The following is a 70,276-nucleotide window of genomic DNA, read 5'->3' on the forward strand; positions in this document are numbered from 1 at the left end:
ATATATATATATATATATCATTGTTCTAATATAAAGATTAAATTTACAATAATTTTATAATCATACAATAATTTTTAAGAAATTTATTTTACAACAATTAAAAAATTCTTATATAATTATAATTCATATTTGATTATATATTGTACTACTTGAATATAAATCTTAAATTTTATATATATATATATATATATATATATATATATATATATATATGTATCATAGCATAAGATAATATCATAGATGATTATAAATCTTATAGAAATTATAATATTATATTTTATTGACTTTTTTTTCTTTAAATTTATTTATTATTAATAATATATTATTAATTCAACCACAGAATTTGAATTATTTGAAGCATTCCTAATAATCAATAAAAATATTTGAGCTTGACTAATATTGGTTAGTTTTTAATGAATTTTTTTAAATATTTTTGTAATAACCAATTAACAACTTTGTTTGTCTTTTATTTAAGTTTTTATAATAGAACAAAATAAATTAATATCTTCCATCATTGTATTTATTATTTTCAAGATTGGCTATATTTTGGTATTTTATGTAATTATTAATTTTTAATTCATTAGAATCTTTATTAAATTATAAATATTAAAGAAATATTTATTGATTTTTTTATTATTTTTTATATCTTTTAATACTTAAATAGTTCTATTAATAACTATTTAAAAATTAAATATAATTATTTTAAATTTTATATATTGTAAAAAATATATCTAAAATCAAACTTTTAGAATTTTTTCTCTCTGATTTATATTGTTGTATTAATAATGGTTGATTTCTTATTTTCATGACTATTATTATTAAAAAGAAATAATAAGCTTTGATATATTTTTCAAGATTCTTGGATAGTTCTTATGTGAGTTTAAATATTATATCTTCATAATGTATAATATATTCTTATTTATTTTGGTATTACTTTGAATCTAAGGCTTTCTTTTGCTTCAAATTTTTAGTTGTTATATATTGCATCAAAAGGTGGTAGGAATTATTTTTTTCTCAATATATTAATTTTTATATGAGGCTAAATAAAATATACTTCAAATACAAGATGGATCTTTATTATTTGTGGTAATTACAATTTATATATAAATAGATTAATTTAGTTTTAGAAAATTCATTTTTTTAGCTTTTAATAATCTATTTTTTTCAAAATCAATTGGTTTTAATATTACAACAAAGTAGTCATACATTATTGCCAATTTTTAATGTATTTTTTTTCTAAACACAACTCTATTAGTTTTTGATTGTTCTTATGTCTTCTTTAGTTGTATTTTAATTATTGCATGAAATTCTATTAATTTATAAATTAAATATTTTATTTTTAGATTTTAGATTTTTTAATAATCAAAAGTATTAAATTATAATAATGCCAAGGATATCATACAATATAAATGAAAAGTTCAAATATAGCTATTGCAATTAAAAATATAAGACATGATTTGCAACTTTTAAGATGTTGGTAATTCTTATTATAATCCAGTTATTAAATTCAATTGTGTATTTTTTTTTATTCTTTCAAAGAAGGTGCATCTAAGAAGAATTGTATCTTCTCAAGAAGATGTGAAATTTTTTTCAATTTTATTCCACAAAAAATTGGTTAGTTTTTTAAATATGATTTGTGATTTTTAATATGCCCTTACAACCAAGATATGGTATAGGTTAGATTTTCTTCAAAGGATACCAAGCAAAAAAAAATGATTGACAATCTTTAGATTATACAATAGCTTAATTAAGATGTTGGTAGACATGGAATGAGTAGGATAATATTTAAACCCAATTTTATTGAAATTGATGAGTTGTCCAATAAATTGATAGCAAATATTGATATGCTTGGTAGAAGAGACGAACTTGGTAGTGTCAATCAAATCAATGTCAATTAATTACTACAATGTATTTTTATTGTTGTTTTAAGGATGTTAATTTAATAAAGGTCACTTCATCAATAATAGAGTTAGATTGCTTTAAAGGCAATGGTGGCCATAGCTATATATTTTACTTTAGTGCTTGACAAGGCAGTTGATCTTTAACAAGTTCATTCTCAATCAATAATGCCTTGTAATAAGAGGAAATAATATCCGGAGATAGATTGATGGTTGTTGACCTCTCCTACCTAGTCAACATCATCAAAACAAAATATGAAGTGTGAAAGTAACATATTTTGGCAATACTCAATATGAACATTGATTGATCTTTGTAAATATCAAAAAAATATGTTTTCAATCTTAAATGAGCCTTGATCTTGAGTTGTGCATATATTTTGCTAGTATGCTTATTGCAAAAGTAATGTTGGAGTAAGTACAAAGTGTGGCCCAGTTGAAAGAGCCAATTGCATTAGCACAAAAAAATAGAGATTTAATAGTTGTTGGTAAGAACATAGCAAGCATGTCCACCATAGAATATAAGTATCGGATGTAATAGGGGTCAAAATAAGACAAGCATTACAAAAGCTAAATTCCAAAATTTTTTATATAAAATATAAAAATATGATGGTTTATTGTCAATCCTAGTATAAATTTTGTATGACCTTCAAATTCAAGATATGGTATTTATCTCTTAGATTCAAGAATAGAATTTGGAAGTAGAACTATATTTTTATGTGTTGAAAGAGGAAGAGGTTGTTACTTGGAATAAGTATATCATCTACATTTAGAATTAAGATAATAAAATCCAAGTCTAAAGTCATATAGTAGATATTGTCATTGACTATAGAGTTGACAAATCTAAAGGTGGTGAGGTAGGTGTGTATTACTTTAAATTATTTATAAGGTGATTATTTGAGCCAGGAAAGGCTCTTATGGAGCCAACATATAAGCCTAGGATGTGGAGGATTGATACCTTCAAGGACATGTATGTATATTTTTTCTTAGAAGAATCTATTGAAGAATATTGTTTTAACATCCATTTGATGTATATATGAATTAAGCTTGATGATGAAGGCAAAAATAAGCTCAATGGATTATATCCACACCATTAATTTCTTTTCTTGGAGTAATCAAATTCTAAAAATTGATTGAAGCCATGAGCCACTAAGCGAGTTTTGAAGCAGTTAATTTTTCCAAATCTTTAAAATTTAATCTTAAACAACCACTTATAAGTAATAGGCTAGTGGTTTGGTGGTAAAATAGTGAATTTATGTGTGTCATTTGTCATATTGAAATTAAATTTTTCTTGAATAGCTTATTTTCATTAAATAGCTTCAAGAGAATTGAGCAATTGGTTATAGGTTATGGATTCTAAAGAAACGTCAAACATGAAAAATATTGCATACTTGGATTAGATGAGCTCACGTCCATGCATTTGTCATGAAGACCCGTAGGATACTAATTCTCATCCAAATAATGACATAGGAGAGCATCTTTTGCAATGCAAGAAGATTGCCAAAGCCCAAATTAGAGGCAACTGTGGAGCTAGGTCAAACTTGTCTATGGTTCCACTAGATAAGATGAAAATTGTAATTGAGACATACAAGAAAGGAAGGCATGGCTCCCCACATCGAAAATGGCCTTCAGTTCTAAGATGTGACAATAAAGTCAGGTGGAATTGTATAGAGAGCATGGTTTTGTATAGAGAGCATGGGGGAGAAAAATAGAAGACCAGACAGGTGGTGCCAGCATAATCTTAGATGATGAACTTTGTTGGTGTAATTCTTGTCGGGAAAGCAACCGTTGGGCTGCAAGCGGAGTGTGATTCAAAGGTGTAACAATTATATTGATTGGGTTGTGGACGCCGTAGCTGCCGGACCTAAAAACCTCCTATGTGGATATAACACGGGATTACTATAAAGCATAAGATCCAAGTTGTCTATTGTGTTGATTGCGGCTTCGGAATAAGATGCTAGATTCTCAATGAATGATTCATGCGAACTCTGCAAATGAAAACGATACCTCGAGATTTCACAAAGCTGCTATCCATGAATCCCACTTCGAAACCGGCCACGACAACAACTGCTCCACGTTTGTTTGTGTTCATCACACTTGTGAAGGGCAGTACATCCATGCGCTTTGCTGCTCATAACCTTGTCATGGTTGGCCCAATTCAGAGGACGAAGAGTGATTCAGAGATTGACGCCGCGCAGGGATGTGCGGTAAATTGCTTACGACAAGCAACGCAAAGAATGCCGATGCTGTGCACCGGAAAGAATGAGCACGTGGCAGTTGACGCTCACCATGTGCAATGAACTCGTCCTAATCTACTCTATGATACACGGATGCTCTCCATATCTGGGCGGCCTTGTTTCCTGGGCCCCCTTTCCTTTCTAGTGGCTGTTCACCTGGTCAAACTGTCGCCGAATTTCGCCGTCCAAACCTGTGAGCACCTCAATCTGGCTCATCTTCACCATCGCCTTGGCGAAGTTGCGGTAGAATGCCGCGCCGTTGTTGGCGTACACACCCCCGCTGGTGCGGGAGTCGTACAACAGGCTCTGGTCCGAGGTGAGCAGGCCTCTCCCGGCGATGATGTCCTTGAAGTACTGGCTGTCGAATGTGTGCGCGGTGGAATCCATGTCCACGCTGGTGGATTGGATTGCTGCATACGGGCACTGCCCCTTCAAGAACGTGGCGAAGCTGGGAGCCAGAGTTGGGTCCACCGGGGTTGTCTGAACGCGGTCGTCGAATGTGACGCACGGGGCTTTTCCGATGGTGTGGGCACCTGATAGGACTACCATTTGGGAGGGGCTCAAGCCCTTCCGCCCGAACACATCTATGAGTTGGGACACGGTCATGCTCGGGGCGGGCAGGTTCAGTGCTTCTTCCATGATGGAAACCGTTCCGTCTCGACGCCCAGCGGGCACATGCCACCCGTAACCTCCAGCCTGGACAACCACGCAGGTGCAATCCACATGTCAGAAACGGGAGCCTGATACTCGACCCCACAGGTTCAATGCGGGATCGGATGCGCTTCTGAATCGCTCATTCGATGCGCGATCGGGTGAAGTCGGGAACGATCAACCAGGCAGACATCCAACCTTCATCCACAGACACTACCAGGTTTGCGTTATGGGATGCTTGCTCACCAGTACAACTGCGTCACGGGCGGCGAACTGCAACACATCGGCGGCTGAGACTACGCCCGGGCAAGCGTTCTCCACAGCTCTTTTTGCGGCGTCGATGGCGTCAAAGCCATGGAGTCCCGTGTTGGTTCTAGCTCTTCGCTCTGTATTGGGTCCTTCTAGCAGAACGGAAGCGTCGCAGCCCTGAAGAAACCACAGAGACGGAACAATCCTGTGAGGAGATGTTGCGGTTACAGTGTGAAGCATCTGAAGCAGAAGCAGACAACTCGGGAAAACTGAATTTGAAATCCAGGTACTTCTCAGCGCAAGCTCTGCGACTCGATCCAGCTGGCTGGGGTGCTGCAAATCAAGACGATCACGTACCCGGACGAAGCAATCGTGGAACGCCATCCGAAGGATTCCAGGTGCAACGGTGTCGTCGGCCTTGGTGGATTGAGCCATAGAGTTGTAGACGATGGCCTCCACTTGGGGACAGCTGTGACGATAGAACCCTACCTTGAGTCCAGTGTGAGCGGCAGCCGGGGTGATTGAATTCATGGCAAGGGCGATGGTTACGAAGATCGCCAGTAACGCCGGTGAGGGCCACCTCCCCATCGTACTGGTAAGATTCGGTTCACCGATGTGCTAGTAGGTGGTGGAAATATCTGTAGCACCTGCACCTGAAATATATTTGTGGTTACGAGGCGCTAGTCTTGGAGTGGGACGCGCCGGAGCTCGAAACTGGATTTGGGTGGGCGCTCTGCGTCGCACTTGGATCTCATCCAATATGGACGTGGTTCAGCGTCCTGCAAAAGCGCCAGGAATCGCGGAAGATCAGTAGACGAATGGATACAAGACCGCTGATCCAGATGCAGGTCGAGGTCGAGGTCGAGGTCGATCGATTGGGAGCAGCGCGAGTTGTGGTGAGACTGGCACTGCCTCTGAAACGTATTTGTATGTGGTGTTCAGGAACTGGGCAAGTCGCAAGTTTGAGTACGAAGATGCAGGGAAAGAAGATGAGAGTCGCCTTGGCTGATGAAGCTTTGCGCGTCCGGATACGAGTGGCACTGCACAAGACCGCAACGACACGAGGAAGACTGGGAGTGTCCTATATCCGAGTTGACGTCGAGAACAGTACGGGCCGTCGAACGTGTACGGACCACAGAAACCCCTCGTGGCGTTCCAAGACTTTTCGGAGTGGGCTCAAGTCTGAAGAGGGGACAGTATTGACCGTGGGACGGAGAGAGCCGGTCGCCAGCACAACATCAGCGCACATGCTTACAAATCTAACCCACGCAAGATGGAGGCTCTAGCGAAACGAAACAGTTGACAACAGCAGCTGGACTTGGGCAATATGGCGGGACCGGTCACCATGGATGAGTGATCGAGCCTGGTATTGGAGTTGGGTGACCTTGCAACATCCGCCCCTGGAAGTGAGCAGTGATTCGGTCTCCGTGCAGCTGGCAACTGTTGACTCACCAACCGGTACCCGTCATCCTTGGCGGCCGAATTGTCTGTTCATATTTGTGGGTATTATTTTTTGAAGGTTGCTTCTATTCTTTGTAGTGTGTTTCCAATTCCCCAAGATCATTCAAATACGGTTGAGATAGATCCTGTGAAGCAGGGGTGGGGAAGCATGATGTTTCCGGGAAACTTTGTTGATGTAATCCGTGGTGCTTCCCGCATGGATCCCATCGTGCTTTGTTGAGCATGACGTTCACTTTGTTGCACTTTATGAGTGCGGTGGATTTCCCCCAGCAGTTGAGTTCAGTTATTCTATTCCTCGATTCGATTCTATCATGCACGTGAGATACGTATGGAAATTCATGAAAGTAGCGTTACCAGGTGGCGTGTATGTGTCCTGGTCAAAACATGCGCGTGCCGTAGTGAAATTGAGTTTGAAACTGTGAACCTTACAAGAATATTTGCATCTTTCATCATAAAGCCCAATAAGGTAGTCAACCTTGAAAGCTGCAGCAGGACAAAATATTGGCTCATGCAATGGTATTTAATCTTCATATGCAATAAGTGGACATAAAATTTGCATTCTTCAATGGCTTCTTTTGTGAAGGAATTTATATAAAAGTTCTTGATGGAGTAACTCTCATATGATGTGGTCATACCCACCACCTATAAAAAATACTATACAGCCTAAATTGTCCCTTCAAAAAAGTTTTAGATCATTGATTGTTATCACATCCATCGGCATTGTCAACTTTATTGCTAATTAAATTACGTATTATCTTAGCACCACTTCAATTTAATTTTTCTCACTTTGAATATTGATAATATAATACTCAGAAGCAATAGCTTTTTTCTATTCATGTCAATAAAAATCTTATCATATTCTTATATTTTCTTATTTGATCTAGGCAAAGTACAGCATATACTTAGTCACCAAGTCACATGCAATATCAATCACAATTAATTCCATATAATACAAATAATTTATTTAAAATAATTATTAATTGAATTTGGCTTCTACAACTCTTAGTTAGTCTAGATTCTATTCACGTCAAGAATAAAGCTTTTGGCATCAATCGATTCTTTTACTTTGACTAATACTCTTGAATCTAAGAAATTCATGTATGCAAATGCTTTTGACTCCCTTTACTTGACTACTATTTGTAATTCTCCAACATTGCCTTTGCAATTAGCAAGACCAATTACTGTTGTCAACTGTTTTGTTTCGCTAGACCCTCAATCTTGCGTGGATTAGATTTCTAAGTACACTGATGTTATGCTAGCAATCAGCTCTCCCTATTCAACAATCAATTATGTCCCCTTTTACGACTTGAACCCACTTCAAAATATCTTAGAATGCCTAAGAACTGGAAACACATTAAAAAGAATAGAAGCAACCTTCAAAAATAATACCCACTAATATGGATACACATCCGGTCGCCAGTAATCACAGGCACCGATTGAAATTTGCTATTGAAGTAGAATGATTGAAACCGCCACAATAACCAACTCTATAATATCAACTTAAGAGCTAATATGCCAATTATTAGTTACCAAAAATAAAGCAAAGAATACAAAATATTTGTTTTTAACTATTCAAATTTGCTTCTTTTGAAGTCCACACTTTGGTTAAAAATAAATAAATAAATAAATAAATAAATCTAAAGACCTCCAAATAAGCATTTAAAAGTTCAGTAAAATTATGCTTTGTAATGTGTTCTACAACTAAGAATACTCCTTCAAAATTATTGTCATCTAAGTAGCAAGTTGATCCCTTCTTGGGATCAAAAGCCTTAAAACAACAATTCTATACTCCATGCATTTATAACATTTATAGTCCTCAAAACTTCTTGACTAGGCGGTATCGAAGTACAAGCTCTAACGATAAGAGTCACGCTCATGATTTGACATGACACATACAGGCGTCTTGGTTACACTGCTTGTCTGATTTGTAATCCGTAACTTACATGCATGCAAGAATCCATTTGAAAAATCGTGCTAAGCATAACAAAGTGAAACTGAATTTGACTGCTAGGTGAAATCCTCTGCACTGATAAAGTGCAGCAAAGTGAATATCATGCTCAATAAGGCACGATGAGATCAATGCGGGATGCTGCACGGATTACACCAACAAAGTTTCCTGGAATCATTATGCTTCTCCACCCCTACTTCACAGTATCCATCTCAACCGTATTTCAATGATCTCGTAGAACTAGAAACATATTACAAAGAATAGAAGCAACCTTCAAAAATAATACCCACTAATATGGATACACATCCGGTGGCCAATAATCAAAGGCACCGATTGAAATTTGCTATTGAAGTAGAATGATTGAAACCTCCACAATAACCAACCCCTTACTATCAAACATTCATATGTAAAGATGTAAATATTCTTATAAGATTCAAAATTTCAAACTCAACTTGATTACAACACGTGAATATTTTGACCACGACACATACTCTCTACCTAATAACACTACTTTCCAAAATTTCCATACAAACCTTACGTGCATGCTGTGATCGAATTGAAGATTGGAACACACTGAACTCCACTGTGCGAAGTGAAAACCTCTGCACTGATAAAGAAAATACCAAATAGAATTAGAAACATTTGCACAAATTTTTCTTCTTTCAAAGCCAACACATTTGTACAAAAACATCGATTTACATACCTCCATGTTTGAAATGTAAGAGTTTTTATGAATGTTGCTTTTTATTGCTTACTACAACAAAATTTATATATTTGAAATAATCCTCAAGTGCGTATCACATCCATCCCTTCTTGAAATCAAAAGCCTCAATATAAACACACAAATGTTCAGTAGTAATGTTTTTCTGGTACAGCTTTCAGGGTTGATTACCTCACGTGCATTATAAAATATATGCAAATATCCTTGTAAGCTCAAAAACTTCAAACTCCATTTCACTACAACACGCGCATATTTTGACCAGATCACGTACACGCCGACAAGGAACCCGACTTTCATGAATTTCCATACGTTCTTACGTGCATGATAGAATCGAATTAGAAAATAAAGCTAACTGAACTCGACTGCTGGATGAAATCCTCTGCGCTGATAAAGTGCAACAAAGTGAACGTCATGCTCAACAAAGCACGATGGGATCCATGCTGGAAGCAGCACGGATTACACCAACAAAATTTTCCCAGAAGCATCATGCTTCCCCACCCCTGCTTTACAGAATAAACCTCCACCGTGTTTGAAGGATCCAAACGGATTAGAAGCACACCACCGAGGAAGGAAGCAACCCACACATATAATTACCCACTAATATGAACAGACAATTCGGCCGCCAAGGATGACGGGTACCGGTTGGTGAGTCAACAGTTGCCAGCTGCACGGAGACCGAATCACTGCTCACTTCCAGGGGCGGATGTTGCAAGGTCACCCAACTCCAATACCAGGCTCGATCACTCATCCATGGTGACCGGTCCCGCCATATTGCCCAAGTCCAGCTGCTGTTGTCAACTGTTTCGTTTCGCTAGAGCCTCCATCTTGCGTGGGTTAGATTTGTAAGCATGTGCGCTGATGTTGTGCTGGCGACCGGCTCTCTCCGTCCCACGGTCAATACTGTCCCCTCTTCAGACTTGAGCCCACTCCGAAAAGTCTTGGAACGCCACGAGGGGTTTCTGTGGTCCGTACACGTTCGACGGCCCGTACTGTTCTCGACGTCAACTCGGATATAGGACACTCCCAGTCTTCCTCGTGTCGTTGCGGTCTTGTGCAGTGCCACTCGTATCCGGACGCGCAAAGCTTCATCAGCCAAGGCGACTCTCATCTTCTTTCCCTGCATCTTCGTACTCAAACTTGCGACTTGCCCAGTTCCTGAACACCACATACAAATACGTTTCAGAGGCAGTGCCAGTCTCACCACAACTCGCGCTGCTCCCAATCGATCGACCTCGACCTCGACCTCGACCTGCATCTGGATCAGCGGTCTTGTATCCATTCGTCTACTGATCTTCCGCGATTCCTGGCGCTTTTGCAGGACGCTGAACCACGTCCATATTGGATGAGATCCAAGTGCGACGCAGAGCGCCCACCCAAATCCAGTTTCGAGCTCCGGCGCGTCCCACTCCAAGACTAGCGCCTCGTAACCACAAATATATTTCAGGTGCAGGTGCTACAGATATTTCCACCACCTACTAGCACATCGGTGAACCGAATCTTACCAGTACGATGGGGAGGTGGCCCTCACCGGCGTTACTGGCGATCTTCGTAACCATCGCCCTTGCCATGAATTCAATCACCCCGGCTGCCGCTCACACTGGACTCAAGGTAGGGTTCTATCGTCACAGCTGTCCCCAAGTGGAGGCCATCGTCTACAACTCTATGGCTCAATCCACCAAGGCCGACGACACCGTTGCACCTGGAATCCTTCGGATGGCGTTCCACGATTGCTTCGTCCGGGTACGTGATCGTCTTGATTTGCAGCACCCCAGCCAGCTGGATCGAGTCGCAGAGCTTGCGCTGAGAAGTACCTGGATTTCAAATTCAGTTTTCCCGAGTTGTCTGCTTCTGCTTCAGATGCTTCACACTGTAACCGCAACATCTCCTCACAGGATTGTTCCGTCTCTGTGGTTTCTTCAGGGCTGCGACGCTTCCGTTCTGCTAGAAGGACCCAATACAGAGCGAAGAGCTAGAACCAACACGGGACTCCATGGCTTTGACGCCATCGACGCCGCAAAAAGAGCTGTGGAGAACGCTTGCCCGGGCGTAGTCTCAGCCGCCGATGTGTTGCAGTTCGCCGCCCGTGACGCAGTTGTACTGGTGAGCAAGCATCCCATAACGCAAACCTGGTAGTGTCTGTGGATGAAGGTTGGATGTCTGCCTGGTTGATCGTTCCCGACTTCACCCGATCGCGCATCGAATGAGCGATTCAGAAGCGCATCCGATCCCGCATTGAACCTGTGGGGTCGAGTATCAGGCTCCCGTTTCTGACATGTGGATTGCACCTGCGTGGTTGTCCAGGCTGGAGGTTACGGGTGGCATGTGCCCGCTGGGCGTCGAGACGGAACGGTTTCCATCATGGAAGAAGCACTGAACCTGCCCGCCCCGAGCATGACCGTGTCCCAACTCATAGATGTGTTCGGGCGGAAGGGCTTGAGCCCCTCCCAAATGGTAGTCCTATCAGGTGCCCACACCATCGGAAAAGCCCCGTGCGTCACATTCGACGACCGCGTTCAGACAACCCCGGTGGACCCAACTCTGGCTCCCAGCTTCGCCACGTTCTTGAAGGGGCAGTGCCCGTATGCAGCAATCCAATCCACCAGCGTGGACATGGATTCCACCGCGCACACATTCGACAGCCAGTACTTCAAGGACATCATCGCCGGGAGAGGCCTGCTCACCTCGGACCAGAGCCTGTTGTACGACTCCCGCACCAGCGGGGGTGTGTACGCCAACAACGGCGCGGCATTCTACCGCAACTTCGCCAAGGCGATGGTGAAGATGAGCCAGATTGAGGTGCTCACAGGTTTGGACGGCGAAATTCGGCGACAGTTTGACCAGGTGAACAGCCACTAGAAAGGAAAGGGGGCCCAGGAAACAAGGCCGCCCAGATATGGAGAGCATCCGTGTATCATAGAGTAGATTAGGACGAGTTCATTGCACATGGTGAGCGTCAACTGCCACGTGCTCATTCTTTCCGGTGCACAGCATCGGCATTCTTTGCGTTGCTTGTCGTAAGCAATTTACCGCACATCCCTGCGCGGCGTCAATCTCTGAATCACTCTTCGTCCTCTGAATTGGGCCAACCATGACAAGGTTATGAGCAGCAAAGCGCATGGATGTACTGCCCTTCACAAGTGTGATGAACACAAACAAACGTGGAGCAGTTGTTGTCGTGGCCGGTTTCGAAGTGGGATTCATGGATAGCAGCTTTGTGAAATCTCGAGGTATCGTTTTCATTTGCAGAGTTCGCATGAATCATTCATTGAGAATCTAGCATCTTATTCCGAAGCCGCAATCAACACAATAGACAACTTGGATCTTATGCTTTATAGTAATCCCGTGTTATATCCACATAGGAGGTTTTTAGGTCCGGCAGCTACGGCGTCCACAACCCAATCAATATAATTGTTACACCTTTGAATCACACTCCGCTTGCAGCCCAACGGTTGCTTTCCCGACAAGAATTACACCAACAAAGTTCATCATCTAAGATTATGCTGGCACCACCTGTCTGGTCTTCTATTTTTCTCCCCCATGCTCTCTATACAAAACCATGCTCTCTATACAATTCCACCTGACTTTATTGTCACATCTTAGAACTGAAGGCCATTTTCGATGTGGGGAGCCATGCCTTCCTTTCTTGTATGTCTCAATTACAATTTTCATCTTATCTAGTGGAACCATAGACAAGTTTGACCTAGCTCCACAGTTGCCTCTAATTTGGGCTTTGGCAATCTTCTTGCATTGCAAAAGATGCTCTCCTACTTCATTATTTGGATGAGAATTAATATCCTACGGGTCTTCATGACAAATGCATGGACGTGAGCTCATCTAATCCAAGTATGCAATATTTTTCATGTTTGATGTTTCTTTAGAATCCATAACCTATAACCAATTGCTCAATTCTCTTGAAGCTATTTAATGAAAATAAGCTATTCAAGAAAAATTTAATTTCAATGTGGCAAATGACACACATAAATTCACTATTTTACCACCAAACCACTAGCCTATTACTTATAAGTGGTTGTTTAAGATTAAATTTTAAAGATTTGGAAAAATTAACTGCTTCAAAACTCGCTTAGTGGCTCATGGCTTCAATCAATTTTTAGAATTTGATTACTCCAAAAAAAAAAATTAATGGTTTGGATATAATCCATTGAGCTTATTTTTGCCTTCATCATCAAGCTTAATTCATATATACATCAAATGGATGTTAAAACAATATTCTTCAATAGATTCTTCTAAGAAAAAATATACATACATGTCCTTGAAGGTATCAATCTTCCACATCCTAGGCTTATATGTTGGCTCCAGAAGACCCTTTCCTGGCTCAAATAATCACCTTATAAATAATTTAAAGTAATACACACCTACCTCACCACCTTTAGATTTGTCAACTCTATAGTCAATGACAATATCTACTATATGACTTTAGACTTGGATTTTATTATCTTAATTCTAAATGTAGATGATATACTTATTCCAAGTAACAACCTCTTCCTCTTTCAACACATAAAAATATAGTTCTACTTCCAAATTCTATTCTTGAATCTAAGAGATAGATACCATATCTTGAATTTGAAGGTCATACAAAATTTATACTAGGATTGACAATAAACCATCATATTTTTATATTTTATATAAAAATTTTTGGAATTTAGCTTTTGTAATGCTTGTCTTATTTTGACCCCTATTACATCCGATACTTATATTCTATGGTGGACATGCTTGCTATGCTCTTGCCAACAACTATTAAATCTCTATTTTTTTGTGCTAATGCAATTGGCTCTTTCAACTGGGCCACACTTTGTACTTACTCCAACATTACTTTTGCAATAAGCATACTAGCAAAATATATGCACAACTCAAGATCAAGGCTCATTTAAGATTGAAAACATATTTTTTTGATATTTACAAAGATCAATCAATGTTCATATTGAGTATTGCCAAAATATGTTACTTTCACACTTCATATTTTGTTTTGATGATGTTGACTAGGTAGGAGAGGTCAACAACCATCAATCTATCTTCGGATATTATTTCCTCTTATTACAAGGCATTATTGATTGAGAATGAACTTGTTAAAGATCAACTGCCTTGTCAAGCACTAAAGTAAAATATATAGCTATGGCCACCATTGCCTTTAAAGCAATCTAACTCTATTATTGATGAAGTGACCTTTATTAAATTAACATCCTTAAAACAACAATAAAAATACATTGTAGTAATTAATTGACATTGATTTGATTGACACTACCAAGTTCGTCTCTTCTACCAAGCATATCAATATTTGCTATCAATTTATTGGACAACTCATCAATTTCAATAAAATTGGGTTTAAATATTATCCTACTCATTCCATGTCTACCAACATCTTAATTAAGCTATTGTATAATCTAAAGATTGTCAATCATTTTTTTTTGCTTGGTATCCTTTGAAGAAAATCTAACCTATACCATATCTTGGTTGTAAGGGCATATTAAAAATCACAAATCATATTTAAAAAACTAACCAATTTTTTGTGGAATAAAATTGAAAAAAATTTCACATCTTCTTGAGAAGATTCAATTCTTCTTAGATGCATCTTCTTTGAAAGAATAAAAAAAAATACAAAATTGAATTTAATAACTGGATTATAATAAGAATTACCAACATCTTAAAAGTTGCAAATCATGTCTTATATTTTTAATTGCAATAGCTATATTTGAACTTTTCATTTATATTGTATGATATCCTTGGCATTATTATAATTTAATACTTTTGATTATTAAAAAATCTAAAATCTAAAAATAAAATATTTAATTTATAAATTAATAGAATTTCATGCAATAATTAAAATACAACTAAAGAAGACATAAGAACAATCAAAAACTAATAGAGTTGTGTTTAGAAAAAAAATACATTAAAAATTGGCAATAATGTATGACTACTTTGTTGTAATATTAAAACCAATTGATTTTGAAAAAAATAGATTATTAAAAGCTAAAAAAATGAATTTTCTAAAACTAAATTAATCTATTTATATATAAATTGTAATTACCACAAATAATAAAGATCCATCTTGTATTTGAAGTATATTTTATTTAGCCTCATATAAAAATTAATATATTGAGAAAAAAATAATTCCTACCACCTTTTGATGCAATATATAACAACTAAAAATTTGAAGCAAAAGAAAGCCTTAGATTCAAAGTAATACCAAAATAAATAAGAATATATTATACATTATGAAGATATAATATTTAAACTCACATAAGAACTATCCAAGAATCTTGAAAAATATATCAAAGCTTATTATTTCTTTTTAATAATAATAGTCATGAAAATAAGAAATCAACCATTATTAATACAACAATATAAATCAGAGAGAAAAAATTCTAAAAGTTTGATTTTAGATATATTTTTTACAATATATAAAATTTAAAATAATTATATTTAATTTTTAAATAGTTATTAATAGAACTATTTAAGTATTAAAAGATATAAAAAATAATAAAAAAATCAATAAATATTTCTTTAATATTTATAATTTAATAAAGTTTCTAATGAATTAAAAATTAATAATTACATAAAATACCAAAATATAGCCAATCTTGAAAATAATAAATACAATGATGGAAGATATTAATTTATTTTTTTCTATTATAAAAACTTAAATAAAAGACAAACAAAGTTGTTAATTGGTTATTACAAAAATATTTAAACAAATTCATTAAAAACTAACCAATATTAGTCAAGCTCAAATATTTTTATTGATTATTAGGAATGCTTCAAATAATTCAAATTCTGTGGTTGAATTAATAATATATTATTAATAATAAATAAATTTAAAGAAAAAAAAGTCAATAAAATATAATATTATAATTTCTATAAGATTTATAATCATCTATGATATTATCTTATGCTATGATACATATATATATATATCTATATATATATATATATATATATATATATATATAATATTTAAGATTTATATTCAAGTAGTACAATATATAATCAAATATGAATTATAATTATATAAGAATTTTTTAATTGTTGTAAAATAAATTTCTTAAAAATTATTGTATGATTATAAAATTATTGTAAATTTAATCTTTATATTAGAACAATGATATATATATATATATATATATATATATATATATATCTAGATAAAAAAGACCACCAACAAATTTTTGATATAAAAACTTCATTAGTTGAAGGTTATTATCTTTTTATGGCATTTAAAATTATGTGAGTCATTGAATCGACTCACTTAGGTATTTTATATAAAAAATATATATATTGTGTTTAAAATCATAGATTTTGTGAGTTAATAGTAGAATTTTTAGAAAAAATAGAAAATAAATTTGCTAATACCAGATACAGAATCCAAGGTAGAATTTATTAAGAAAAACTTCCATTTTAGAGATGTTTTTATGTATCTAACATATGATGATGGCCGATAGGAATATCTCTTGGTGTCAAAAAAAAAAAAATAAATAAATAAATCTTGATTTTATTAATATTTTTTAAAATATATAAATATATATATATATATAGTTTAATAAAATAAAATAAAAAATAAAAAAATAAAAAGATCAAAAGAAGTAAAAAGAAGTAAAGAAAAAAAAAAAAAAAAAAAAAAAAAAGGATGAAAAGAGAAGGGAGAAAGAAAAAATATATAAAACTAGAAAGATGATTAATAAGGATGAAAAGGTGCCTTGGAATGGTTGAAGCTTCTTTATTACTAGGGATTCAATTGCTTGGTGTTGTTATACAACTATATGGTGAAAAATAAAAATATGGATATTATTATAGAAGAGCCTAATAGAAAGATGAGGTAGAAAAACAAGAATAAAGGATAGGAAGGTAATAAATAGTTTAGTCTTAATACTACCTTTTAGAGTAAGGGCTTCTATTTGCTTTATAAGGACATAAATGCCTCAAATCAAAGTAATTAAGATAAGTAATTGATATAGACATAAAAATCAGACCATTAGGTACAAAACCGCATACCTATGGCAACTCCAAGGTTCTTTGGTAGATCGAAGAATGTGATTTGAGAGCAAACTTACAAAAAAAGTTTTGAATATTGGTTTTTATGTCAATCAAATTAATATTCAGTTTTTGGAAGATTTTCAAAGTTAGTAATGATTTTAGTTGAATTAGGTTTTAAAAAATAAAATTATGTTTACAAAATTGAGGGTCTCTTGTATTTTGTAGTGTATGTATAAGTGGATTTTGGGTAGTATGTTAGTGTTGTAGTTGTCAGTATGTGTAAAAATTTTGAAGTCAATCAAATAGTAAGATCAAAGTGTGTGAAGGTTTTTGTGGGTTGAAATCTCAAAAATTGGAATTTGAAGGTCAGTGAGTATTTTTAAGATCTTTAGCAATTTGGTGATTGGATTGAAGTGAATTTTTTTTTATGGAAACTAGACTTGATTTTTCAAAATATAAATATATTTTAGAGGCAATTCAATGGTTCAAGAAGGAGATATTGGTACTAGAATTTCAACATTTAGATTGGAATAGGAGGCCAACCAATACCCAAGCAAAATTTAGGTTTGATCTTTTATTTGGTAAGTTCGATTTTTTTCAAATTTTGTGTGCTTATTGCAACCTTAGTTGTTGAAAGATTTGTAAATTTTCAAGTAAGACCAATGATATGATCAATAGATATTGAGGTTCTAAATTATCCTAGGATTAGGTTAATTTGATAAGGATTTGATTTAAGATTTAAGAAATAGTTAAGATTTAGGATTTTTTTAGGACTTAGGATTGTTTAGGATTTAATAAGGATTTAATTTAGGATTGAAGTAAGAAATATTAGGATTTTAATTAAGATTAAATTAAGATTTGATTGAAATTTATTTAAGGTATATTTTAGATTTTATTTTAATAATTCTTTTGAATTTCTTTAGGATTTCTTCATGCTTCTTTTGTTATTTCTTTGAGGTTTCTTTGGATTTGATTAAAACTTGATTAGCATTGTTAAGATTTAATTGGAGTTATTTAAGTTTCTATTATAGTTAAAATCTTGTTGTTACAATACTCCTTCTACTTTCTATTGCTAGGTGCTTAATGCATCTTCAAGCAAGGCTTTAGGTAATATGACACCAGATCCTTTTTTCTCTTGTTTTATTTATTTTTTGGTTTTTTGGTTTTTCGGTTTTTTGTTTTTTGTCAATGAGTGTTTCTATGATTTTCAGCATTTGTCAATTAGATTGAAGAGATTTTTTTTGTATGTATAGTAGACTTGATTGCCAACATTTAGGTGAAATTTTAAAAGTAGTGCAATGGTTCAAGAAAGAAATATTGGCATTAAAAATTTAGTATTCAAGTTAGAGTAAGAGCTTGCTTAATACTTGATTAGATTATCTTGCATTTCTCTCAATTAGTAAGTGCAATTGATTTCAACTTTCTTATGCTTGTTTTCAACAAAGACATTGAGAAGTATGCAAATTTTGAGTTGATATCAATGGTTTCATCATTAGTTATTGAGGTTCCATTTTTCTATAGGGTTTGTAAAGAATTTGTTTAAGATCTGGATTTTGATTAGGATTTTTGTTTAGGATTTGCTTAGGATCTAGTTTAAAACTTGTATAGGATTTGTCAAGGATTGAAGATATCATGAAGATTTCATTAAGATTTGACCTAAGAATTGATTAAGGTATAATTAGGATTTTAATTAGAATTAGATCTAAAATTTGGTTAAGATTTAATTAGGATTTTAATTAATATTATTATTATTTTTTCTATTTTTTTTATATTTTTTTTAGAATTTTTTTTATTTCTTTTGTGATTTTGTGAAAAATTATTTTGATAGGTTATAGTTTAATTGGATTATTAAGGATTACTTGAAGTTTATTTAAGGTTCTATTAGACTTCTTAGAATTATTGTTGTATTATTACTTACCTTCTTTAGTTAGGTGCTTGGTACATTCTCAAAGAAGAATACACATAATATGACAATAGAGTCATCCATTAGTTGGACTTTATTCATAATTTAGAGATTGAAAAACAAGACTTAAGGTAGTACAAGTAGTTTATAATTTTAATACATAGATATCTCAATAATCAAATAAATTGGATAAAAATCAACTTGTAAGATAATATGCAACAATCAACTTTGCATCATGGAGGTCATCACTTTCCTCAAGCACAAATTCAACATCAAAAAGAAGTCATACTGGCCATCAATTCGACTTCCCTTTCCGCACAATGTCTAAAAATTGAAAGTGCCTATCACAAATATGACCAAGTTTTTTTAACAAAAGAAGTAGATTGGAGAAATTCCTAGTATATATAATTAAATATATTAGTATTCAATTACACTACAAGGTGATAGAATGGTTAAGATATTATTTTTAGGACAATAAGTTCTACCATGCTTCTTCCTAAGTGTATCTAAAATTTGAAATAGAAATGAAAAGCTAATGTTTGAAATCCATCTAATTTTGCCAAGTCATGATCTTTCCTAAGTAAACCTAAAATTTAAAATAAAACTGTAGAATTAAGATTATAAACACACCTAATTTTGCCAAGATGTGCTCTTTTCTTGCTTATCTAAAATTTCAAATAAAATTGAAGAGCTCAAGTTTAGAATCCATTTAATTTTGCCAAACCGTGATCTTTCTTTGTTTTGTCTAAAATTTCAAATAATTTAAACAGCTAAAGTTTGGAATTTACAAAGATTAAAATTTATGTTTGAAGTTGTACTTCAATTCTATTCTTTATACTTTGAAAATAACAACCAACTTCAATAAGACCACCAAATAATGATTATATTAACATTACATTAATAAAATATTACTTAAGATTAAAAATAATAATATTGCATATAAAAATTAATCAGTAAATAAAAATATATTAATCTTATATTAATACATATTACTTATTATGCATATAAATAAGAAAATAATATAAGTAAATAAATTCAATAATAAAAATTAAAAAAAATATATATATATATATATATATATATATATAGATGAAAAGATAAAAAATAAATAAAATAAATAAAAATAAGACTAAAAAAAATAAAACTAAAACTAAAAATAAAATTTAAAATATAAGTTAAAAATAAATAATAGTATTTATTGATTTTAGTTTTTATTAATTCATTAAGTAGTTATATAGTATAATGATAATCTTTTAATTTTATTGTTTTATTTATTTTTATTTTAGTATTATTTTTTAAAATTTTTTATTATACTTTCAAATAATTAAGATAAATTTTAAAATAAAAAATTTAAAAGTATACCATAAAATCTACTACATGAATGATTAAAGAGATAGAAATCACTAATCTCAATTGTATTCCGTTTAAAGTAGTAACTTCTTTCTACTCTAAAAAATCTACTCAAATTCAATTTTGGTTCAATTGCTTTGAATTTTATACCGCTGAAAACCTAACTTTAAAGTCTGTATTTAAAAATTTCTAAAATTAAATAATCACCAAGCACTAAGAAATGCCTTTCCAAATATGGGGTATATGAAACTATTAAGGCAATGAATCCCTTTCTAATCTAAAACTTACTACAAGTTTCAATCAAGTCTAAGTTGAATGTACAATAGCTTTTTAAAAAGCTAAATTAAAATAAACAACCTCAAAGAATTTTAAATTAAAATATACTATACATGAACACTGATTGATGAAAAATAAAGAGCAAATCAACATTGAACTCAATAATGAAATTTTAGATTATCTTATAAATTGAGAAATTGAAATTCTTTGTTTACACTAATAAGAAAGAAATATAGAATACTTATCAATGATAAAAATCTATTTGAATTGATTATTCAATAAAGCCAAGTAAGATCAACTATAAGAAGAAAATTTAACATTCATACACACCATTAGAAGCACCATTTCTATGAAAATGCATCAATTATATAAAGGTAAAATTCACCCTTCAATCTAAATAACAAGATGGCCTCATTTAAAAGTTTCTTATAATTAGTAGTATGCAATGAAATCAGAAATTAACAAAAAGAAAATAAATAAATAAACATAAAATAAGTGTAAGGAATGTATTCAAGCAAATACACACTCCACACCTTAATCATAGTCTATTTATTAGGTTTTATTTAATAAAAAATTAATATTAAAATTAAAAATTATATTTTTAGAAATTTACTTTTATTATCTTTTTAATGATATAAGAAACATATAAATCCAATTTACTATGAATAAGCTATGAAAATGTAAAGATATCAAGTACATAATTGAATAAATTAAATGAAAATATTTTGTCTCAAGGATAATTTGCTAAAAGATCAAGGGTTTGAGCTTCACCAAAGCTCAAATGTAGTGAATAAGGATTTTTAAAGAGGTCTTGAGGCCTTAGTCATATTGTCCTACCTACATCCAAGGTGCTACAATCCATATGAGACTTATCTACCTCCCTTCCTATGAGGACTAGACTAGTCACTAGTTCTCTTATTTTTTATTAGTAGAATTCATATTTTTTTACTTTTTACTTTATTATGATATTAAAGTATATCAAAATAGCCTAAGGATAGTGTATGGCCTTTAAATCTTCGTTCCATTCCTCTATAATGGCTCCCAATGTAAGAAAAATATAATTTTACCAAAATCTTAAAATCTTCTCTAAAAATTCCTAAATATTTCTAAATAAATTCTAAATTAATTCTAAAAAGTCCTATATTGATTTTTTTAATGCTAATAGGTATTTAAGCCTATGTTTTCCTATATTGATAATTATTTATTATAATAAAATCAATTCAAATCCACTAAAATCCTATTTTTTATATAATTAATTCAAAAGACATGAGGTTCTTTTTCATGCTTCTTATAACTAATCAACTAATTACTGATAGAATTTTTATAAGTTATAAATATATATTAGAAGCCAATGTAGAAATTGGTCTCAATAATTAATCATTTATACTTAACAATAAGTAAAAATATTAAATTAGCCAAGATAATTACTTCTAAGACTTATTAAGTCTTTATTTTTGTAACTTTTCTTTTGAATAGACTTTTGTAATTTATAAATACTTCTAAATTCTAATAAATAATTAAATAAAAAAAAATTCTAATTTTAATATTTTTATAATTAAATAATTGAAAACTATGTTTTTAACTAATCTTCCAATTAAGATCTATTGGTGGAACTCACACATACTTGAAAGCTTTAATGCAAAGAAAAGATATATTGATGATATTTAATGTTATAGTAGTAAATAAACTCTTGTGGTAGTATCATCAAGACCAAAACCATGATCTAATACAAATGTAGAATTACAACACACCACCCAATCAATCCAAGTTGAAAAAATAAGCTAAGCTACCACCATCAATATTTTGAGACAACAATAAAGTGGATTACCACAATGCACTAATATCTAGTATTATACAAGTTGCCTTTTATGGAGTTTGTTAATGTATTATTCAATATACATTTATATTTCTTATCTATATAATAATGTCTAATTAATTAAGAATTTTGAAAGATCTCACGTACAAAACCATAAGTCAATCTGAACTTAATTAACGAAGAGCATACTTACATAAGAATTATGAAAGTAACATGGTATTAAAAGTTTACTAATTTCTTATTAAAATAATACAAAGTTTGATATAGACTATATTTTTCAAAGAAATATAAGTGGGTCATTATCATATTATACTAAAATAGTATTATTATTATTATATATAGTAACTAATGATAATATTTTTTATTTATTCTTTTATGCTCTCTTAGTTGTTATTCAAAGATTCTTATATTTTTTTTTAGTAATTTCTAATAGTGATAAGTGTTGTATTAATTTAAAATTAGATAGTATTTTGATAAAGAAGTCGCAATTCAGCAATATTGATAAGATAATTTCTTCAATACCAAAAATTACAAAATAAAGCAATACTTCATGATTGTATGCTTGGTCTGATTATAAAACTTTGTGATATTAAAAAGTGATAATATTAATTGGTTATAATAGAAGATTGTTGAAAGAACAAAGAAATCTTGTTATAAGTGATAAAAAAGATGCTAGAGCCATACTATCTCAAAAGCGGCAATAACCATGGCCATATACTCTACCTCTATATTTGACATGTCAATTTAACTTTTGATGTGATGATTCCTAAGTAAATGCTCCATAAGACAAGATATAATAATATCAAAAGATTGATTGTTATTGGTTGATATTCCCAACCTAGTTTGTATCACTAAATTAAACAATGGTTTTGAATTAGAGTTTTGGCAATATTTGATGTAATAATTAAATATCTTTTGAATGTTTTAGAAAGTATATTTGCATGCTATGATATGGATTGATTCAAGGTTTTTTATGTATTGAGCAAAGAAACCAATTGTAAAAGCTAAATTGAACCAAGTGCACAAACTTGCTTAATTAATACTGCTAATAACATTGGCATAAGAACACAAGGAACCAAATGGATGATCATTAGTGCAAGATTGGTGGGCTTTATAGTTGAATTGGCAAGCTTTATTATTGAAGAGTCAATCTACAATAAAGAAGCAAAGTCTTGAGACCAAAGGCGTCAATATTAGCCAACCACATGAAATCCAAACTCTACCAACTTTTGCTAGAAGTACATAGTTTGAGATATGTTTAAATAACCTTAAGTGATATTACAAATAATGCAAAGGATAAGCAGGTGATGAGCTTCACCAAGACTTAAAAGAAAAAAGCAATCATAGAGTTGATTTTTTATATGTTGTAAGAAAGAGAGTTTGTTATATATTATCAAAATGTCATTTGTATATAAGATAAGAATAACAAATGTTAATCCCTTATGAAGGTAATACTTATTTTTATTTATAGAAGAATTTATAAAGCTAAGAGAATTGAAAAAAATATTAATCACTTTGAATTATTCTCTTGAATATTGTTTCAATCTATATATATTTTTGTGTAATTTGTATACTATTTTAAAGCAAGGAAAAAAACCATATTTAATACTTGCATATATATACATAAAATTCTTTATATAAAATTCAGTTAAAAAAAAAATTAACATCTATATAATGAATGTAAAGGTCTTATTGAGCAATAAGAATAAAAAAAAGACAAATAGATTGAATGCAAACAATGAAGTTGTATTATATGAAGTCTTACTCGAAAATGCACTATACATCTAGTTGTGGAAGGTAAAACAAAATTACAACAAAAAGTCCTAATAACTCTAATAGAACCATATATAAATTACAATTAAAGCTTAACATATATAATAAAATATTGATAAAGTCCAATTAAATTTTTAAATAAATAATAAGAGAAGCATATAAAAATCCTAAATAAATCTTAATTGAATCCTAATCAAATTCTAAAAGAATTCTAATCAAATCTTATACAAATCCTAAAAAAAATCTAATTAAATCTTAAACAAATTGTAATCAAATATTAGACAAATTCTAACCAAATTCTAAACAAATCCTAATGAAAACTTAAAAAAATACTAAACAAATCCTAATTAGATCTTAAAAAAATCTTAACCAAATTCTTAATAAATCCTAATCGAATCCTAGACAAATCTTAATCAAATCCTAAACAAATCCTAATAAAATCTTGAACAAATTCTAATTAAATCTTAAAAAATCCTAGACAAATCCTACTTAAATCCTAAATAAGTTCTAATCAAATCCTAAATAAACCAAAGATAAATACTAATCAAATTTTAGATCCTAAATCAATCCTAAAGTTTTTAAAAAAATCTTAAAAAATCCTATGGTAGATTGAAATATCTATAATTAACAATCGAATTGTTGATTTCAACTCAAACTTTGCACACCTATCAACAACTAAGCTAACAACAATTCTTTTTATTTTAAAGACATAAAAATAAAAATATTTAAGATAAATCCTAAAAACCACTAAGATGTAAGTTAGCCTTCTTTTCCAATCTTGATTCTAATTCTTCTAATCTAAAATCTCTTAATTGCACCATTAAATACTTTTTAAAATTCACATATATATTGAAAATCAAGTCTACCACCGATATATATAAATTTTTGAGATATCAATCTACTTAAACTTTGATAACCTTCAATTTAATTATTTGATTATGCTCAAATTTATAATATGTAATTGAAACAATTACAATAAAAAATCTACAAATTTTTACTTTTAAATCTTTTATTAAATTTTCATATTTTTTTTAAATATAAATTCTTTTTTATTTCATAAAATTAAATTTACCAAAAACAATCTTCACTTTGAAAGTTCTTATAAAATCATTACAAACTAAAATTATTCAAAACCAATGCTCAAAGAAATCTTATGAATTTTTTTTCAAATTCTACTCTTTGATTTATAAAAGAATCCTAAAGTCACCATAGATACATGATTTTGTATATCAAGGTTTGATTTTGATCCTAATCAGCAATTGGTGCTTTTTAGATATCAATTTTTATTTTTCTTGAGATAATTTTTACTAAAATCAACTCCTAATTTTCTTCTATATATACTTATCTCCTTTATTTATTTTAATCTATCTTATTTTTTCTTATTTATGGTCGGACAAAAAAAATAAAAATCTACTTTGTAAAAAGCAACATTTGCTCTTTTAGTTTTATTATCTTTTGATTATTATCTATATTTTAAAGATAATTTGTTACAATATTTTGAAGTAAGGTCTTCTATAATATAATATTTTTTTATTCTTTCACCTATTAGTTATGTTATAGCATGACAATAAGACTAAAAGTTTTGATAAAATCCAAATCTAAAACTTGGCTAAATTCTCTTAGAATAAGTTGTATTTTAAAACAATCAATAATTCTATTGGACTTGAGCTTAAGCTAAAAAATCCACTAGCATATGATTGGACAATACTTGGAAGGAAATTTAAAAAATATCCAAGTACCATTCATCATGTGAGAATTTAATTCATCAAAGATTTTTTGTTGCTATTAAACAAATTTTGGGAATCATAGAGCTTGTTGATAATTCTAAAGTTTAAGAAGAACTATCAACAAGCTGATAAACATAGCTCATTTTATTGGTTTTAATTTAGCACAAGCATGGCAATGGTGGAAAATGTATAGATTATAGTTGTTTTTAAGATCATGTAGTAGTAGTACATTGCAATTGAACCATATGGATTGATAAGGTGGAGGCAACAGGGCTACAATTGGATCTTAAAATTTAGTGGAGCCAAAAGTATCACAAAGAGGTGATGCTTGATAAACATACTGGTCAAGATTGAGCATTACTTCTATGCCAAAGTAAACATCAATTATCCACATGGAAGAACTTGCAAGGTATAGAGCTAGTAAATTATATTGAGCTTAAGAAGAAGGGATTGACTCTACTAAAGACTCCTAAAGAAAAGAAAATTTTAAAAGAGTCTTTATCAATGATAGTGGTATTGTTGCAAGAAGTGAAAAGATGCTTATAGAAGACAAAACAATCAATAGCATAAGATACAAATTAATTGATAGTATATTTAGAAACAACAATAGAGCCTTGGATGGATTATCAAAGAAAGTGGCCAGAAGTTCAAAATTGCTAAGAATTTATATAGCTATTGTATTGAGCTTCTTGACATTAGTCAAACAATAAAAAAGAAAAGAGAATTGAAAGTTCTACTAATTTGATAAGATAAAGGTTCTATTGGATACTTATATTAAAAATAAAAGTATTAGTAGGTACAAAGATAGTAGCAAGAAGATATGTTTTTTTTTAAAAGACATATTTTGAGAAACAATTATTTTTCTTGTAGTAGTATTTTAGAGCATATAGACTTTGCTTAAGGCATTTTAGTCCAATGTCATACATTCAATAGAGCAAGTGTCAAATTTGTCTCTAGTTGCATTAATGATTTTTAGAAATACTTAATTGCCAAATACATAAATGCATGATAGATTGGATTTTGTTTCATGCCAAAAGCTCAAACAAAGTAATATGTGGTGGTATGGCTTTAGTTAGGTGCCTATTTTAAAAACAAGTGGTATACATTACAACTATATTCCAATATGGCTTAATGAATCATACCTTATAAAACATACACTTAGTTGTATTGAGTAAGATATAATTCTTTTGTTTAGCTATGCCAGTTTTTTGGGGTGTATGAATTATTTTAAGTTGTCTTTGAATGCCATGAGTAGCAAGATATTGATCAAAATTGAACGAAAGGCATTTTTTTTCCTTGATTAAAGTAAAAGATTTTAAACTTATACTTGGTTTGAATTTCATACCAAATATGGATGAGTTTGAATATTGTGAAACATTTTTTTTTTTTTTTTGAAAGAAACAAAAAACTTTGTATTGAAAGTAGTCATCTATAAAGGTAACATAATATTCAAAATCTGAAAATATAGGAGTGGAAATTACTCCACTAAGATCAAAATGAAAAATTTCAAGTAGATGGAAGATATAAAAGGTTGCTACTTTAGGTAACTTAGTTGCACTTTGTTTTCTATAAAGACATATTTTGAGATATATTGAATGAAAATTCCTATAATTTTTCTTAATCAAATGAAATAGTAAAGATTACTTGAGTTAATATGGCCTAATCTGCAATGCTATAAAATAGCTCTTTCTAAAATTCCAAGATAAGCTTGAATAAAATTTGTTGTTCCAAAAATGAATGGAAAGGTAAATTTTGAAAGGCCTTGTTTCTTAAGGTGATGTTCCAAAATTTGAAGTAAGAGTAGTAGAAAGCAACTTGGAGCACCAAATGTAGAGAATAGAGTCAATGAAGAGGTTGTCATTTTTTGTAACATCTAGCTATAGATCAATAACAATGAGTTCAACATAGTACTGTCAAATTTTGAAAATATTACTTTTAAGGTGAGCAAGTCAGAGCGAGTAATGCATGGAGGTGGTACTAGCAAGCAATAAGATAGTGATGAGCACAATCTTATAATAGTTTGTACCAATCTCAATTAAGGTGATCTTGAAAGGAATCCAAATAATTGTAGATATACTTCTAAAATAGTGATGCAATTATGGATAGTTGAGCAAGCGAGACTTTTTGTACTTGTACTTATTAGTGGCAAAAAATTTGTTATGTGATCAAAAAATAAAACAATATTGATGAGCTAATCAGAAGGATTTATATTTTTTACAATTAAATCAACTAAAATTGGTTGAAACGATAAGATTATAATTTCAAGCAAATAGAAATTACCAAGTAGTTGGCATTGTACAAGAGTTGAATCATTTATGTCAAAAAGGTGACATTGTTGATTTTTGATGAATATGTCATTTATATTTTTATTTTATTTTTATATTAAAAATATTTTTTTTATCAATTTAAGACATACAATGTATTTGAAAGGTGAAAAGTATGTCTACTTATTATACAAATATTGACTTTTTTTTCATCCATACATAAAAAGTATTATATTATCACCAAGATGCACTTTATTTTTATTTGATAATAAGGCTTAAAAATTAATAAATTATATTTTATCATAGGCTAGATGATAAGTAGCTCTTGTATCAATAAACTATTGATTATCTTTTGTGGCTCTTAGTAGAGGTGATGTTATAGAGCAATATATTTATATAAGATACACATGTGTATAAAAAGTAGGAGGTATTTCTTCTACATTTTTTTATTTTTATATATTTTTGTATTCTTAGTTGTCATTGGTAGTTGTTGCTATATTAGTAAAAATATTTTGCTCTATTTTTGAAACAATCCGAATTCTAGTATCCTATCTTTTTGCAATGAGGACATGAAGTAGTAGATTTTAATTGTTTTTTTTAATATTTGAGATCTTTTGAAGGTTGATTTGATAATGATCATGGTTGCCACTCTTTCTTATTCTTATAGCAGACAAAGAGGACTTGAGTATCAAAAGAAGAGCTCTTCATGATGGTTTTCACTTTAGTAGAAATGTAATTAAGATAGAAAGCATTGTCATCCTAGTTGCATGTAGTATTAGTATGACAATGCCATATTGAGATGGCATGGACTTCATAAGTGTAAAGGTTTCTTTTTGTGGTACAAATATTACTCCAAGAGAGTGATATTATTAAAGTAAAATTTTGAAATGGCTAAGATGTTGTGTTATTGATTCACTTGCTTTCATATCTTGTGTTATAAACTGATTTGGCAAGCTCTTTTTCTTCTAAGCTCTTTGTTATTTCTAGTTGTCTATTTTACTTAACCTTATACTAGATATTGTCCCTCTCACACCATATAGAAATTATGAGAGTAACTTGGTGTTGGAAGTTTACTGAATTCTTAGTACAATAATACATCCCTAATTACAATAATGCACAGTCCGGTACTTAAATCTGCGAGGAGGACGACCTCATCGGTAGTGCATTCTCGATGAGACATGAGTGGGTGCGATTATGCTGAATGCACAACAGCAATGCATGGCAACAAACAGTAATGATTTCTGTTCATTCTTACAGATTAATCATGCGCACTCTGCAAATGAAAACGATACCTCGAGATTTCACAAAGCTGCTATCCATGAATCCCACTTCGAAACCGGCCACGACAACAACTGCTCCACGTTTGTTTGTGTTCATCACACTTGTGAAGGGCAGTACATCCATGCGCTTTGCTGCTCATAACCTTGTCATGGTTGGCCCAATTCAGAGGACGAAGAGTGATTCAGAGATTGACGCCGCGCAGGGATGTGCGGTAAATTGCTTACGACAAGCAACGCAAAGAATGCCGATGCTGTGCACCGGAAAGAATGAGCACGTGGCAGTTGACGCTCACCATGTGCAATGAACTCGTCCTAATCTACTCTATGATACACGGATGCTCTCCATATCTGGGCGGCCTTGTTTCCTGGGCCCCCTTTCCTTTCTAGTGGCTGTTCACCTGGTCAAACTGTCGCCGAATTTCGCCGTCCAAACCTGTGAGCACCTCAATCTGGCTCATCTTCACCATCGCCTTGGCGAAGTTGCGGTAGAATGCCGCGCCGTTGTTGGCGTACACACCCCCGCTGGTGCGGGAGTCGTACAACAGGCTCTGGTCCGAGGTGAGCAGGCCTCTCCCGGCGATGATGTCCTTGAAGTACTGGCTGTCGAATGTGTGCGCGGTGGAATCCATGTCCACGCTGGTGGATTGGATTGCTGCATACGGGCACTGCCCCTTCAAGAACGTGGCGAAGCTGGGAGCCAGAGTTGGGTCCACCGGGGTTGTCTGAACGCGGTCGTCGAATGTGACGCACGGGGCTTTTCCGATGGTGTGGGCACCTGATAGGACTACCATTTGGGAGGGGCTCAAGCCCTTCCGCCCGAACACATCTATGAGTTGGGACACGGTCATGCTCGGGGCGGGCAGGTTCAGTGCTTCTTCCATGATGGAAACCGTTCCGTCTCGACGCCCAGCGGGCACATGCCACCCGTAACCTCCAGCCTGGACAACCACGCAGGTGCAATCCACATGTCAGAAACGGGAGCCTGATACTCGACCCCACAGGTTCAATGCGGGATCGGATGCGCTTCTGAATCGCTCATTCGATGCGCGATCGGGTGAAGTCGGGAACGATCAACCAGGCAGACATCCAACCTTCATCCACAGACACTACCAGGTTTGCGTTATGGGATGCTTGCTCACCAGTACAACTGCGTCACGGGCGGCGAACTGCAACACATCGGCGGCTGAGACTACGCCCGGGCAAGCGTTCTCCACAGCTCTTTTTGCGGCGTCGATGGCGTCAAAGCCATGGAGTCCCGTGTTGGTTCTAGCTCTTCGCTCTGTATTGGGTCCTTCTAGCAGAACGGAAGCGTCGCAGCCCTGAAGAAACCACAGAGACGGAACAATCCTGTGAGGAGATGTTGCGGTTACAGTGTGAAGCATCTGAAGCAGAAGCAGACAACTCGGGAAAACTGAATTTGAAATCCAGGTACTTCTCAGCGCAAGCTCTGCGACTCGATCCAGCTGGCTGGGGTGCTGCAAATCAAGACGATCACGTACCCGGACGAAGCAATCGTGGAACGCCATCCGAAGGATTCCAGGTGCAACGGTGTCGTCGGCCTTGGTGGATTGAGCCATAGAGTTGTAGACGATGGCCTCCACTTGGGGACAGCTGTGACGATAGAACCCTACCTTGAGTCCAGTGTGAGCGGCAGCCGGGGTGATTGAATTCATGGCAAGGGCGATGGTTACGAAGATCGCCAGTAACGCCGGTGAGGGCCACCTCCCCATCGTACTGGTAAGATTCGGTTCACCGATGTGCTAGTAGGTGGTGGAAATATCTGTAGCACCTGCACCTGAAATATATTTGTGGTTACGAGGCGCTAGTCTTGGAGTGGGACGCGCCGGAGCTCGAAACTGGATTTGGGTGGGCGCTCTGCGTCGCACTTGGATCTCATCCAATATGGACGTGGTTCAGCGTCCTGCAAAAGCGCCAGGAATCGCGGATGATCAGTAGACGAATGGATACAAGACCGCTGATCCAGATGCAGGTCGAGGTCGAGGTCGAGGTCGATCGATTGGGAGCAGCGCGAGTTGTGGTGAGACTGGCACTGCCTCTGAAACGTATTTGTATGTGGTGTTCAGGAACTGGGCAAGTCGCAAGTTTGAGTACGAAGATGCAGGGAAAGAAGATGAGAGTCGCCTTGGCTGATGAAGCTTTGCGCGTCCGGATACGAGTGGCACTGCACAAGACCGCAACGACACGAGGAAGACTGGGAGTGTCCTATATCCGAGTTGACGTCGAGAACAGTACGGGCCGTCGAACGTGTACGGACCACAGAAACCCCTCGTGGCGTTCCAAGACTTTTCGGAGTGGGCTCAAGTCTGAAGAGGGGACAGTATTGACCGTGGGACGGAGAGAGCCGGTCGCCAGCACAACATCAGCGCACATGCTTACAAATCTAACCCACGCAAGATGGAGGCTCTAGCGAAACGAAACAGTTGACAACAGCAGCTGGACTTGGGCAATATGGCGGGACCGGTCACCATGGATGAGTGATCGAGCCTGGTATTGGAGTTGGGTGACCTTGCAACATCCGCCCCTGGAAGTGAGCAGTGATTCGGTCTCCGTGCAGCTGGCAACTGTTGACTCACCAACCGGTACCCGTCATCCTTGGCGGCCGAATTGTCTGTTCATATTTGTGGGTATTATTTTTTGAAGGTTGCTTCTATTCTTTGTAGTGTGTTTCCAATTCCCCAAGTTCATTCAAATACGGTTGAGATAGATCCTGTGAAGCAGGGGTGGGGAAGCGTGATGTTTCCGGGAAACTTTGTTGATGTAATCCGTGGTGCTTCCCGCATGGATCCCATCGTGCTTTGTTGAGCATGACGTTCACTTTGTTGCACTTTATGAGTGCGGTGGATTTCCCCCAGCAGTTGAGTTCAGTTATTCTATTCCTCGATTCGATTCTATCATGCACGTGAGATACGTATGGAAATTCATGAAAGTAGCGTTACCAGGTGGCGTGTATGTGTCCTGGTCAAAACATGCGCGTGCCGTAGTGAAATTGAGTTTGAAACTTTGAACCTTACAAGAATATTTGCATCTTTCATCATAAAGCACAATGAGGTAGTCAATCTTGAAAGCTGCAGCAGGACAAAATTACTATGAAACAATTGTATATAAAGAGTTTATGTTGAGGCCCCAAGAAAGGATGGACGTGATATGCACAGTGTGATTATTTCAAATATGGAATTGTTTTTGTAATAAGTAATAAAATGCATAATTTATACAAACTTTTACATTGCCAACATTGAGGTATTTATATCAAAGCTTTTGTACAAATGTGTTGGATTTGAAAGACGAAAACTATGTGAAAATTTATTTACTTCTGTTTATTACTTTCTTTGTAAGTGCAAAGGTTTTAACTTAGCATTTGAATTTAGTTTGCTTTAATCTTCAATTTGATTTGAAAATACATATGAGATTTGTATGAAAATTCTTGAAAGTAGCATTGTGGCGTGTATGTGTCATGGTCAATTTTTTTGTGTGATGTAATCAAGTTGAACTTGAATTTTTGAATCTTAAAAGAATTTTTGCTTCTTTGTAAATAAATAAACTTCAAATAAATTTCAAATAGTAAATAGTGTATATATTTAATATCAAACTAATTTGAGAGTGTATACATGTTTGAATAGTAGTACAAAACTTATATTCCAAGAATGCCATAAAAGTCTAATTAAATATCTAGAAGCACTTAAAGTCTTGGTCTGCGATATTATAAGTCATTTAAATGCAAACTTTGCTTTGGATGTAGTCAATTATACATCATCCATCATTACCTTGTTAATTATATTTTTAGTCTTATATTTTTAGTTTTAGATAAATTATAGTTTAAAAATTAATTCAAATTTTAATGTTGTTTTTTTGTTTATTTATTTTTTTATATATTTTTTTAAGTTTACTATTATTTATTTTATGTTTTTTTAAATTTTACTATTACTTATTTTATGTTTTTATTTTTTATATATATCTTTTATTTTTATTTTTTTTTCTTTCTTTTAATGACTATTTTTACTTTTTATATGAATAATAATTTTTATCTATTTGTGGTACTTAAGTAATTACTTTTTATAAATGTTATTGATTTTAATTAGTGTATGACTAGTATATTATTAGTTTTGCTATTATTTGATTGTATTGATAAATTGCTTGCTTTTTTAAAAACAATAAGAAGTGGACTTAAACTACAACATTAAATTACAAAAGAACAACCTTAGTAAGTATTATGTCTTAACTTGTGAGTCTAAAAATTGAAATTTTAGACAAAAGTAAAGAAGAAGTATGGCTTTAAAAAAAAAGTAGATTCCAAAGCATAGTTCTTCAAATAAATTTCAAATTTTAGACAAAATTAAGGAAAAGAATATGGCATAACAAGATTAATTGGTTTTCAAGTTTTAGCTAACTCTTTTTCTTCATTTAAAATTTCAAATATACTTAAAAAAAATACACAATTAGATTTTTTTGTCCTTTAAATAATTGCTTGGTTATTTCATTACTTTGTAGTATCATTAAATATTAAATATATGTAATTATATATATCAAAAAATTCTCCACTCTACTTTTTTAGATAAGATATCTTGATTGTGTTGATCATAAGTACTTCAATTTTTTGACATTTTTGAAAAGTGAAGTTGAATTAATGCCTAACATGTCTTCTTTTTGTTATTGAATCCATATTTGTAGAAAGTGATGAAATTCACAAAACATAATTAATTATTATAGGTTGCTCTACAAGTTACTTTCTTATTCACCCTATTTATATTTTGTGATATCTATGTATTACAATTTAAAAAACTACTTATAATTTTATTAATTTTTTTTAAAATTTCTTATTATAAAATAAAGTCTAAATAATAGATGATTTTGCTATTTTAAGATTAATAAAAGATCCTAAAATCTCAAATAGATCTCTCACCTTCATCAACTATAAAGGCTAATATAAGTAATCAAAATCTTCCAAAAAATATTTAATTGATTTAATGATGTTGCCTAAAGAACTATCTAATATTGTGCCTTTGAAATTATAAGAGGCTTCAATTCTTTTTAATCTTCAAAGTTTTAATGGATCTATAAATAAAGACCTATTAACTCATATAGAATAAAATATAAAATTACTAATTATTTATTTAGTAATCAACCATGGATATTATTGAATATGGTTATGAATAACTTTAACATATTTTGCATATGTACGGTATACATTCATATAGAGGAATCATTTACTACATTGAAACAATATCTAGCAACCTTCTTTTGTATATTTAAATATGTAATTGGCCAAAAATAAGCTCTTTTAACTTTGATAAATATTAAATAAGGTCTCTTAGAAGATATCATTTCTTATGTGAAGTGATTTTATGTATTATGTATCCAATATATTGATATCTTTTTAAATCAAGATACCACAAAATAATATTTTATCCAAACTTTTGTTATGCATTTTATAATTTTAGATATACAAAATAAGAGACTTAAGTACTTAGAAAGAATCATTCATACTTTCTTAAAAGTAGAAATTATTGATAAGAAAAATGATTGTATGCATAAAAAGATAAAAGAACCTATACCTACTTTTATGCATTTACAACATTGACATATTAAATTCTATCAACATTAAACTTTAAAATAATTTTAGCCATTTTTTCCTATTTTTTATAAGTAATATAATATCTTTAGCTATACAAACCTTACATGATTAAGTTATAAATAAGACTTTCAATGATATTAAATTAGAATCATTTAAAACTGAGATAAGACAAGAAAATGATGTGTTGGAAAACAAGATGATGAATTCTAAATCCTAAACTTGATTTCATCAAATATCAAAGTCTAACTATAGAGTTTAGATACCATAATTTGAAAATTTATGACTTTGAGTTGTAATGTACAATTTAGTGACAAACAAACCACACAACCAAATTTTTTTTATAATTTATATAACATATATGTTTAAAAAATAATAAATTCCAACCTCATAAACTTGCTCATTATTCAAAACAAATAATTCATAATTTTTCTTTAAATCAAAAGAATAATATGACACCTTCTCTTACTTACAAAAAGCCACATTGACTATATCAATGTTGGATCAAGAATGAAATTTTATACTCCAAATGTTAAAGAATTCTTTCTATATATTGTTATAAAAGATCCAATTAGGTCATTCTATTAAATCTTTCTTTATAAAACTAGCAACTATGTAAAAAACATATAAAGGGGTTAAATTTGTAGATCCTATTATTCCAATTTTCCATCAATTTTCCATTACAATCATTAAAGCAATGATCAAAATCATCAATCTTCAACCTTGAATGATTAAAATCTTTAATGTACTTATACTAACTTAGATTTGAATTATTTTTATATCATAGGTAGAAAAAAAAATTATTTATCTAAAAATATATTTTTTACTTTTTAATTTTTTATCTAATTATATAAAAATTTGATGAAGAGACTAAAATTTGATTTTTAGAGTATAATTGCTTGATTTTATTTTATTTTCTTGTATGTATTTTTCCTTCTTTATTTTCAGTTTTTTTTTTTTTTCTTTATATACCACCAACTAAAAAAAATCTTAATTAAGGCAATCTTGAAGTTCAAATCGAGTGTTGAATTTTATTCTCACATTCACCATTACCTAAAAATTGATACTACAAATCTTTTAAATTAATATATGTAATAAAATAAGATTGGATCAAAATTTATCTTTTGCACCATTTAGTCAAAAGATTAAGTTTTGGAAGCTTAAGCCTCCAAGTCAATATTTTTACTATTTTATTTAATTAATAAATTATTTAAATTGATATCTTTTCATTATTATCATTATTTATCAAAATAAATAACAATCTTTTTAATTTTTTATGATAATAGTGATATAAAAATAAATGCATTATTAAGTTATGATATATATATATATATATATTTTAACTATAAAACATGAATGTTTTACTCTTGAAAACAAACCAAACTTTCTCTAGTAACAAAAAAAATATATTATTTTTATTCACCCATATTCTTTTTGAATTAAAAATACATAATAGGACTCTTGGTTCTATTGAAGCTTCTCAATAGCAACATACCATTGTCAAAGAATTAATATCCTATGTGGCCAATAGTACGTAGATCTTCACAAAACTACTATCTTATTATTATCCAATTACACGCAAATGGATGTTTAAAATTAAACTCAAAAGCAACAAAAGAAATTGACAAATTCAAAGCATGGCTTATGGCTCAAGGATTCAATTAAGTTTTGGATCTTGATTATATTGGTATCGTCTCTTCAATTGTATAAATCGTAAGCAATTTACTGCGATGTGCGGTAAATTGCTTACGACAAGCAACGCAAAGCATGCCGATGCTGTGCACCGGAAAGAATGAGCACGTGGCAGTTGACGCTCACCATGTGCAATGAACTCGTCCTAATCTACTCTATGATACACGGATGCTCTCCATATCTGGGCGGCCTTGTTTCCTGGGCCCCCTTTCCTTTCTAGTGGCTGTTCACCTGGTCAAACTGTCGCCGAATTTCGCCGTCCAAACCTGTGAGCACCTCAATCTGGCTCATCTTCACCATCGCCTTGGCGAAGTTGCGGTAGAATGCCGCGCCGTTGTTGGCGTACACACCCCCGCTGGTGCGGGAGTCGTACAACAGGCTCTGGTCCGAGGTGAGCAGGCCTCTCCCGGCGATGATGTCCTTGAAGTACTGGCTGTCGAATGTGTGCGCGGTGGAATCCATGTCCACGCTGGTGGATTGGATTGCTGCATACGGGCACTGCCCCTTCAAGAACGTGGCGAAGCTGGGAGCCAGAGTTGGGTCCACCGGGGTTGTCTGAACGCGGTCGTCGAATGTGACGCACGGGGCTTTTCCGATGGTGTGGGCACCTGATAGGACTACCATTTGGGAGGGGCTCAAGCCCTTCCGCCCGAACACATCTATGAGTTGGGACACGGTCATGCTCGGGGCGGGCAGGTTCAGTGCTTCTTCCATGATGGAAACCGTTCCGTCTCGACGCCCAGCGGGCACATGCCACCCGTAACCTCCAGCCTGGACAACCACGCAGGTGCAATCCACATGTCAGAAACGGGAGCCTGATACTCGACCCCACAGGTTCAATGCGGGATCGGATGCGCTTCTGAATCGCTCATTCGATGCGCGATCGGGTGAAGTCGGGAACGATCAACCAGGCAGACATCCAACCTTCATCCACAGACACTACCAGGTTTGCGTTATGGGATGCTTGCTCACCAGTACAACTGCGTCACGGGCGGCGAACTGCAACACATCGGCGGCTGAGACTACGCCCGGGCAAGCGTTCTCCACAGCTCTTTTTGCGGCGTCGATGGCGTCAAAGCCATGGAGTCCCGTGTTGGTTCTAGCTCTTCGCTCTGTATTGGGTCCTTCTAGCAGAACGGAAGCGTCGCAGCCCTGAAGAAACCACAGAGACGGAACAATCCTGTGAGGAGATGTTGCGGTTACAGTGTGAAGCATCTGAAGCAGAAGCAGACAACTCGGGAAAACTGAATTTGAAATCCAGGTACTTCTCAGCGCAAGCTCTGCGACTCGATCCAGCTGGCTGGGGTGCTGCAAATCAAGACGATCACGTACCCGGACGAAGCAATCGTGGAACGCCATCCGAAGGATTCCAGGTGCAACGGTGTCGTCGGCCTTGGTGGATTGAGCCATAGAGTTGTAGACGATGGCCTCCACTTGGGGACAGCTGTGACGATAGAACCCTACCTTGAGTCCAGTGTGAGCGGCAGCCGGGGTGATTGAATTCATGGCAAGGGCGATGGTTACGAAGATCGCCAGTAACGCCGGTGAGGGCCACCTCCCCATCGTACTGGTAAGATTCGGTTCACCGATGTGCTAGTAGGTGGTGGAAATATCTGTAGCACCTGCACCTGAAATATATTTGTGGTTACGAGGCGCTAGTCTTGGAGTGGGACGCGCCGGAGCTCGAAACTGGATTTGGGTGGGCGCACTGCGTCGCACTTGGATCTCATCCAATATGGACGTGGTTCAGCGTCCTGCAAAAGCGCCAGGAATCGCGGATGATCAGTAGACGAATGGATACAAGACCGCTGATCCAGATGCAGGTCGAGGTCGAGGTCGAGGTCGATCGATTGGGAGCAGCGCGAGTTGTGGTGAGACTGGCACTGCCTCTGAAACGTATTTGTATGTGGTGTTCAGGAACTGGGCAAGTCGCAAGTTTGAGTACGAAGATGCAGGGAAAGAAGATGAGAGTCGCCTTGGCTGATGAAGCTTTGCGCGTCCGGATACGAGTGGCACTGCACAAGACCGCAACGACACGAGGAAGACTGGGAGTGTCCTATATCCGAGTTGACGTCGAGAACAGTACGGGCCGTCGAACGTGTACGGACCACAGAAACCCCTCGTGGCGTTCCAAGACTTTTCGGAGTGGGCTCAAGTCTGAAGAGGGGACAGTATTGACCGTGGGACGGAGAGAGCCGGTCGCCAGCACAACATCAGCGCACATGCTTACAAATCTAACCCACGCAAGATGGAGGCTCTAGCGAAACGAAACAGTTGACAACAGCAGCTGGACTTGGGCAATATGGCGGGACCGGTCACCATGGATGAGTGATCGAGCCTGGTATTGGAGTTGGGTGACCTTGCAACATCCGCCCCTGGAAGTGAGCAGTGATTCGGTCTCCGTGCAGCTGGCAACTGTTGACTCACCAACCGGTACCCGTCATCCTTGGCGGCCGAATTGTCTGTTCATATTTGTGGGTATTATTTTTTGAAGGTTGCTTCTATTCTTTGTAGTGTGTTTCCAATTCCCCAAGTTCATTCAAATACGGTTGAGATAGATCCTGTGAAGCAGGGGTGGGGAAGCGTGATGTTTCCGGGAAACTTTGTTGATGTAATCCGTGGTGCTTCCCGCATGGATCCCATCGTGCTTTGTTGAGCATGACGTTCACTTTGTTGCACTTTATGAGTGCGGTGGATTTCCCCCAGCAGTTGAGTTCAGTTATTCTATTCCTCGATTCGATTCTATCATGCACGTGAGATACGTATGGAAATTCATGAAAGTAGCGTTACCAGGTGGCGTGTATGTGTCCTGGTCAAAACATGCGCGTGCCGTAGTGAAATTGAGTTTGAAACTTTGAACCTTACAAGAATATTTGCATCTTTCATCATAAAGCACAATGAGGTAGTCAATCTTGAAAGCTGCAGCAGGACAAAATTACTATGAAACAATTGTATATAAAGAGTTTATGTTGAGGCCCCAAGAAAGGATGGACGTGATATGCACAGTGTGATTATTTCAAATATGGAATTGTTTTTGTAATAAGTAATAAAATGCATAATTTATACAAACTTTTACATTGCCAACATTGAGGTATTTATATCAAAGCTTTTGTACAAATGTGTTGGATTTGAAAGACGAAAACTATGTGAAAATTTATTTACTTCTGTTTATTACTTTCTTTGTAAGTGCAAAGGTTTTAACTTAGCATTTGAATTTAGTTTGCTTTAATCTTCAATTTGATTTGAAAATACATATGAGATTTGTATGAAAATTCTTGAAAGTAGCATTGTGGCGTGTATGTGTCATGGTCAATTTTTTTGTGTGATGTAATCAAGTTGAACTTGAATTTTTGAATCTTAAAAGAATTTTTGCTTCTTTGTATATAAATAAACTTCAAATAAATTTCAAATAGTAAATAGTGTATATATTTAATATCAAACTAATTTGAGAGTGTATACATGTTTGAATAGTAGTACAAAACTTATATTCCAAGAATGCCATAAAAGTCTAATTAAATATCTAGAAGCACTTGAAGTCTTGGTCTGCGATATTATAAGTCATTTAAATGCAAACTTTGCTTTGGATGTAGTCAATTATACATCATCCATCATTACCTTGTTAATTGTATTTTTAGTCTTATATTTTTAGTTTTAGATAAATTATAGTTTAAAAATTAATTCAAATTTTAATGTTGTTTTTTTGTTTATTTATTTTTTTATATATTTTTTTAAGTTTACTATTATTTATTTTACGTTTTTTTAAATTTTACTATTACTTATTTTATGTTTTTATTTTTTATATATATCTTTTATTTTTATTTTTTTTTCTTTCTTTTAATGACTATTTTTACTTTTTATATGAATAATAATTTTTATCTATTTGTGGTACTTAAGTAATTACTTTTTATAAATGTTATTGATTTTAATTAGTGTATGACTAGTATATTATTAGTTTTGCTATTATTTGATTGTATTGATAAATTGCTTGCTTTTTTAAAAACAATAAGAAGTGGACTTAAACTACAACATTAAATTACAAAAGAACAACCTTAGTAAGTATTATGTCTTAACTTGTGAGTCTAAAAATTGAAATTTTAGACAAAAGTAAAGAAGAAGTATGGCTTTAAAAAAAAAGTAGATTCCAAAGCATAGTTCTTCAAATAAATTTCAAATTTTAGACAAAATTAAGGAAAAGAATATGGCATAACAAGATTAATTGGTTTTCAAGTTTTAGCTAACTCTTTTTCTTCATTTAAAATTTCAAATATACTTAAAAAAAATACACAATTAGATTTTTTTGTCCTTTAAATAATTGCTTGGTTATTTCATTACTTTGTAGTATCATTAAATATTAAATATATGTAATTATATATATCAAAAAATTCTCCACTCTACTTTTTTAGATAAGATATCTTGATTGTGTTGATCATAAGTACTTCAATTTTTTGACATTTTTGAAAAGTGAAGTTGAATTAATGCCTAACATGTCTTCTTTTTGTTATTGAATCCATATTTGTAGAAAGTGATGAAATTCACAAAACATAATTAATTATTATAGGTTGCTCTACAAGTTACTTTCTTATTCACCCTATTTATATTTTGTGATATCTATGTATTACAATTTAAAAAACTACTTATAATTTTATTAATTTTTTTTAAAATTTCTTATTATAAAATAAAGTCTAAATAATAGATGATTTTGCTATTTTAAGATTAATAAAAGATCCTAAAATCTCAAATAGATCTCTCACCTTCATCAACTATAAAGGCTAATATAAGTAATCAAAATCTTCCAAAAAATATTTAATTGATTTAATGATGTTGCCTAAAGAACTATCTAATATTGTGCCTTTGAAATTATAAGAGGCTTCAATTCTTTTTAATCTTCAAAGTTTTAATGGATCTATAAATAAAGACCTATTAACTCATATAGAATAAAATATAAAATTACTAATTATTTATTTAGTAATCAACCATGGATATTATTGAATATGGTTATGAATAACTTTAACATATTTTGCATATGTATGGTATACATTCATATAGAGGAATCATTTACTACATTGAAACAATATCTAGCAACCTTCTTTTGTATATTTAAATATGTAATTGGCCAAAAATAAGCTCTTTTAACTTTGATAAATATTAAATAAGGTCTCTTAGAAGATATCATTTCTTATGTGAAGTGATTTTATGTATTATGTATCCAATATATTGATATCTTTTTAAATCAAGATACCACAAAATAATATTTTATCCAAACTTTTGTTATGCATTTTATAATTTTAGATATACAAAATAAGAGACTTAAGTACTTAGAAAGAATCATTCATACTTTCTTAAAAGTAGAAATTATTGATAAGAAAAATGATTGTATGCATAAAAAGATAAAAGAACCTATACCTACTTTTATGCATTTACAACATTGACATATTAAATTCTATCAACATTAAACTTTAAAATAATTTTAGCCATTTTTTCCTATTTTTTATAAGTAATATAATATCTTTAGCTATACAAACCTTACATGATTAAGTTATAAATAAGACTTTCAATGATATTAAATTGGAATCATTTAAAACTGAGATAAGACAAGAAAATGATGTGTTGGAAAACAAGATGATGAATTCTAAATCCTAAACTTGATTTCATCAAATATCAAAGTCTAACTATAGAGTTTAGATACCATAATTTGAAAATTTATGACTTTGAGTTGTAATGTACAATTTAGTGACAAACAAACCACACAACCAAATTTTTTTTATAATTTATATAACATATATGTTTAAAAAATAATAAATTCCAACCTCATAAACTTGCTCATTATTCAAAACAAATAATTCATAATTTTTCTTTAAATCAAAGGAATAATATGATACCTTCTCTTACTTACAAAAAGCCACATTGACTATATCAATGTTGGATCAAGAATGAAATTTTATACTCCAAATATTAAAGAATTCTTTCTATATATTGTTATAAAAGATCCAATTAGGTCATTCTATTAAATCTTTCTTTATAAAACTAGCAACTATGTAAAAAACATATAAAGGGGTTAAATTTGTAGATCCTATTATTCCAATTTTCCATCAATTTTCCATTACAATCATTAAAGCAATGATCAAAATCATCAATCTTCAACCTTGAATGATTAAAATCTTTAATGTACTTATACTAACTTAGATTTGAATTATTTTTATATCATAGGTAGAAAAAAAAATTATTTATCTAAAAATATATTTTTTACTTTTTAATTTTTTATCTAATTAGATAAAAATTTGATGAAGAGACTAAAATTTGATTTTTAGAGTATAATTGTTTGATTTTATTTTATTTTCTTGTATGTATTTTTCCTTCTTTATTTTCAGTTTTTTTTTTTTTTTCTTTATATACCACCAACTAAAAAAAATCTTAATTAAGGCAATCTTGAAGTTCAAATCGAGTGTTGAATTTTATTCTCACATTCACCATTACCTAAAAATTGATACTACAAATCTTTTAAATTAATATATGTAATAAAATAAGATTGGATCAAAATTTATCTTTTGCACCATTTAGTCAAAAGATTAAGTTTTGGAAGCTTAAGCCTCCAAGTCAATATTTTTACTATTTTATTTAATTAATAAATTATTTAAATTGATATCTTTTCATTATTATTATTATTTATCAAAATAAATAACAATCTTTTTAATTTTTTATGATAATAGTGATATAAAAATAAATGCATTATTAAATTATGATATATATATATATATATATTTTAACTATAAAACATGAATGTTTTACTCTTGAAAACAAACCAAACTTTCTCTAGTAACAAAAAAAATATATTATTTTTATTCACCCATATTCTTTTTGAATTAAAAATACATAATAGGACTCTTGGTTCTATTGAAGCTTCTCAATAGCAACATACCATTGTCAAAGAATTAATATCCTATGTGGCCAATAGTACGTAGATCTTCACAAAACTACTATCTTATTATTATCCAATTACACGCAAATGGATGTTTAAAATTAAACTCAAAAGCAACAAAAGAAATTGACAAATTCAAAGCATGGCTTATGGCTCAAGGATTCAATTAAGTTTTGGATCTTGATTATATTGGTATCGTCTCTTCAATTGTATAAATTTAATTCATCACATTGATATTGGCTCATGCAATGCTATTTAATCTTCATATGCAATAAGTGGACATAAAAATTGCATTCTTCAATGGCTTCTTTTGTGAAGGAATTTATATAAAAGTTCTTAATGGAGTAACTCTCATATGATGTGGTCTTATCCACCACCTATAAAAAATACTATATAGCCTAAAATACTCTCTTCAAAAAAGTTTTAGATCATTGATTGTTATCTCACAACCATTGGCATTGTCAATTTTATTGTCAATTAAAATACGTATTATCTTACCACCACTTCAATTTTATTATTTTTACATTGAATATTGACAATAAAATACTCACAAGAAATAGTTTTTTTCTATTCATGTCAATAAAAATCTTATCATATTCTTATATTTTCTTATTTGATCTAGGAAAAGTGTAGTATATACTTAGTCACCAAGTCACATGCAATATCAATTACAATTGATTCCATATAATATAAAAAAATTATTTAAAATAATTATTAATTAAATTTGGCTTCTACAACTCTTATTTAGTCTAGATTCTACTCACCTCAAGAATCAAGCTTTTGGCATCAATCTATTCTTTTACTTTGACTAATGCTCTTGAATCTAAGAAATTCATGTATGCAAATGCTTTTGACTCCCTTTACTTGGCTACTATTTGCAATTCTCCAACATTGCCTTTACAATTAGCATTTTTTTCCAATATATGTATAATTCCAAGTTCATATACATTTGAGCATGTAAACATATAATTGAAAATATTTGAAGAAATATTTGCTATATTATGAAATACCATTGCATTTTGTAACCTCCACAATCATCATTTGATTTCAATGACATAGACTAGACCAATAAGATAGACAAGCGGTGCTCTACCTTGGACTATAAGTTTCTTTTTTTACAAGGAGCAATTAATTAGTATTCTACATACTAGCATTTTATTGTGCTCCCAAAAATAAAGGCAAAGTATATAGCCATAGTCACTATTGCCTATAAGGCAATTTAGCTTTGCCATCTCTATCATAACCTTTATCAATCTCAAATCCTAAACTAATCTACCATTATTTGCTCTAATAATCACTCTATGCTTATTTTTGTAGATACAACCAAATTCCACTTCTATCCAAATTACCTCACCATTCTTTATTACTTTATTTGTAAATTTATAATTCAATAAAAAATCAAATTTGACTATTATTCTATGACAAAAATACAAGTTGATATATTTACTAAATTTTTAGTAGGTTCTATGCTCAACCCTCATCTCCCACTAATAAGTGTGCTTAGAAGAGAACTAACTTGTATTACAATTTGCTCATTGACACATATTAGTAATCAAAATTTTAACATTAATAAAATTATTTCACCTTCAGAGAGGATACAACCTTTCTAGATAAAACCTCTTCCTTAGTATAATCTCAAGTATAAAAAAAAACAAAAATAAAGAAAAATAATATTACTCATAAATTAGCCTTATCTTCATCCTAAACCTGGGTATTAAATCACATAGATGACCGATCTTGTAATAGATGACCAATCCTGTAATATTATCCAAGTCCAATTACTGTTATCAACTGTTTTATTTTACTAGACCCTCTATCTTGCGTAGATTAGATTTGTAAGTATGTACACTGATATTATGCTGGCAATCAACTCTTTCCATCCAACAATCAATTATGTCCCCTCTTACAACTTGAACCCACTTTTAAAAGTCTTAGAATGCCACAAGGGGTTTCTGTGGTCCGTACACGTTCAACAACCCATACAGTTCTTGACGACAACTTGGATATAGGACACTCCTAGTCCTCCTCATGTCATTGTGGTCTTGTACGGTATCACTTGTATTTGGATGCGCAAAGCTTCATCAACCAAGGCAACTCTCATCTTCTTTTCTTGCATCTTTGCACTCTTGAAAAAAAGACAAATCCCACTTCATCTAATAAAAGTGAATAATAATCAACAATTTGAAGTCATAGAACTTTTAAATTTAAGGCAATAGCAAATCAAATCTTAATATCTTATTTATGAGTATAGACATCATATTCATGAATGAACTTGATCGCCAATAAAGAATCTTACAAATGTAGTAAAAAAAAGTTAAATCTTTTTATTGCCAATATCCATCAAAACTGAGATAAAAAAAAGCAAGATCATTAAAAGATGATAAAAATCTTTTATCAAATTCACCTCTAAAAGAAAAGATAATATCAAAGATATATATATTTAATCCAATAATTATCAATGTGTTTAAATAGAAGTAGATAAATATAAATTAATTTCATAATATCTTTTAGAAAAGCTTTCTACAAGCTTTATAAATGTAGTTTGGACTTTACACGTGTTTGTAGTTAATTGATAGGTTAAAAACTTGGTCAACAAGTTAACCACGTGCCATACATATTAGTAGCGTGTGAAACAATCTAACTATATTGTACACATATAGAAAAATTACCTTGCAAGTTAAGACATGTGTCTAGCAAAGTCAATATGTGTTGGAAGCCCTACAAAACATCACTACATAGCTCTTAATTGGATAGTGTATATAGAAGCAAGAATGAAGCCTTCTTTACTCTTATCAATGCCTTTTTAGTCTTTAATCTTATTTCAAGATTTTTTAGTCTTCTTGTCTTTGGCAATAGCCATTTTAGTTCAATTTATTTTCATCTTTGAGTGACTTTTTAATCTTTTTAAGTGACATAAGAATATATTGAGGATTTCTTTTTTTGAAATTTATGTCCTTGACAACTTTTTATCTTAAGTAGTTAATTTAAAAATTACATATTAAATCATACATCACTTAAAATTAAGACCAAAATAATTTATTCTATTTTAGACCATGTTTTTCAATCTAAACATATTATACAAAAGAAAATAGAATTAAAAATCATAATGTTAGAAACCATTATATTGAAAGAGGTTTATGACAAAATATCATAAGTTTTTCTTAGAATGGAGCATGGTAGAAGCCATCTTCAAAAAACTCAAGTAGATCTCTCACTTATTCTAACTTGAAGGACTAATGTAATCAATGGAAGTAACCAAAATCTTCTAATGGATATTCAAATTGATTTGATGATATTGCATAAAAAATTATCTATTATTATATCTTTGAAATTGTAAGATACATCAATTCCTTTTAATCTTTTAAGATTTAATAGATCCATCTATAAAAATTCAATAGCTCACATAAATATTTTTGTAGAAACAATTTTTATTATTAGTTTAGTAACTAACAAAGAAATTAAAAAAGAGCCATTCAATTTTCTTTGGAAGTAGAAATTATTGATAAGAAAAATGATTATATGCTTAGAAGAAAAAAATCCAATACTTACTTTTATACCTTTATAATATTAATCTATTAAATTCTATTAATATCTAATTTTAATCTACTCTTAATTTTCTATCTTTTTATTTTCAATTAGCAATCCAATACTCTTATTTGTATAAGTCTTATATGATCAAGTTTAAAATAAAATATTTAATAAGATTAAATTAAAGGAATTTAAAAGAAAGATAACACAAAAAAATGAAGTATTTAAAAACAAAATGATGAATATTATGAAATCCATTATTGAATAAATATTTTTTTTGTTTTTATCAAATACTAAAATCCAACTATAGAGCCTAAATATCATGAAGTAAAAATGTACACCTTTAAGTTGTAGTATACAAATTAAAAACAAGTAAACCACACGATTCAATTTTGTCTATAACTTCTAAAATAACCACCTATAGAAAAACAATTGAGTTTTAACCTTATACGTTTTTTCATCATTCAAGACGAATAGGTCATGGTTTTTTCTTTGAATCAAAAGAATAACATTATACCTTGACTTACTTGCAAAAAATAACATACACAAAGTTAATATTGGATCAAAAATAGAATTGTATGTTCCAATTGTAGAAAATTTTACCTTATATATTATTATAAAAGATTCAATCAAGTGATTTCTTTACATCATTCTTCAAAAGACTGTAGGAACCAAGTTAGAATATAAGTAACAAAGATCAGATTTGTAGATTATATTATTCTAAATGATATATCAAACTTGTATTATAACCACTAGAACAGTGATCAAAAATATCAACTTATACATAAAAATTTGAATTTTGTTGTATTTTTATATCATTGAAAAGATTAAAAAAATTAATTATTTAAAAAAATAATTTTTTTATTTTATTTTTGTATTTAATTGGATAAAAAATTAATAAATAGATTAAGAATATATTTGTAGTATGTAATTTCTTGATTGCATTTCTTTCACTTGTTTGTGTTTGTTCTCTTTATTTTCAGTTATTTGCTTCTCTCATTTTATACCACATATTATAAATAACTCTTAATTGAGGCCATTTTATAATTTAAATTAAGGTATAAATTTTATTCTTACATCCATCTATGCCAAAATATTAATACCATAGACCTACAAAACCAATACATGTGATAGAACAAGATTGGATCAAAATTCATCTTTTGCACTATTTAATCAAAAGATTAAGTTTTGGAAGTTCAAGCCCCTAATTCAAGGTTTATATTCTTTCATTCTACTTATAAGTTATTTAAATTAATTCTTTTTTATTATCATTGTTTGCTAGATTAAATATATGTCTTATTAATTTTTTACACAACTAAGAAAATAAAAATAATTTCATAATATTACATTATTTATTTACAATTGATTTTTTTTGAAGTTTAACATTATAATTTTACAAGGTAATAAAGTTTCTTTTTAAATTCAGGTACATATTCTTCATATAAAATAAAATAGAAATAAACCTAAATATAATTTAAACTTGAGCCAATTTCTGATATTTAATAAATGTTATTAAAACAAATTATCATAGATAAATTTTTAATTATAGTATAAAATAAATACTATAATCTTATCATGTAAAATATTTTATATGCAATTTTTTATGTTATTATATTCTTTGAACCACAATTTATTATTTGAAAAATTCTAAAACACTACTTAAACAGATTTTATCAAAATTATTTAAATTATTTAAAAAGACTAATAGTCGAATTGTTTTAAAATTATTGAATAAGATATTATAACATCAATTTTATAATTTATTCTGATCTTATTTTTTAATATACTTTCAAAAATAAATAATTAAAATTTTAATTTAAAAAAACTGAAACCAATTTTATTTATAATGTTATTCGAAATTACATCATTATTTATAAAAACTCTATAATTTCAACTTAAGAGCTAATATGCCAATTATTAGTTACCAAAAATAAAGCAAAGAATACAAAATATTTGTTTTTAACTATTCAAGTTTGCTTCTTTTAAAGTCCACACTTTGGTTAAAAATAAATAAATAAATAAATAAATCTAAAGACCTCCAAACAAGCATTTAAAAGTTCAGTAAAATTATGCTTTGTAATGTGTTCTACAACTAAGTATACTCCTACAAAATTATTGTCATCTGAGTAGCAAGTTGATCCCTTCTTGGGATCAAAAGCCTTAAAACAACAACCCTATACTCTATGCATTTATAATATTTATAGTCCTCAAAACCTCTTGATTAGGCGGTATCGAAGCACAAGCTCTAACGATAAGAGTCACGCTCATGATTTGACATGACACATACAAGCGTCTTGGTTACACTGCTTGTGTGATTTGCAATCCACAACTTACATGCATGCAAGAATCCATTCAAAAAATCGTGCTAAACTTAACAAAGTGAACTAAATTTGACTGCTGGGTGAAATCCTCTACACTGATAAAGTGCAGCAAAGTGAATATCATGCTCAATAAGGCACGATAAGATCAATGCGTGATGCTGCACGGATTACACCAACAAAGTTTCCCGGAATCATTATGCTTCTCCACCCCTGCTTCACAGTATCCATCTCAACCGTATTTGAATGATCTCGTAGAACTGGAAACACATTACAAAGAATAGAAGCAATCTTCAAAAATAATACCCACTAATATGGATACACATCCGGTCGCCAGTCATCACAGGCACCGATTGAAATTTGTTATTGAAGTAGAATGATTGAAACCTCCACAATAACCAACCCCTTACTATCAAACATTCATATGTAAAGATGTAAATATTCTTATAAGATTCAAAATTTCAAACTCAACTTGATTACAACACGTGAATATTTTGACCACGACACATACTCTCTACCTAATAACACTACTTTCCAAAATTTCCATACAAACCTTACGTGCATGCTGTGATCGAATTGAAGAATGGAGCACACTGAACTCCACTGTGCTGAGTGAAAAACTCTGTACTGATAAAGAAAATACCAAATAGAATTAGAAACATTTGCACAAATTTTTCTTCTTTCAAAGCCAACACATTTGTACAAAAACATCGATTTACATACCTCCATGTTTGCAATGTAAGAGTTTTAATGAATGTAGCTTTTTATTGCTTACTACAGCAGAATTTATATATTTGAAATAATCCTCAAGTGCATATCACATCCATCCCTTCTTGAAATCAAAAGCCTCAATATAAACACACAAATGTTCCGTAGTAATGTTTTTCTGGTACAGCTATCAGGGTTGATTACCTCACGTGCATTATAAAATATATGCAAATATCCTTGTAAGCTCAAAAACTTCAAACTCCATTTCACTACAACACGCGCATGTTTTGACCAGGACACATACACGCCACCTGGTAACGCTACTTTCATGAATTTCCATACGTATCTCACGTGCATGATAGAATCGAATCGAGGAATAGAATAACTGAACTCAACTGCTGGGGGAAATCCACCGCACTCATAAAGTGCAACAAAGTGAACGTCATGCTCAACAAAGCACGATGGGATCCATGCGGGAAGCACCACGGATTACATCAACAAAGTTTCCCGGAAACATCACGCTTCCCCACCCCTGCTTCACAGGATCTATCTCAACCGTATTTGAATGAACTTGGGGAATTGGAAACACACTACAAAGAATAGAAGCAACCTTCAAAAAATAATACCCACAAATATGAACAGACAATTCGGCCGCCAAGGATGACGGGTACCGGTTGGTGAGTCAACAGTTGCCAGCTGCACGGAGACCGAATCACTGCTCACTTCCAGGGGCGGATGTTGCAAGGTCACCCAACTCCAATACCAGGCTCGATCACTCATCCATGGTGACCGGTCCCGCCATATTGCCCAAGTCCAGCTGCTGTTGTCAACTGTTTCGTTTCGCTAGAGCCTCCATCTTGCGTGGGTTAGATTTGTAAGCATGTGCGCTGATGTTGTGCTGGCGACCGGCTCTCTCCGTCCCACGGTCAATACTGTCCCCTCTTCAGACTTGAGCCCACTCCGAAAAGTCTTGGAACGCCACGAGGGGTTTCTGTGGTCCGTACACGTTCGACGGCCCGTACTGTTCTCGACGTCAACTCGGATATAGGACACTCCCAGTCTTCCTCGTGTCGTTGCGGTCTTGTGCAGTGCCACTCGTATCCGGACGCGCAAAGCTTCATCAGCCAAGGCGACTCTCATCTTCTTTCCCTGCATCTTCGTACTCAAACTTGCGACTTGCCCAGTTCCTGAACACCACATACAAATACGTTTCAGAGGCAGTGCCAGTCTCACCACAACTCGCGCTGCTCCCAATCGATCGACCTCGACCTCGACCTCGACCTGCATCTGGATCAGCGGTCTTGTATCCATTCGTCTACTGATCATCCGCGATTCCTGGCGCTTTTGCAGGACGCTGAACCACGTCCATATTGGATGAGATCCAAGTGCGACGCAGTGCGCCCACCCAAATCCAGTTTCGAGCTCCGGCGCGTCCCACTCCAAGACTAGCGCCTCGTAACCACAAATATATTTCAGGTGCAGGTGCTACAGATATTTCCACCACCTACTAGCACATCGGTGAACCGAATCTTACCAGTACGATGGGGAGGTGGCCCTCACCGGCGTTACTGGCGATCTTCGTAACCATCGCCCTTGCCATGAATTCAATCACCCCGGCTGCCGCTCACACTGGACTCAAGGTAGGGTTCTATCGTCACAGCTGTCCCCAAGTGGAGGCCATCGTCTACAACTCTATGGCTCAATCCACCAAGGCCGACGACACCGTTGCACCTGGAATCCTTCGGATGGCGTTCCACGATTGCTTCGTCCGGGTACGTGATCGTCTTGATTTGCAGCACCCCAGCCAGCTGGATCGAGTCGCAGAGCTTGCGCTGAGAAGTACCTGGATTTCAAATTCAGTTTTCCCGAGTTGTCTGCTTCTGCTTCAGATGCTTCACACTGTAACCGCAACATCTCCTCACAGGATTGTTCCGTCTCTGTGGTTTCTTCAGGGCTGCGACGCTTCCGTTCTGCTAGAAGGACCCAATACAGAGCGAAGAGCTAGAACCAACACGGGACTCCATGGCTTTGACGCCATCGACGCCGCAAAAAGAGCTGTGGAGAACGCTTGCCCGGGCGTAGTCTCAGCCGCCGATGTGTTGCAGTTCGCCGCCCGTGACGCAGTTGTACTGGTGAGCAAGCATCCCATAACGCAAACCTGGTAGTGTCTGTGGATGAAGGTTGGATGTCTGCCTGGTTGATCGTTCCCGACTTCACCCGATCGCGCATCGAATGAGCGATTCAGAAGCGCATCCGATCCCGCATTGAACCTGTGGGGTCGAGTATCAGGCTCCCGTTTCTGACATGTGGATTGCACCTGCGTGGTTGTCCAGGCTGGAGGTTACGGGTGGCATGTGCCCGCTGGGCGTCGAGACGGAACGGTTTCCATCATGGAAGAAGCACTGAACCTGCCCGCCCCGAGCATGACCGTGTCCCAACTCATAGATGTGTTCGGGCGGAAGGGCTTGAGCCCCTCCCAAATGGTAGTCCTATCAGGTGCCCACACCATCGGAAAAGCCCCGTGCGTCACATTCGACGACCGCGTTCAGACAACCCCGGTGGACCCAACTCTGGCTCCCAGCTTCGCCACGTTCTTGAAGGGGCAGTGCCCGTATGCAGCAATCCAATCCACCAGCGTGGACATGGATTCCACCGCGCACACATTCGACAGCCAGTACTTCAAGGACATCATCGCCGGGAGAGGCCTGCTCACCTCGGACCAGAGCCTGTTGTACGACTCCCGCACCAGCGGGGGTGTGTACGCCAACAACGGCGCGGCATTCTACCGCAACTTCGCCAAGGCGATGGTGAAGATGAGCCAGATTGAGGTGCTCACAGGTTTGGACGGCGAAATTCGGCGACAGTTTGACCAGGTGAACAGCCACTAGAAAGGGAAGGGGGCCCAGGAAACAAGGCCGCCCAGATATGGAGAGCATCCGTGTATCATAGAGTAGATTAGGACGAGTTCATTGCACATGGTGAGCGTCAACTGCCACGTGCTCATTCTTTCCGGTGCACAGCATCGGCATGCTTTGCGTTGCTTGTCGTAAGCAATTTACCGCACATCCCTGCGCGGCGTCAATCTCTGAATCACTCTTCGTCCTCTGAATTGGGCCAACCATGACAAGGTTATGAGCAGCAAAGCGCATGGATGTACTGCCCTTCACAAGTGTGATGAACACAAACAAACGTGGAGCAGTTGTTGTCGTGGCCGGTTTCGAAGTGGGATTCATGGATAGCAGCTTTGTGAAATCTCGAGGTATCGTTTTCATTTGCAGAGTGCGCATGAATAAACTTGATCTCCCATAACCATGACGAGACTGGCGTGCAGTTTTGCTGGGTCTTCTAGAATCAACATTTAGGTAGGCATTGTCGCCAGGGTAAGAAATGTAAATGTGCTTTGGCTAATTCAATTTTAAACTCAGTGAGGGCAATTCAAATAATTCTAGATATTGATGCATTGTAGTAATCCACTTCATTGTTTAGAAATATTGGTGGTGGTGGCTCAGCTTTTTGGTGATCGTTTTTTTATTGAGACTTCATAACTTCTTTCAAACAAAACATTTGTAATACTATTAGGAGTCATTTCTATTTTTTATAATATCACTAAATATGTGAAGTTTCATTTAAGATTGTGATATTAAATATGTTGTAGTTTGTCTTTTGTATGGAAAAAAACCATGTCTTATTTGAGGGTCTTCATCTCTTTTATATTGTCTTCATGGTTGTGATAATCTCAATGTTTTATCCAATAAATCAAAAAATGATACTTCTTGAATTCAATATGTTGGTTGTTGATGCTTTGTCTTCCTAAGAGTTTAAAATAAACTACAATCAAGGATAGAGGATAAAATGCAATCTTTATTGAATCTCAATTTTTTTTATAATACTAAATGACTTGATTCTTTGCCTTGATTTTTATCAATATTATTGATAAAAAGCCTTGAATTTTTTATTATATTTCAAGATTTTTGATTGATTCTATTTGTATTAATCAATATCATATTTTTACTAATAAATTAAATATTTTAACCTAAGTTGGCACTACCTTCACTCTAAAACTTCTTTGATTTTAATTTTTTATAATTATCCACTTCTATAGGAAGAAGTGGTATTTAACTTCTTTCCAAAATATTCACTATCTTATATGATTCTATTTAAGATTTGTAGAACATACAATGGATCTTCCAACTCCAATAGATATAATTGATATGCAAGTAGATTAATTTGAATATAAATAAGAAATGGTTCAAATTTATATTTATTTCAACTTATCACAAGTGTAATTAATTCTTATATTATGACAAAATATCCATAGCTTTTTATAAATATAGAATTAAGATTTTTCTTTGTAATAGGCATTTATTTTGATCTTTTTTTTTTTGTGAATCTCTTTTAGTTATACTTTTATTGTTTCATATAGATGTGATAGATGATTTGCCAAAACTTTTTCCTCATGTTTATTAATTTTTAAAAAGTTAAAAATATTGTCATGAATGACAATCATAATAAGTATTAAAAGATATTTATTTAATAAAAATATATATCATATTATTATAAACAAACTCTACTAATGGCAAAAAAATTATCTAATCATTTTAATGATTGTTGATAGTACATTGCAAATATTACTTCAAAACTTAATTCATTTATTTTGTTCATCTATCAATTTGAAGATGAAAATCTAATAAATAATTTTATATCTACTTTTACTATCTTGAAAAAAAAATTAAACCTTAATATAATTTGAATCCTTCTATAAAATATAATATATTTATGCAATTCATAATAATGCTAAATATTATAAAAAAAAAATATTTACCTATTTTTTCATATGTAATAGATTTTGTATATGATACAAAATATTCCATTATTGAAAAATAATCCACTATTGTGAATATAGAATCATATGTACTTAATATTCAAAGATTTGTAATAAAATCCATAAAAATAAAAGACTTTACTTATTTTGGTATTGATAATAGTTATAGAAGTTTATAAGATCAATGATAAGGAATTTTTATCTTGAACAAATATTACATGATTGTACAAAGAATCTGATTGTTTTTGACATTTGATGCCCCTAAAAATTCTTTGAGATTAATTCTAAGGTCTTGTTATATATAGAATATTCTACAATTAAAAAATTATGATGAACTTAAAGAGCATGTAATTGTATTTCATCTTTTAGAACATATTATTGTCCTTTAAAATAGAGTAGATTGTTCTTGAATTCAAACTTGGAAGTAATATGAGATTTTAAAGAATTATTCTAAATATCACAAAAAAAAATAAAATAAAAATAGAAGACATATTTGACTAAATTTATTGAAAAAAAGTTGAATCAATAATTAGTATTGATTTCATTACTTGAAGGTGTAATTGCTTTGGCTTTAAGAAAATTATTTGTTATTGATTAAAAGTTACATCTCTTTCTTTTGGCATAAGATAAAAACATCTTGAAAGGACATTCGATAAACTTTATTGTTTTTATGGCCAATAAGTATTCTTAAATTTAAATCTTCACAAAAATATGATCTAATGGACTTGGAAAAAATTTAGAATATATACTAATATAAAATATTAGAGGTTATATCAAAGACATGAATTGAAAGAAAATGCATAAACTTGAGAAATTTGTATAAAAAAAAAATAATGAAATAGAAATAAAGTAGTATGTATATTAAAAGAAAACTAGAATGGCTATTGCCAAAAGATAAAAAAAAAATAAAGACTCTTGAATCTAGACTAGAAATAAGAAAGGAGTTGATAAGAGTGAAGAAGGCTTCATTTTTGCCTCTATATATACTATCTACCTAGGATCTATATGGCGACATTCTATAGGACGTCCAAAAACATGTTGACTTTGCATGATATGTATCTTGACTTGTAAGGCAAGTTTTTCATATGATCACACATAGTCAACTTATTCTGCAAGCTACCAACACATGTGGCACATGAGTAGCTTATTGACAAAGTTTCTAATCTACCAATCATCTATAAACATATGTAAAGTCAAAAAAATATCTGAAAAGCTTCTGAGAAGCTTTTGTAGAAGGTATTATGATATTAATCTAATTTTACCTAATTCTATGTACTTGGATAACAATTATAATAAATATATATCTGTAACATTATCTCTCTTTTTAAAGATGAGTTCCACAAGGAGTGGTGATCATATGATGAGAAAGTTTTAAATAGGGCAAATTATATTAGCCACAAACTCTAATCTTTATTCTCTTCAAAGGTACTTGATAGGTCTTTTCAACCATCAATAATATCCCTTTTTAGGGTGGAAGACTATCTTGTGATTTGATCATTGTTGAAACCTTTGTAACTTCGTTCAAATAAAATATTTGTAACACCATCAAGAGTCATGCCTATTGTGATTGCTCATTTTACTTATTTCGGAAGAAACCTCCGAGTATAAACCTATATAGGGGGATTCGAACACGGGAAATGACTAGTTGCTTAAGCGTTCACATTAGGGTCACACAATCAATTACCTCTTGAATGTATCATCTCTATTTCCAATATCTGAACACACAAGGAAACTATAATCTCTTCCTTCACCTTATCGGTCTCTTCCTTACAGCAATTCAGTCATACTAATAACTGCTATTTCTACCAATATATTCACCCTCATAATCTCCAACTGTAATACTGTGCTCTCACAGCTTTCAACATACAATTACCCTCGTTCCAATCACTGGAATTCTTCACACAGAACTGCCATTCACATTACAGTGTTTCACACAAACACAGACTCATTCTCTCTGCTAAACTACAATCAGATTTCAGCATTCAATCTTTCTTCTTCTCAAATAATACCAATCACATTTCCATTCCATAATTCACTTCACAATATTCAGAAACTGTCAATCCTCTTATTCAAAGAAAATAACAAATAAAAGAAACGAGGTAGCACCAAGCTTACCCCGGCTCACACTATCACAGCAATGGCCCTCGACTCACGACTCTCACAGTCTGGCACCCTAATTAACTTCTACAACTCATATATACTTTCTCCTGATTCTCCAAATTTCAACTGTAATTCTGTAATTAACTGCTTTTAATAACTAAATCACTCATCCATCCTCTTGAATTTCTTATTATATGGATTATTAATATATTTTACTAATATCTTTCAAAAATGAATTAATATCTATTCTACATAGCTCCACTCCTATCTGTGCAGCATCCTCGCAAACACTCAATTGATACCTAAGTAAAAATTATCTAACAAAACTTCACAAAATTACTAGTTCCTCTAGTCCACCTAATTAATCAATTGCTGCATTATCGAATGTAGGTTTGACCAAATCTGGTTCTAATTACAAATCTTCTTCTTCTTCCTCCAATCCATCGACTCCTTCGTCAACTGAGCTGAAAGGTCTTCATTGTACTCACCCAGTTCATAGACTTGAGCATCCAGTTTCAAGATCTGGACATCCCGAAGTTCTAATTGATGCTGTTGCTGACTCATCCATTTTGGAATATCTTCAATCGACACTTGTGACCGACTATCACTGATAACTCTTAACTGAAACTACTACTCTCAAAAATACAAGAAATACAATAAAATGGCACTCCAGCCAATCCAAAACAATACCACAGAATGACTTAAATTCGTGCCCCACTCCTATTCTTTTACCTAGTGGTGATAACGACAACATATTACCCATACTGTCCGTGAAAGGTAATGAGAAGTAATCTTTCTTGGTGGCCATGTTTAACTTTCAAAAATCTTGATATATCTTGATTTTTTCATTTTTCTTCCATACTCTCATGATTGGCGACACCCATGCACTATACAGAACAGGATAAATAAAATCCATGTCAAGAAGTTTATCCAACTCCTCTTTCACTAAAAGGAAATATTTTGGGTTAAGACAGTGTTGTCTTTGACAAACTCGCGTAACACCCTCCTCTAAAATAATCTGGTGCTCACACACATCGATTGGAATCCCTTTCAAATCCGCATATGACCATGCAAAGGCAGATTTGTAATGGACAAAAAATTGTTTCCAAGCATCCAATTCTATACAGATAATATCGGCATATATTTTAATTAGCTGTGGCATTTCGTTTGTACCCAGGTTAATAGATTGACACACAGGGTCTTCAACAACCTCTAATTTAATTGTCTTCTCCTGATCTGAATATCTTGTATTATCCGACATATGGAAACCAACCAAATCTGGTTCCAATGTGCTGACTCTATGGACTGCAGAATTGTTCATTCATTCGGCAATAGCATGATCCGAGTTAATCGCATCCTCCTGATGTAGTAAATATTTGCCGAGACTTCCACATTGGTAGACTCCTGCCTTTGCTGTTGAAGTATTTTGTCCTACCCCAAATTGCGATGAACCTATAGCATCGTCATCTGCCTCAATCGATTGACTCTCATTGTCCGATGTAAATTCTGATTTTGGCAATTGAGATTCTCCATGATATTGTACCGGGTACATCTGTAAAATAATCTGGTCCCGGCCTTTTCCAATTGTTAATGTGCCTCGGCCCCAATCGTTCTTAACTTTGGCTTGATAAAGCCAAGGTCTGCCCAATAAAATGGGATATGATAATGTAGAACTCTGTAATCGGAATATAATATAATCGATTTTGTATGTCAATCCTGTGATTGCAATGGCAATATTTCATAAGATTTCCATTGGCTTTATTCGACTATGATCTGCCATTCGCAAGACCAATGTCGTAGGTAGCAATTGCTTTAGATCCAAGTCCTATATTGTATCCGCGTTCATTAATTCACATTGGAACCACCATCCACTTGTACCCCTGGATTTAAAATGCCATCGATTGATACATTGATTGTTGGTGCTCCCGGATCTGGGTTTAAGCTAACTTCATGAATTTCTTTAGTGTAGGATCTTCATCGTATTAGCGCTGAATTCAATGTAGATCGACATTTTGGTGCTACAACCAAAAGTTGCTTCATTGTAATTGAAGGCTGAATAACATCCAAATCTTTCAAAATGGCATTGGGTTCCATATTAAAAGTAATTTCCAATGCTCTTTTGCGTTTCATTGGTTTCGATTTTACTCCATGAAGTAAGATATTCTTCCACCCTGGACTTGGAATTGGAACAACAACCGGGGCTTCCTTAGAATTCCTGCCCTCGAGAGGATCTTTCAATGGATAGGACGTTTCTTGGAACTGCATAGATATCAGAACTGCTTGGAACCGAACCGAAGCCTCCGTAATTGGGACCTCATTGGGTTGTGCCACCGATTCAGGTCTCATACTGGATACAAAGTTCGTAACAAGATCTGGATTGGATGGTCCCAATAAATTGGTACGTGGAACTAAATTGGATTCTTCAGTCTGTTGAGGTCTCAATATTAGGATACATCCCAATACTGATATTGGTTCGTTTAGCTCCATGGACGACGCTACTTGCTCTCTTGCAATTGGTTCATCCAGGTCCTAAATTAGATTCTTGTCTTTTTGTTGGCCACTGGTAAGCACTACGTTCACTACCTCGACACGATGTACTAGTGAGTCTTATTGAACAGGGCCTTTGTCCTCCGTCGGTTGGCTTGTTTGCATTTGCTGGTCTCAGTTATTATAATTAAAGGGCACATTACACTACTGATAAGTGTGACCCGACTGCTTACAATTTCCATATATTGGAGCATAGTCATCACTGGCCCTTGAATTATGACATTCACTCGCATAATGTCCGATTTGTCTATAACGATAGCAACGAAGTGGTCTCCTGCCAACTCCTTCAGGGATAATCGGTGTCTCTACTAGTATATAACGGCTAGGTCTGTTTCATGTCGGATGAGTATAGGATCTTGGTTGACCCATTGTTATTGTAGAGTCTGGCATTGGCTTTGTCATGGGTGGATATTGATGGTATCTTGGTTGATTCATCGCCAATCCATGAGTATTGGATACACCTTCTTGGTGAAATTCAGAGTTCACAAAATTAGAATAATTCCTGTTTTGTTTATTCGCTCAATTTCTATTCCAGCCAAACCTATTATTTGTCTGTACTTGATTGACATCCCATGAAGTTGGTTGAGTCATTATCTGGTTACTGAGTTGTTATTGCTTCTGTAAATTCCAACAGTTGGTGGTAATATGCTTGCCCCCGCAAAAGGTACATTGTACAGTCATTTGGGGAGGTGAAGGACATTCTGTTACTAAATGACCTTGCCCCTTACAATTGCTGCACCAGACATTGGGACGCATATTGATTGGTTTATGCTTTTTTTCTTTATCCTTGGCCAAATTCACAGCCAATTCATCCATTTTTTTCGTCAATGTTAACAGCAATGACTCATTGGGATCCCTTGATACCAATGCATTTGGCAATTCTTTTGTAGGTATTGGTTTCTGATATGTGGAATAAGGCACATATAGATGTGATGATGATGGTGGTATAGCTTGCAATGGAATGGCATCCACTATTCCCTATGGAATTGTACCATAATCATTCCTTCTCAGATAACTTCCCAATGCATCATTCTAATTTGTCATTTGATAACCTCTTTGAGATGGAATCATCGTGGCTCCAACTGTTAAGTTCTGGTCATAGTTACATTCCTCCCACACTTTTGCTCGCTCAAGAGATGATGCAATGGTGGCTGATTGGGCCTCCTTTACAAACATCTTCAATTCTAGTGGGTGTATTCCATTAATCAATATGGACAACACAAACGATTTTGGCATTTGGTTATTTGGCCATTTTTGAAGTATATCTGCTACACGACCATAATATGACTCTACCAATTCCCCTGGTACCATTCTTCTGTTCTTTCATTATTGGCTACACACATCGTCAAGAATTGAGACAAATGTTGATCTGGATCCGCACCTGGTAAACTCCAAAAAGTAGGTAATGGCAAGATACTAGTCGTACGATCGCCTACTATACCCATTTGTACTGCAATTGGATCAGCTGGTCCACCTGATGCCATTGAATTTCTTGTTCCGCTAAACTCCATTTTAAAATAATCTCTGCTTTCCCTTATTCTAATTTCTGAGCTCTCAGTGCTCCTTGATTTACTGTTATTTTATAGAAATAGTTTTATTGGTTGAATTGCTGGTGAAAACATCGGATTTTGAAATACAATATAGTTATCTTTATTGGCGACCAATTTGTGCCAATCTGAAGAGCCTCTATTGCTCGTTTCAGCGGTACCCTCTATTGGAAAAATACCCAATGGAGTACCAAATTCTTCTACGCCTCCTTCTCTTTCAGTTAACGGCCTCAAGATTTCCACAAGAATGTTAACAAAATTTCTCGCGAGTGTTCTTGGCAATTTTTCTAACGCTACATACGACTGCAAAATTAACAGTCTGTCTCGTTTGTGATATGTTCGGATGCGTCGACAAGCTTGCAACCATGTTTTAATTTAATTCTGTCAATGCTTCGTTTTAAGATTACATTCTTGCTTCTCTCTAAGCAAGTTCCTTCCTTGCGCTCTTCCTTGTCTTTCTCTCAATTGATTTATTTTCCTCGATGCAATGCTCTCGTTCTTATTAACCATAATCTTGTTTCAAACACTACTGAAATCGTCTTCCATTGCCAATTTTCTCACATGTTTGGTAATTAATTCCTAATACTCAAAGCTATTGTCACTCCCCGGTAGTGGCGCCAAAATGTGATTACTCGTTTTACTTATTCCAGAAGAAACCTCCCAGCATAAACCCATATATGGAGATTCAAATACGGGGAATGACTAGTTGCTTAAGCGTTCACATTAGGGTCACACAATCAATTACCTCCTGAATATATCATCTCTATTTCTAATATCTGAACACACAAGGAAACTATAATCTCTTCCTTCACCTTATCGGTCTCTTCCTTACAGCAATTCAGTCATACTAATAACTGCTATTTCTACCAATATATTCACCCTCATAATCTCCAACTGTAATACTGTGCCCTCACAGCTTTCAGCATACAATTATCCTCGTTCCAATTACTGGAATTCTTCACACAGAACTGCCATTCACATTACAGTGTTTCACACAAATACAGACTCATTCTCTCTGCTAAACTACAATCAGATTTCAGCATTCAATCTTTCTTCTTCTCAAATAATACCAATCACATTTCCATTCCATAATTCACTTCACAATATTCAGAAACTGTCAATCCTCTTATTCAAAGAAAATAACAAATAAAAGAAACAAGGTAGCACCAAGCTTACCCCAGCTCACATTATCACAGCGATGGCCCTCGGCTCATGACTCTCATAGTCTGGCACCCTAATTAACTTCTACAACTCTTATATACTTTGCCTTGATTCTCCAGATTTCAACCATAATTCTGTAATTAACCACTTTTAATAACTAAATCACTCATCCATCCTCCTGAATTTCTTATTATATGGACTATTAATATATTTTACTAATATCTTTTAAAAGCAAATTAATATCTATTCTACACCTATCTCCAATAAAGTCACCAAATATTGAGAGTCTTTACCTAGTCATGATATCAAATGCATTGTATCTTATCATCTATTCAAAGAAGAATATATTGTTCTTAAAGGTCTTCATTTCTATTATGTTGTCTTAAAGGCTATGATAATTATAATGTCTTGTTTCATAAGTCAACAAAGGATGGTTCTTCAATTGAGTCTGCTTGTTATTAGTACTCTATTTCTTTGATGCCACAATTATACAGAAACTACAAACAAAGATAGAAGTTAGAATGCAATCTTTTTTGAATTATATTTCATTTATAATAAAGATTTCTATCCTTTATCTTAGTTTTAATAGATGTTGTTGTTGTAAAACCTCCACCATCTTTGCTGCATTTGTAAGATTCTTTGTTAGCTTCTATATGCATTTATTAATATCACTTCTTTACTAATCAATAAGATATTCTAATTTATTTTGGTATCGCTTTGAATCTAGAATTTCTTCCACTTCAAATTCTTCATCATTGTCGACTTTTATAGGAGGAGGTAGAACTTATCTTCTTCTTGATATATTCAAAGTCTTATATGGTTTAAGAAGAGATATGTGGGAGACAAGATGGATCTTTATTAACTCCAATAGATATAATCAATAAGTAATTGGATTGATTTGTTTACAAATAGGAAAAGGTCCAAGCCTACGATAGTCTAACTTATTACAAGGATGAATAGTCTTGATATTACTACAAAGTAATCATAGCTTGTTATCAACATTAAATTGTAGTTATTCTTTTTGATAGACATCTGCGTTGATCTTTTGTTATTCTTGAGCTTCCTTTTATTGCACCTTTATTATTGCATGTACCTTAAATAAACGATTTGTTAAATCTTCTGCCATAGGATTATCAACTTTTAAAAAGTCAAAAATATCAAATTATAGATGGTAACCATAATTGACAAAAAAAGGTGTTTGTTGCATAGAAGAATGCATCATATTATTATAAGCAAAATCTACCAATGGTAAGAAGATTTTTTAATTGTCTTGTTGATAATTGATGATATACCTTAAGTATTGCTTCAAAACTTGGTTTACATACTTTGTCTGTCCATTAGTTTGAGGATTAAAGGCCAAAGAAAACTTTATGTCTATGTTTAGAATCTTAAAAAGACTTCTCAAAAATCTTGATAAAAATTGAGTCTCCCTATCTGATATAATATCTTTTGATAATCTATGATATTAGTAGATATTATCAAAAAAAAGCTTGGCAATTTCTTCATATGTGATAGATTTTGTATATGATACAAAATGTGCCATTTTAGTAAAATGAACTACTATCACAAATATAGAATCATACAAACTTGAAACTAGAAGATTCGTAATAAAATCCATAGAAATAAAAGATTATGGTTATAAAATAGGTAATTACTAAAGAAATCCATAAGATCGATGGCGAGGAGTTTTTGACCTTGAACAAATGTCTTATGATTGAACAAAGTTTTTTACAACCTTTCACATTTATAACCACTAAAAATCTCTAGATATTAGCTCTAAAGTCTTATTGTATCAAAAACATTCTATCATTGAAAAGTCGTGACGTACTTGAAGAATACGTAAATATGCTTATCTTTTTGAAACATATAGGCATCTTTCAAAATAAAGTAGATTGTTCTTAAACTTGAACTTGGAAGTATCACTAGACTTAAAAAGAAGTATTCTTAATATCATGAATAAAAAGATGAGAGGATATACTTGATTGAATTTTTTGGAGAAAAGTTGAATCAACAATCAATGTTGATTTCATTACATAAAGATGAAATTGTTCTAACTTCAATAAAATTATCCTTTGTTGATCAAAAGCTACATCTCCTTCTTTAGGTATAAGATAAGAATGTCTAAAAAGGACATTGGATAAACCTTGTTATTTTCCTAGCCGATAAGTAATATTGAACTTGAATCTTGATAAAGATATGTTCTGATGAGCTTGGCAATGATTCAAAATACGTACTAACATAAAATACTAAAGATTCTTGTGATCTATATATATAAAGATTGGACTAGAAGTACCTTTTAAATAATGATGCCATTCTTGAAAAGAATCCACAATTACAAAAAGTTCTTTATTGTGGATTTCATAATTAATCTCAAATGCTAAGAATTTTTTGAAATAGAAAGCTATTGGGTGGAGCTTTCCATCTTTTCTCATTTGTTACAAAATAGCACCTATGGCAAAATTTGGTGCATCTTTTTTCATAAAAAATACCCTCAAAAAATCAATGCAATATAAGATTGGTGCAAAAATAAATATCGACTTAAAGGCTTCAAAAGATGCTTTAGCTTCTTTGTTCCAATTAAGTTTGTCTTTGCATGTAAGACATGTAAGATGAGGTGCAACTTGAAAAAAAATCTTAATAAAGATCTAATAGTAATTGGCAAAGCTCAAAAAATATTGCACATCTCTTATTGTTCTTGAAATCTTTCAATCTATAATAGTTTGAATCTTCTTCAAATCCATCATAAGTCCTTTGTTGGAAATGATATATCCTAAGAAGTCAACTTGAGTAGTGTGGAATACACACTTTTTCAACTTCATGTACAATCTTGCATCTCTAAGTTTTTGTAAGACATGATATATGAACTTCATTCTTTTTTATATTTTTAGAATAGATTAAAATCTAATCTAAGTAACAGACAATAAAATCATGTAGAAACTCACAAAAAACATCATTCATAAGATGTTGAAAAGTAACTGATGCATTCGTGAATCCAAAAGGCATGACATTATATTCAAAATGTCTTTATTTTGTTTGAAATGTAGTGTTTAATTCATCTCCTTCTTTAATGCACACCAAATTATATGTTCTTTGTAGATCTATTTTTTGTAAATTTGATTTTTTCTAACCATGATTAATCTAAAATTATTGGTTAGAAGAAGACCTAATTATACTAAAAATTACGCAACTATTATCACCATTTATTACTACATCTATATAAAGTGTTTCATAAGTAATATCTCTAGAAGATAATAGATAGCCATCTATGACTTCTATATGTATAGGTTTAGTTTTTTGTACTAACAATATTCTATGGCTTTTAAAAAACTCTTCATCTAAATAAAGAAGGTGAGGTTCTTGAATCTATTAAAGTAGAGACTTTATGATTATTAGGTCCTAAATGCACATCTATTATAAAATAAGGAGAAGATTCTGAAGAAAAGATAGGACCTTCATTTGTATAAGATTTTAGCTGCATAATTCCTATTGTAGCTTGACAAATTTTTTTTTTGATATTTTCTCATCTTTTATAGTTGTACTCTTCATTTTATAGTGGCATTATTTCTTTGGACAATATTAAAGAGTATCCTTAGTTTTCTCACAATATAAACATAGTCCTTTTTGACAAAAATAAGTCTTTTCTTATTTAGTAAGAGGTTTAAAATATACCGCATCAATTTACATGTCTTCTACTTCTAAATGTTTAGATTGAAAGGTTGTCAATATTATCATTGAATTGTAATAATGTCAAGGAATAGTTATTATAAATAAAGTAGTATGTATATTAAAAAAAAAAATAGAATAGTTATTGCGAAAAGATAAGGAAACTAGAGATCCTTGAATCTAGACTAGAAGCATGAAAAGAGTTGATAAGAGTGAAGAAGGCTTCACTTTTGCCTCTATGTATACTATCTATTCAGGATCTATGTGGTGATGTTGTCGTATGGCATGATTTGCAATCTGAGAATATACTAGATATCTAGTTATAGAGAGTTTATCTTTGACTTATTTATAATGTCTTATCTCTCAAAATTCCCTTTATCTTGCATAAAATCTCAAATTATAATAAAATCCTTCAAAACATTTTCTTTCTGTAAATGATGTTTTTATCCTAAACTTTGGAAATTTATATCTCTTCATCCAACCGTTCAATTTTTTACAAAGTTCACTTTGACATAGATTCTATCCTTAAGCTTTACTACAAAAAAAATGAACCGTAAATCTATTACCAAACTTTGAGCATCTTTGAAATCCTAGTAGGTGCTCTAAACCCTAATCTACAAGCTCTCAAAAACTATTTTCCTTATATCTCAAAAATCCAAAATCTAAATGGTATAAAATTTTTATATAAAGAAAATCAAGTTTATTAACATGATTATACACTCTAAAAAAATTTTAGCCAAAATCTTGTCAAATTACTCAAGATATAGCTCAAAACATAATCACTAGTAAATCATATTACTTACTACCCTTAGATTTGAAGTACTAACTTCAACTTCTAATATCTCCTTAAATCAAACTTAAAATCCATCAAATAGTATGCCAAAAGTATAGCCACAAAAATTTTCTTTCCAATTCTAGTCGCCAATTCTTTATTGCTTTTTGTACTCGCGCGTTATAACAAAAAGAGTGACAGTAGGTACAAAATCAACACCTTATTTTTGAGCGCCCATATCTCTTTCATATAAACTCCAAATTACACAAAATTTGTACCAAAACCATAGCCAAAATCCTAAACATGCTGATTATAGCCTCCAAAAGCTCGAATGACTCAAAAGTGTAACCCTAATCCCTAAAATGGCCTCAGATACCCTCCTTGAAATCCATTGGATACAATTTTTAGCCAATTGGAATGGAGATTATCATCATCCATCTCCATTCATCCATATGGATGCCTTAACTTTTCTTTTTGCTACCAAAATCCCTCTCCAACTCTTTTTTTTATAAGATTTATATAATATTTGCTCTAAACACTAAATTAAAGAATCAAAATAAGACTTTAAGGATCACCAATATCTAATTTTGAAATCTTCTAATTTATGATAGTTTGAATTTTTTTAGGATCCATTATAAGACCATCCTTTGAAATGATGTATCTTAAAAAGTCAACTTGAATAATATAAAATTTATATTTTTTTTATCTTGGCATAAAGTTATATATCACTAAATTTTTGTAATACATAACAAACATGAAATTTATATTCTTGTGTATTTTTAAAATAGATGAAGATGTTGACTAAATAAAAAAATAATAAATTTATCTAAAAATACTTAAAAAATATTATTTATAAGATGTTAAAAAGTAACTAGAGCATTTATGAGTCCAAAAAGCATGATATTATATTCAGAATATCTATATTAGGTTCAAAATTTAGTCTTCTATTTATCTCTTTTTTTGATACATATCAGATTGTATATTCATTGTAGATTAATTGAACAATCATAAGTACAATGCTTTCAAAGAGTATCTGCATTTTTTTTCTCAAAGACATCTTATCAGTCTTGATATTAGCTTAGAATACCACTTGATGTCTTTCCATCATTATAAATAGATGTATCATAAATAACATAAGGTGATTGTTCTTTTTTAATATGTAAAAAAATTCTTGTACCTATAAATAAAGATTCAATTATATTAGACTTATAAATTTTTATTTAATTAATAAAATTCTTAGTTATACTTTAAAAAAACTATAAAAAATTTAATCTATTTAAGGATTATATTTATTTAGCTATGATATATATAAAATAACTAGATAAGAAAGAATTTTTATGATATTAAATATAAAAAATCTATTATGATTATTATTTGTTATTTTTATAAAAATGATTTTATAAACAACATTTCTAAAAGATAATGAATAACCATATATGATTTTTAAATGTATTAATTTAGTTTTTTTAACTAAAGATATATTATTTCTTTTAATAAACTCTTCATCAAAAAAATTTGAGGCTTTTGAATCTAACAAGATACAAGATTTATAATGTTTAGGTCATAAATTAACATCTCTTATAAAACAAAGAGACAATTATAAAGAGAAGGTATAACCTTTATTATATATGTACAATATTTGAGTGGCACTATTCCTATTATAATTGAACTAACATTTGTTTTAATGGATTATCATCTTTGATAACCAAACTTCTCATTTTCTTATTGCATTACTTTATTAGACAATGTTGAGCAGTATGCTTAGTTCTTCATATTATAAATATAATCTTTCTTGATAACAATAAATATTTATTTACTTAATAAAAGGTTTAAAATATATTACATCAATTTCTATGTCTTTTACTTCTAAGTATATGTATTAAAAAGATGTTGGTGTTGCCATAAAATTCAAAAAAATTGAGATATACTTATATAACTTTTAGATCAAGTTCCAAAAAGTCTATCATCATACTTTAGAACAAAGTCATTTACTTAATTCAATATTTGAAAATTAAGTTTAATATCAATATTTTTACTTCATATTATAATCTACATAAAAATTGGCTATTAAGTGCAATATAATTCTACTTAATATTAAACATAAGTTTTCAAAATTGTAAAGCATATAGTGTTATTGATCAATTTTTTATTGCAATATATAAATCCTATTAGATGCAACATAAATTGCATCACATTTCTTATACATGGATCAAAATTCTACTATAAAAGCTTTTAAATTATCCAATATTAAATCACATTATTCAACAAAAGATAAAAATTATGATAAAGAATATTTTGAAAGTAATATTATTTCAAATTTGACTTAAGATCTTAGAATTGGATAGCTTTGATGTTGAAGTTCAATCACCAATTATACTTGATTAATGAATCTTCAAAATATTAAAATTTGGACCATTAAACTTCTCAAGAAAAATAATTCTTCCTTCTCTAATATTTAAATGATATTCTACTAAAAAAAATAATAATATAATTTAATATAGATGTTGAAGAAGCTCCAATCATCTCCATATCTTCACTTATTCTTAAGCTTATTGTTCTTTGTGGTCGTAAATTAAGCTGCTGCATTATAAGCATTAATTTTTTTACTTATTTTTTTATTTGTGCTATTACACTTTTCATTTTAACAAGCTTTGCTATGATCATACAATAAAAAAAATATATGTTTAATATCATTTAAAATAAATAATAGAAAGAACTTGAGAACAAAAAAAATATTAACAATATTTGTTTAAAAGTGGATAATCTAAAATTTCTAATGTGCTTATGTCTTATCAGGAAAAAATAATCTACTTTGAATCAAGAAAAGATAAAGTTTTGTTATTTTAAGTACATTCTTGTGAATTTATCCAAGACAAGAATTTTTAAAAAATATATAAATAAATGAGATGTATATTAAAGAAATATAAAAAAATAGAAGTAAATAAAAATGTATATTCAAAAAAAATTAAGAAAAGCTATTATCAAAGATTAAGAAATTAAAGATTCTTAAAAATAAACTAAAAAAAAAAAAAAAAAAAATGACAAGAATAGTGAAGGCTTCATTATTGCTTTCATATACATTATTTAATTATGAAATATATAATGACATTCTATAAGACTTCTAATATATGTCTAACTTATTGTCATGAACATAAATATTTATGTTGTCATGTTGGAAAGTAGTATAATATATAAAAATAATATAAAATATTATTAATTTTAGATTATAATTAAAAATAAAAATAAAAAAATATTTATATTATTTATTTAAATTTGTAGTTTAAATTTTATAATTAAAGATAGAAATTATAGGATTTAAAGAGAATTTGGTATCAAAAGTATAATATTTTGATTCTTAAGCCATTCCATATGAGTAGA

General features: G+C 32.3%; 11 protein-coding genes across 18 annotated transcripts; 5 read left to right on the top strand and 6 right to left on the bottom strand.

The window, feature by feature from the left end:
• Positions 1–3,702: 3,702 nt before the first annotated feature.
• On the bottom strand, positions 3,703–5,620 carry LOC112277729 (peroxidase 71). Of its 2 annotated transcripts, XM_024510397.3 has the most exons (3): positions 5,390–5,620; positions 5,030–5,209; positions 3,703–4,828 (listed from the first exon to the last, which is right to left on the bottom strand). In XM_024510397.3, exons 1-3 carry the CDS (start codon positions 5,618–5,620, stop codon positions 4,274–4,276), a joined length of 966 nt encoding a protein of 321 aa, XP_024366165.1. In that variant the 3' UTR covers positions 3,703–4,273. The 2 variants fall into 2 exon arrangements, with proteins under 2 accessions (XP_024366165.1, XP_024366164.1); XM_024510396.3 differs by having other exon boundaries at positions 5,030–5,620.
• LOC112277730 (uncharacterized) lies at positions 5,461–6,792 on the top strand. The gene is made up of 2 exons (XM_024510398.3): positions 5,461–5,601; positions 5,975–6,792. Exons 1-2 carry the CDS (start codon positions 5,562–5,564, stop codon positions 6,316–6,318), a joined length of 384 nt encoding a protein of 127 aa, XP_024366166.1. The 5' UTR covers positions 5,461–5,561; the 3' UTR covers positions 6,319–6,792.
• Positions 6,793–9,430: 2,638 nt separating this feature from the next.
• LOC112277746 (uncharacterized) lies at positions 9,431–10,831 on the bottom strand. The gene is made up of 2 exons (XM_024510435.3): positions 10,691–10,831; positions 9,431–10,317 (listed from the first exon to the last, which is right to left on the bottom strand). The coding sequence occupies exons 1-2, from the start codon at positions 10,728–10,730 to the stop codon at positions 9,974–9,976; spliced, it is 384 nt and encodes a 127-aa protein (XP_024366203.1). The 5' UTR covers positions 10,731–10,831; the 3' UTR covers positions 9,431–9,973.
• Positions 10,672–12,589, top strand: LOC149986207 (peroxidase 71-like). 2 transcript variants are annotated; one of them, XM_090248071.1, is made up of 3 exons: positions 10,672–10,902; positions 11,083–11,262; positions 11,464–12,589. In XM_090248071.1, exons 1-3 carry the CDS (start codon positions 10,672–10,674, stop codon positions 12,016–12,018), a joined length of 966 nt encoding a protein of 321 aa, XP_090104197.1. In that variant the 3' UTR covers positions 12,019–12,589. The 2 variants fall into 2 exon arrangements, with proteins under 2 accessions (XP_090104197.1, XP_090104196.1); XM_090248070.1 differs by having other exon boundaries at positions 10,672–11,262.
• Positions 12,590–29,467: 16,878 nt separating this feature from the next.
• LOC112277663 (peroxidase 71) lies at positions 29,468–31,267 on the bottom strand. Of its 2 annotated transcripts, XM_090247944.1 has the most exons (3): positions 31,037–31,267; positions 30,677–30,856; positions 29,468–30,475 (listed from the first exon to the last, which is right to left on the bottom strand). In XM_090247944.1, the coding sequence occupies exons 1-3, from the start codon at positions 31,265–31,267 to the stop codon at positions 29,921–29,923; spliced, it is 966 nt and encodes a 321-aa protein (XP_090104070.1). In that variant the 3' UTR covers positions 29,468–29,920. The 2 variants fall into 2 exon arrangements, with proteins under 2 accessions (XP_090104070.1, XP_024366021.3); XM_024510253.3 differs by having other exon boundaries at positions 30,677–31,267.
• Positions 31,108–32,447, top strand: LOC149986208 (uncharacterized). The gene is made up of 2 exons (XM_090247945.1): positions 31,108–31,248; positions 31,622–32,447. Exons 1-2 carry the CDS (start codon positions 31,209–31,211, stop codon positions 31,963–31,965), a joined length of 384 nt encoding a protein of 127 aa, XP_090104071.1. The 5' UTR covers positions 31,108–31,208; the 3' UTR covers positions 31,966–32,447.
• Positions 32,448–36,530: 4,083 nt separating this feature from the next.
• On the bottom strand, positions 36,531–38,379 carry LOC149986209 (peroxidase 71-like). 2 transcript variants are annotated; one of them, XM_090247901.1, is made up of 3 exons: positions 38,149–38,379; positions 37,789–37,968; positions 36,531–37,587 (listed from the first exon to the last, which is right to left on the bottom strand). In XM_090247901.1, the coding sequence occupies exons 1-3, from the start codon at positions 38,377–38,379 to the stop codon at positions 37,033–37,035; spliced, it is 966 nt and encodes a 321-aa protein (XP_090104027.1). In that variant the 3' UTR covers positions 36,531–37,032. The 2 variants fall into 2 exon arrangements, with proteins under 2 accessions (XP_090104027.1, XP_090104026.1); XM_090247900.1 differs by having other exon boundaries at positions 37,789–38,379.
• Positions 38,220–39,559, top strand: LOC149986210 (uncharacterized). Its single transcript, XM_090247902.1, has 2 exons — positions 38,220–38,360; positions 38,734–39,559. Exons 1-2 carry the CDS (start codon positions 38,321–38,323, stop codon positions 39,075–39,077), a joined length of 384 nt encoding a protein of 127 aa, XP_090104028.1. The 5' UTR covers positions 38,220–38,320; the 3' UTR covers positions 39,078–39,559.
• Positions 39,560–40,685: 1,126 nt separating this feature from the next.
• Positions 40,686–50,643, bottom strand: LOC149986211 (uncharacterized). 3 transcript variants are annotated; one of them, XM_090247976.1, is made up of 3 exons: positions 50,491–50,643; positions 50,137–50,200; positions 40,686–49,838 (listed from the first exon to the last, which is right to left on the bottom strand). In XM_090247976.1, exons 1-3 carry the CDS (start codon positions 50,641–50,643, stop codon positions 49,708–49,710), a joined length of 348 nt encoding a protein of 115 aa, XP_090104102.1. In that variant the 3' UTR covers positions 40,686–49,707. The 3 variants fall into 3 exon arrangements, with proteins under 3 accessions (XP_090104102.1, XP_090104103.1, XP_090104104.1); XM_090247977.1 differs by having other exon boundaries at positions 50,137–50,205; XM_090247978.1 differs by having other exon boundaries at positions 50,132–50,205.
• Positions 50,644–50,655: 12 nt separating this feature from the next.
• Positions 50,656–51,987, bottom strand: LOC149986212 (uncharacterized). The gene is made up of 2 exons (XM_090247975.1): positions 51,847–51,987; positions 50,656–51,473 (listed from the first exon to the last, which is right to left on the bottom strand). The coding sequence occupies exons 1-2, from the start codon at positions 51,884–51,886 to the stop codon at positions 51,130–51,132; spliced, it is 384 nt and encodes a 127-aa protein (XP_090104101.1). The 5' UTR covers positions 51,887–51,987; the 3' UTR covers positions 50,656–51,129.
• On the top strand, positions 51,828–53,775 carry LOC112277664 (peroxidase 71). 2 transcript variants are annotated; one of them, XM_090247974.1, is made up of 3 exons: positions 51,828–52,058; positions 52,239–52,418; positions 52,620–53,775. In XM_090247974.1, the coding sequence occupies exons 1-3, from the start codon at positions 51,828–51,830 to the stop codon at positions 53,172–53,174; spliced, it is 966 nt and encodes a 321-aa protein (XP_090104100.1). In that variant the 3' UTR covers positions 53,175–53,775. The 2 variants fall into 2 exon arrangements, with proteins under 2 accessions (XP_090104100.1, XP_073387715.2); XM_073531614.2 differs by having other exon boundaries at positions 51,828–52,418.
• Positions 53,776–70,276: the final 16,501 nt, after the last annotated feature.

The sequence above is a fragment of the Physcomitrium patens genome, chromosome 26, assembly GCF_059467195.1.
Source record: "Physcomitrium patens ecotype Gransden chromosome 26, ASM5946719v1, whole genome shotgun sequence".
Lineage (NCBI taxonomy): Eukaryota > Viridiplantae > Streptophyta > Bryopsida > Funariales > Funariaceae > Physcomitrium > Physcomitrium patens.

What these genes read in the sequence shown, in the direction of transcription:
- LOC112277730 (XM_024510398.3), top strand. Translation starts at nt 5,562, where the DNA reads ATGGCAAGGGCGATGGTTACGAAGATCGCCAGTAACGCCG. An exon ending in GAAGATCGCCAGTAACGCCG is followed by an intron (nt 5,602 to 5,974) that starts GTGAGGGCCACC and finishes TGTGGTGTTCAG; the next exon opens with GAACTGGGCAAGTCGCAAGT.
- LOC112277729 (XM_024510396.3), bottom strand. Translation starts at nt 5,620, where the DNA reads ATGGGGAGGTGGCCCTCACCGGCGTTACTGGCGATCTTCGTAACCATC. An exon ending in CCCGTGACGCAGTTGTACTG is followed by an intron (nt 4,829 to 5,029) that starts GTGAGCAAGCAT and finishes GTGGTTGTCCAG; the next exon opens with GCTGGAGGTTACGGGTGGCA.
- LOC149986207 (XM_090248070.1), top strand. Translation starts at nt 10,672, where the DNA reads ATGGGGAGGTGGCCCTCACCGGCGTTACTGGCGATCTTCGTAACCATC. An exon ending in CCCGTGACGCAGTTGTACTG is followed by an intron (nt 11,263 to 11,463) that starts GTGAGCAAGCAT and finishes GTGGTTGTCCAG; the next exon opens with GCTGGAGGTTACGGGTGGCA.
- LOC112277746 (XM_024510435.3), bottom strand. Translation starts at nt 10,730, where the DNA reads ATGGCAAGGGCGATGGTTACGAAGATCGCCAGTAACGCCG. An exon ending in GAAGATCGCCAGTAACGCCG is followed by an intron (nt 10,318 to 10,690) that starts GTGAGGGCCACC and finishes TGTGGTGTTCAG; the next exon opens with GAACTGGGCAAGTCGCAAGT.
- LOC149986208 (XM_090247945.1), top strand. Translation starts at nt 31,209, where the DNA reads ATGGCAAGGGCGATGGTTACGAAGATCGCCAGTAACGCCG. An exon ending in GAAGATCGCCAGTAACGCCG is followed by an intron (nt 31,249 to 31,621) that starts GTGAGGGCCACC and finishes TGTGGTGTTCAG; the next exon opens with GAACTGGGCAAGTCGCAAGT.
- LOC112277663 (XM_024510253.3), bottom strand. Translation starts at nt 31,267, where the DNA reads ATGGGGAGGTGGCCCTCACCGGCGTTACTGGCGATCTTCGTAACCATC. An exon ending in CCCGTGACGCAGTTGTACTG is followed by an intron (nt 30,476 to 30,676) that starts GTGAGCAAGCAT and finishes GTGGTTGTCCAG; the next exon opens with GCTGGAGGTTACGGGTGGCA.
- LOC149986210 (XM_090247902.1), top strand. Translation starts at nt 38,321, where the DNA reads ATGGCAAGGGCGATGGTTACGAAGATCGCCAGTAACGCCG. An exon ending in GAAGATCGCCAGTAACGCCG is followed by an intron (nt 38,361 to 38,733) that starts GTGAGGGCCACC and finishes TGTGGTGTTCAG; the next exon opens with GAACTGGGCAAGTCGCAAGT.
- LOC149986209 (XM_090247900.1), bottom strand. Translation starts at nt 38,379, where the DNA reads ATGGGGAGGTGGCCCTCACCGGCGTTACTGGCGATCTTCGTAACCATC. An exon ending in CCCGTGACGCAGTTGTACTG is followed by an intron (nt 37,588 to 37,788) that starts GTGAGCAAGCAT and finishes GTGGTTGTCCAG; the next exon opens with GCTGGAGGTTACGGGTGGCA.
- LOC149986211 (XM_090247976.1), bottom strand. Translation starts at nt 50,643, where the DNA reads ATGCACGTGAGATACGTATGGAAATTCATGAAAGTAGCGTTACCAGGT. An exon ending in TATTTTATAATGCACGTGAG is followed by an intron (nt 50,201 to 50,490) that starts GTAATCAACCCT and finishes TTATCAGTACAG; the next exon opens with AGTTTTTCACTCAGCACAGT. An exon ending in AATTCGATCACAGCATGCAC is followed by an intron (nt 49,839 to 50,136) that starts GTAAGGTTTGTA and finishes ATGTGTTTCCAG; the next exon opens with TTCTACGAGATCATTCAAAT.
- LOC112277664 (XM_073531614.2), top strand. Translation starts at nt 51,828, where the DNA reads ATGGGGAGGTGGCCCTCACCGGCGTTACTGGCGATCTTCGTAACCATC. An exon ending in CCCGTGACGCAGTTGTACTG is followed by an intron (nt 52,419 to 52,619) that starts GTGAGCAAGCAT and finishes GTGGTTGTCCAG; the next exon opens with GCTGGAGGTTACGGGTGGCA.
- LOC149986212 (XM_090247975.1), bottom strand. Translation starts at nt 51,886, where the DNA reads ATGGCAAGGGCGATGGTTACGAAGATCGCCAGTAACGCCG. An exon ending in GAAGATCGCCAGTAACGCCG is followed by an intron (nt 51,474 to 51,846) that starts GTGAGGGCCACC and finishes TGTGGTGTTCAG; the next exon opens with GAACTGGGCAAGTCGCAAGT.